At 35.9% G+C, this 72,089-nt stretch overlaps 3 protein-coding genes across 3 annotated transcripts; all 3 read right to left on the bottom strand.

Annotated features, from left to right (window-relative positions):
* Positions 1 to 8,523: 8,523 nt before the first annotated feature.
* On the bottom strand, positions 8,524 to 11,377 carry LOC142983060 (serine protease inhibitor 77Ba-like). The gene has a single exon (XM_076129877.1). The coding sequence runs from the start codon at positions 11,176 to 11,178 to the stop codon at positions 9,940 to 9,942; it is 1,239 nt and encodes a 412-aa protein (XP_075985992.1). The 5' UTR covers positions 11,179 to 11,377; the 3' UTR covers positions 8,524 to 9,939.
* An 8,457-nt stretch (positions 11,378 to 19,834) lies between these two features.
* On the bottom strand, positions 19,835 to 60,827 carry LOC142983208 (ATP-dependent RNA helicase DHX30-like). Its single transcript, XM_076130099.1, has 22 exons — positions 60,491 to 60,827; positions 59,828 to 59,977; positions 59,245 to 59,446; positions 58,537 to 58,757; positions 57,951 to 58,040; positions 57,516 to 57,566; positions 57,027 to 57,171; positions 51,415 to 51,610; positions 50,919 to 51,036; positions 50,422 to 50,578; positions 49,816 to 49,975; positions 48,929 to 49,083; positions 48,061 to 48,224; positions 47,266 to 47,346; positions 46,844 to 46,916; positions 46,320 to 46,456; positions 45,667 to 45,855; positions 44,125 to 44,286; positions 43,415 to 43,616; positions 42,648 to 42,846; positions 21,364 to 21,434; positions 19,835 to 20,057 (listed from the first exon to the last, which is right to left on the bottom strand). Exons 1-22 carry the CDS (start codon positions 60,594 to 60,596, stop codon positions 19,841 to 19,843), a joined length of 3,246 nt encoding a protein of 1,081 aa, XP_075986214.1. The 5' UTR covers positions 60,597 to 60,827; the 3' UTR covers positions 19,835 to 19,840.
* A 1,277-nt stretch (positions 60,828 to 62,104) lies between these two features.
* LOC142983116 (serine protease inhibitor 77Ba-like) lies at positions 62,105 to 64,164 on the bottom strand. The gene has a single exon (XM_076129952.1). It carries the CDS (start codon positions 64,116 to 64,118, stop codon positions 62,934 to 62,936), a length of 1,185 nt encoding a protein of 394 aa, XP_075986067.1. The 5' UTR covers positions 64,119 to 64,164; the 3' UTR covers positions 62,105 to 62,933.
* Between the last annotated feature and the right edge of the window lie 7,925 nt (positions 64,165 to 72,089).

Below are 72,089 nucleotides of genomic sequence, written 5' to 3'. Positions count from 1 at the left end.
ATAAGTCTGCTGTAACCTTTATTCAAGATCAGGAAGGAAAAAGACTTTATTATTAACCTTACGAACAAGTTATCACATGAATTATATACTTATACCTTTTTTCTCGGCTATCAACATCAACGTCAGGACACAGAAGGAAACATTATAGGGATTTGTGCGATATTTCCTTGATGTTGTAAAGGCTGTATACAATATCCTACTTTTTAGGGTTTCGTAACCAAAGGACATAATGGGAACTTTATTACAAAGACTTGATGTCTGTCTGTCACCTGGCTATATGTAGGTGTCTTGCAAAGTATGAAAATTGGACAGTTGAAATTTTGACGGATGATGTCGTTGTATTTCTATTGCAGCATCAACAACAATCAAACCGGAATAAGATAATTATTTAAGGGGGCTCCCATTTAAAAAATATGATGTTTCGCCATTTTTAAAACGAACGGTAAAGAAACCTCGGTGAGTGAGTCCACCTCGCTATTGGCCGGATTTTTGTAGACTTTAAATTCAGAAGTGACTTTTTAGACTGTTATTCTGCGTAACGTATTTTGGAAGAAATAACAATTATCCAATAACTATAAATTATATCATATGCTATCTTTCGCTGCCTACTGCGGACTGCAGTCAACAGCAAAATTAAACATAATTAATTAATACTAGTTTGACAAACTAATATTACCTAATCAATTGGAACCAACAGTGTGCATGTATCTTTACAAAAGATGAGCTCAGAATATAGCATTGTCCTTAACCTACAAGTAAAAACCCAAAATTTCATCACTATTATACGAAAAAAATGAAGGATTTCCTGTTCGCTTCTAATACTTAATAATTATGGGTAATTTTTATACATTAATGGGCAAGGGGATATTCTCAAAATAGGGGAAAACGTCTTAAATGACCACAACGTTTCCTTTACGTGTGAGATTAACCCAAGATCTAAGTTGAAGCCATCGGAAGACCTTAGTGTAACGTCTGCCAATTCTTTGACCGTGCCCAGAAGAGGCGAATTCACCGCGATTCTTTCGTGCGTATTTCGCGCGGTCGGTCTATCCACTAGAAGCGTGAGTTTTATCTTTTCAATAGCGTTAAAACTCATACAAAAAGAACGCTTTTGAATAGATAAACTACCGCTAAATTCACTTAGAAACCGGGGGTTAGACAACAACAACCTGGGAGAACTCAGCTAACGATCGTGACGTCTGGAGACATGCCCTAGCTGACAATGTCACTGCCCACGACGCCACCTGGCTCAGCCATCTAGCACAGACGACACCAATGTACCACAACCACCTCATCTTCCTCTGGTACTTTCATCTGTCCTAAATTTTATGTGGTCGCGGTTGCCACTCCCGCATTGGCCTTTTCAGCCACGAACCAAAGTGCACTAATTCTATCTGCCTATTGCAGATAGAATTAGTGCACTCTAATGTATTCAGGGGGTAAGATACTAAAAGCAAGCTTGTCTTAGACACTGAGAGTTTGGTACGTAGAAGAAAACGGTCACTTAAAGTCTCCAGCACACACAAGCACGTGCTCTACCGCACGTGTCTGCTTGTAAGCGAAAACGTAAAACGCGTCGCATTACACATGGAGCATGTTGAGCCGAAGTTAAGCAGGTGTGTCTTTAGACTAACATTTGGCTTTTTTAACTTTATTTGTATTGAGAAAACCTCATCATCTTTGATTTATCGATGAATCAGAAAAAATGTTGTTTGTAGTACAACCGCACAGCAAGCAAGTTTGAAAAGTTAAACTGTACAAATATTTTTGGTCCTGACTAATTAGTTACATTATTTTATCAATTGCCCTTACCAAGTTCAAAGCTATTAATCATTAATTTATCAGTTCAATAATATTCTCAATTTGGTTCGTCTATAACTTAAATAAATTATGTCTTTATTTCAATGCATCTAAAACGGTGACGGCACATTTTATAATTTTAAGCTTTAACTACAGATACTTAATAATAGCTTTATTTTCTTTTAATATAATATTACTGAAATAATAACTAACGCCTAATACTAAGACACCTCTCAAACTTAATCAACACTCAAATCTTACACTATCTTTGGCATTCATGTATAGTTATCAACAAAAATATTTTTGAGTAAGCACTTGAAAATTGAGTAGCGCTAATTGTAAGTTACCAAACCTAATTTCTAAACTGTATATAAGCTTGTATTTATGTAGTAATATGTTATAAGTAATTTTATTGTTACTACTTATATTTAAATACTTTAATTAGTATTGTATATAAAACTGCCAAATGTAATCGTTGTAGCCAAATTGTAAATTAGATAACAATAAATGTGATGTCCAAAATATTATATTTGTTGTTTTTATTTAACAATGCAACCTTTACCACGACTGAGTTTCTGCTGGAACTAATTTATAACGGAGCAGCGTGTTGCGACTGCATCTGTGGCGCAGTGGTTAAGGTCGCCACGCCGCCGCTACCATTGCGTCGGGAGGTCGCGACTTCGATTCCCACACGGGACAATTATTTGTGCGATCCACAAATAATTGTTTCGGGTCTGGTTGTACTTTATGTCCGTTGGTTGTATGTTTGTAAAAGTTCCCGCGACACATGAGCAATTCTTAATGCGTGAGTCGTCTTTTAAAAAAGAAAATGTATAGGATTTTAATCGGAGTTTTAAACGTTTGATATATTAAAAGCATGCGATTAGCCTTCAAAAACATCCATTGAACTAGACTAAATTTGAACTGATGTGATTGCACGTTTGGCGTCACCTTGTCACAATAACCGTAGCGCCGCGTGTGGCGCGTTCGAATCTCACCCGGGAGAAATATTTGTGTGATGAGCACGAGCATTTGTTCTGAGCCTGGTTGTTAATTTATCTATAAGTATGTATTTAGAAGTATATAAGTATGTTTCTCAGTTATCTGGTTACCATAGAACAAGCTCTGCTTAGTATGGAATCAGATGACCGTGTGTGAGTTGTCCCACAATATTTATTTAATTTTATAAATGAAAGTTACTACACTCGATTGACTAGTTCGCCAATGTCCTGGACATTTGTTCAATGTCTGTAGGTTGTCCTAGATGTGTTTGAAGGAGCCTCGAGATGCGATTAGGAATGGAGAGGTAGAGTTAAGTCAGTTAAGGGGGAAGTCCCTGATCAACTAAAAAAATCTCTCTTAGCCTCGCCTTTCTTCCAACTATGTTGGAGTCAGTTTTCAGTCTCGCCGAATGCAGCTGGATACCTGACCTCTCCACAACCCAGTTACCTGGGATATAACACGATACCCTTCGGTAAGACCGGTTGTCAGAATTTCAAGCTTCTGACTAGGTACTGTTAACGTCTATCAAAGATATCGGAAAATTACAGTCGGGACCCACAAGTAACGTGCCTTCTGAAACATGGAGGAACTCGAAATGTATGAATGGTCGCCCATCCACAGAACAATCTCGGCAAGCGAAACTTACCCTCAGAGATCGATCCGCGCTACTGTTGTAAACAAATAAAAGCACAAAGGAACGAGCTCCTCCCAACTAAAAAATCTACAGCTAGATTATTTTTATCCTCTTTACCTTATTTATATTAAGTTATTGTCACAAAAAGTATTGACGATTCGGGGAACCAGGTTGCACATTTAAAGTTTGCCAATATTGTGTCATTCTGAGAACGGGTGGCCTATGCTTCCTCCGATACATTCCAATAGAATCATACAAGGAAAAAACTATTTTATTTTTCCATTATATCTAGACATGATTAATTTGTTATAACTATATTATTCAAGTTCACATTCAAGGTTCAATAAATAAGAAACAAAAACATTAACACATTTTCTAATAAATTAAACAACACCATCTATGGCCTACTCTGGTCTATTTAGAATTAAAACACAAAATAGTTATACATTGTAACACCAGATGGCGCGCTAAAAGAAATTGATACTAAATGATTTGTTTAATAAATAAGTCACGGTACGACTAGCATGTAATTAATTTTATCAATTGCCCTTACCAAGTTCAAAGCTATTAATAATTAATTTATCAGTTCAATAATATTCTCAATTTGGTTCGTTGATAACTTAAATAAAATGTCTTTATTTAAATGCATCTAAAACAGAAACTACATAAGCAGCGTTCACTACTTATTTACTCTTCGAATTATCGATTTGCGGTGAGTAGTGTCCGTTGATCAAGAACAAACCACATTTTACAGGAAAATGACTCATAAAACAATGTAATAGAGTTAATAATTGAGTAATAAATGTGGCACAAACAATAATATCTCGGTTTTCCCGCTACGCCATCGTCGTATAATGACCTGTCCGTGCAGGGTTGGCGCGAACCGGTTCGGCAAAGGTCATTCAGTTTAGTTTTTAAGGTTAACGCGTCTTCGTTTGCATGCCAGTATAAAAACATTTCTTGTTATTACATTAAAACTTCCGAAATGTTGAATATTCTACTCATTTGGTCATTATTCCAAGTAATTAAATAATAATAACGCGTGCAAATGATCGTTAATTAATTACAAGAAACTTTAGTGATATACATAGTAGCCAATTAATGATACTTACTTAAAAGTATTTTTCGTTCGAAAATATTTGATGTCACATCGAATAGTCTTATAAAATTCGAACTAGCACTTTTCTTGAATGAATAATCCATCATTTTAATGGAATTTTCACACTGTCTAACACTCTAAAATATGGAAGCTGGGTAGATTTATTGATCATAATACTATGAGTGATTTAGGCTATGATAGTAGTTAAAGACAAAAAAATACATATATATATAAAATACATAGAGATACACATCCATACGCGGCAGTACCACAGCCAAGTTATTTTTAAAAAACCGTTATTTTATAAATCTCTCCTCATGTAACTCCTCTTTTAAACTACTAAGGACATACGACTAGGTACCACTTAGGTACAATTCGGGCTTCGGAAGCGTTAAATTATAATTACATTACACAGTTATAAATATAATCCCTTAAGGCATACCTACAATGCAGGATGTAGGTACTTAGATTTGCTAACCTTTGTAGGTACTGCAATTTAATACTGCAGTAATTACACCATTATAATTCCATATTTCACTAAGTATCGCAATTTTGTGCAATTATATTAATAAGTCAATTTAGTAATGATTCTAAAAATATATCGTTTTCATTTTACTACTTAAATGCTGATGAGGCATTAGCGATTTCCAAGTAATTTTAACTTCTGTACAATGATTCTAGTGTTCCGCGTCATCACCAACATCAACTGGCCAACAGTTATAACTCAAATAAAAAAAAAGGCATAAATAGAAGTGCAGGAACGAAAATTAGCTACACGGATATGACTTTTTTTTCTTTTTTTTTCTAGATTGAAAAAATCCTTTCGGGCACCCGAATTCCTGGGGGGAAAATCCAGGTTATGTGATGCTGCCACTAAAAAACCACCCCGGTAACCTTCTTTGATGTTTGGATGGAGGAGCTCTGGGACCTTATAAACACACAAGTGACACGGATATGACTATGATGATCAAGCTGCAATAAATTATAAAAATAATGTTATTTTATTGCACATTGTAATCTTGAGTATATTATTATTATTTCTAGGTGCGATGTCATTGATTTGTGTGTAAGTATGATTAAATAAAAATATTTACAGATTATCATTCTATTCGAAGCTAGATAAAGCTAAAATGTTTTAAGCACAAGTGCACTCTCAATTTATGTTTGTACCATCAAAATGGACAAATTCGTATACGCTGACCATGATATATTATTCCAATAATCCTGTCCCTGTGTAAGTATTTCATAACAATACACAACATTTATAATAATGTCACGAAGGTCGACTCAGCTATTTCCGTGCAATGAAATAAATGGTGTATAGTCCCAAGGGTATTCATAACAGTGCTATTACAGTACCTATACATGATCATAATGCCCATTGTTTGAATACAAAATATTTACTAAATATATCTGACTAGCATTGAAATTCCTCATTTTAACAATAGCATTTTGATTAGGTAGAATTATTATTATACATTTGATGCACCACATTGAAACTTGTTTTGAAAATAATCAGGAACAGAAATCATAATGTAAAAAATCTTGGCTGTTTTTTTATTTTATGCAGTTGACTGTGACTTGAGTGCATGTGATTCTGGTTTTTTAAATCCATAAATGTCATACCTCAGTGTTGGTTGCTATACATGTAATTTAATTATGTATTGAGTAATAACATTAATATTGTACAAATCATAAATTGCAGCGGAAAGATTAGAAAATACTGAATACATTGTAAGCTTAAATAATTGATTCGCTAAACAATAATTTTACATCACAATATTAAACGTATATCGCGTTTAATTAGCATGCCTGATGTCAGACGTGCATAAAAAATGGCTGACCATGTCAAACAAGTTCTGTGTTATTAATTTTACATACGATAGCAACGGATGTAATAATATTATTTATAATAACTTATAACTACCTGTCTTTTTATTACTTAGTTAAATAAGTTTTCGTTGTTCATAATATTAAGCAGCAGCAATATTGTCTGTTTCATTTTACAAGTCAGAACTATTTAGGTAACAATTTCTGCGGTATTCTGAATTCCGGAAGCGGGACAAAAAATATGTTGTCTTGTTATTTTGCAAAGTGTTCTGGAAATTTTACCATGTATTATAGGTACAATTTGTTACAGCTACCTACTATATTCAACACAAAACTGCAGCAATTTGTAATTTTTTAAATAGTAGCTTCAGACAACCCTAGCGTGGGGTTTTCCTGATATTCAACTCGAGAAAAAAACAAAGAAACCAGTCTCAAGCCCACGACTTGTGAGTAGTTGTGAGTCAACACAGCAACTTATTTAATTTTATAAAGGCAGGTGCCACTGCCGGAGGATAATAATGATATATTGACAACAACCAACAACTACTATAGGTAGGTAGGTAGGTAGGCAGGTAGGTATTATTACAAAACAACTTCTTATGATTGCAAAAGTATAAAATACCAGATTTATTAATTTACTCATGTGTAAGGAATAATAATTATTATTTCTTTTTTATTTGTTTTTTTTTCACATTGGTGGCCTGATGATGTTGACATCAACCAAATACTTATTTATTTTATTTTTTTAAAGCTTATCTTGACAAATAAAACCTACCTTGAAGTTATCTTGCATGCTACAATACATTAGGGTTTTTATTAAAACTTTTGGTGAATACTTAAGTACCTACTTAGGTACCCAGATTATGACGATTTATGATGTAACCTTTACACAACAACGTAAATACGTAATACGTATAGTCTTGTTAGTTGTGAGATTGTTTCTATAAACCTACGATAAATACTTACAAAACATAACCATAACCGTTAACCGACGGCCTCTGTGGCGCAGTGGTTAAGGTGGTCACTATGCCACTATCAGTGTATCACGTGGTTGTGGGTTCGATTCGTTCGACACAAATAAATGTTTCGTGTCTGGTTGTACTTTGTGTCTACCTAAGACAACTTTTATTTTAAAAAAAATAGAAAACCGATTCGTAGACTACCTTATGTAGATGTAATATTATTATTAGATTTATATTTATAATTTATGTAGAGACTAAAATATGTAGGTCACCTAATATATTGTAATTGCAGGGCGGCCTTGTGGTTTCAATTATAAAAATATGCCTGAATAATTAATTAATTGTTTGTTCAGTTTGATAAGAGTTCAATTTAAGGAAATAATATTATTATTATCCGGACTTATTTAATTAAATATTATGGGTACCTACAACAGTAGGTAGGTATTCTTATTGTTATAAAAAGTTATTATAAGCACGGTATTTTAGTACGCAGCTGTACGTGTAGGAACTTATAAAAGTATTGTGTGTTTTTACGAGTGCTGTAATTATTATTCTTTAATTCGGTGTTCATTCATTCAATCACCCGCAATCCTCGCCTGCCTGTAACAATATATTAAAATCTCCTATTACAAGAGTGAAAAAAACAAACTGATTAATCTATGTAGGTAAGTACTCCAGACTCCTATAATTGGACATTATTATATTTAATTATATTATTAACTTTTTAATCTGATGGTCTATATTAGGTATTTGTTATGCAACTGTCAAAGACGGAGATTGCACAACTTAGGTACGGGACTAGCGCTTTACACATGTGCTAAATCGTTTTCCTCTTATTTTACACACGTTTTACATCGTCCATTGTTTGCAATGAACCATAAGCCAATAAGTAAGCAACCTATAACCTACCTACATTTAGATACTTATAACTTCAAACTGAACAGTATTTTAAAAAAATAAAGCTGTTTTATTCGCATCAAATTGCAGAACATTTTTCGCCTTTTGAAAGTCAAGATGCAGGTAGGTAGCTTGATCACATTGGTAACCTAATACAGATATTTTGCCAAAAATACTTGTAAATTCGACCTTGTCAAAACTGGTTTGCGGTTTGAACTTATGATATTGAAGTCTGTTTAAATATTATATCAAGCTAGTGTGGGCAAAGAAAAATAAAGATTTATTTAAACAACTTTTTTAGAGTTTTGTAATTTATATATTTTTTGTAAACTTATATCAAATTGAAATATCACAAAATGTACCTATTCTAATATCACAGATAGAACAAAATTCAAATGAAAAATACAATGTTTACCAAAAATATTTTAATAAAAAAAAACTATCAAAATATAATTTCAGATCTATCACAATCACAATGTGTGAAGTCTATGATGTTGCATACTATCTCAATTTGTTTACAAAAAATGGCTACATTACATTATCAATTATCATACATACTCAAAACATTAATTAATGAATATTGCTGTCATATACACATCACATTGGCAGAATATTTTTAATCTAAGATCATCGACAATAAAAAAAAAAATCATGTTCATAAACAGATTTTTTCTAATCACATCTAGGTAGATTCAAATTTGCTTTTTTTGGAAAACCATGAATCTACCTACAAATGACAAATATAATAGTTAATTTTTAATGGTATAGAATACAATGAAAATGATATCTGATCAAATATACTAGTACATATTTACAAGTTGTGTTTTACCCAACAGAATTTTAAATGGATGATACTCTAAACAGGACACTTAGTGGAAAATCCATTGTCAAGACGTCAGAACAACTATTACAATGAATAAATAATGTTTTCCAATGAATTATTTGAATTATACCAATAAGGATAATTGTTGTACATATTTTTCCCTTAACACTACTTGTACAACTATAATAAAATTACATTGAATATAAGAGCTGTAATTAATTTTTTCTTTTACTTTTTGAACACTTGCAGTCAGATTATAAGTTATTTTATGAACTCTTAAAGTTAGTTAAATTGACAAAAGTATGTTAACAAGGAACTTTGTTTACTGAGACCAATAAATTAGTTTTTATTACACTTGACTTTCTGATTAAATAGTAATTATTAAGTAATAATCAAAATCTTGCCATTTCATACACAATATTGGTTGAATAAAAGTTAGCTATTGCAATAGAATCATCAGAACAAATGCCATCCTTGCGGTGGATAGGGACAACCTACCCGTGGCCGTATGACAAAAATGTGTCTAACCATACAAGTAGACATTGTACATCAAATTCTATTGCTACAAACATATTATATATTCATATTGATATATTAGGTGTTAGCAACCAGTCATGCATACAAATTGATAAGCTAATGATCTCCATTTAATGGAAATAAACTTGTTTCAAAACAAGTTTAATAAAACTTTGGTTTATTCCATTTATTATGATATTAGCTACACTGAACCAGAAACTCAAGTGTCATGAGCTTCCAAGTATAATTTGTGAATAATATATGTGTTCAAAAAGTAATATTATTACATTTTAAATATTTCTTCAATAAAAATTAATCAGCAACCAATGAGTTTGTAAGCATATAATGCTTGCAGTCAATGATGAATATTTTTATGTCAGTACAATGATGGTGTCTTGTAAAAACCACCAAATACAATAGAATTTGTTACTTTTTCTACTATAACATATGTGAAAGGTCTATTAGCTTGGAACTGGACAGCTCCAATGCGGTTGCTGAACTCAGCAGCAGTGACACCGGCAGCTTCTGTGCCCTCTTCAGTGACTTCAATCTTAGCTTTGTGAACAATCTTTGAGACATGCAGAGGTGTTCTTGCAATATAAGGTAAACTGGCCTGTGCAGGGTCAAATAGACGCTCAATTCCAAATCGAGTCTTCAAAACATCTGTCATGTCTAAGTTAGATTCAATCTTGAATCTTGGGATGAAACAGTCAACCTCATCTTCTGAGTATTCTTCTTTGGACACTCTTAATTCTTCAAAGAATGAATCCAGATCAACAGTTTGGAAGTTTTTAAACATATCCTCTACAGAAACACCAGGGTTTGGTAACATAATAAGCATAGAGAGCCTATTTTGTTTACCGTAGGGTATTTCAATGACCCTAGCTTGTAGTCCTCTCATGTTTGAAAATGGGTATGTGAATCTATTGTACATCATATTGACTTCACCAATTTTATTACCTTTACTATCGTAGAATGGCATTTTAGATGTTGAGGATGAATTGAATGGCACCGTCCACTGTCCTTTGAAGTACAGAGCACTCGTCATCACCATCGCTGTATTTTCAAAGTAGTCAGGTTCAACTATTCTTTCTATCAAGCCATGAGTCACATTTGAGATGGCTCTGTTAATAGCATTAGCAGCGTTGACATTGTCCTTGAAGTCTAATGGGAGCACCTCAGTCTCATACTCTGATTTAGCGGTATCTTGAAAATCTCGTAAGGGTAGACGGTTTGTATCTACAAACATGGTATTTATTTTAGCCAGTTGTACCGTATCAGTGTTAACTTTCAACAGAGAAGTGATATTTTTGAATCCGTTGCGCGTAGCGTTGCTTTGCTTCGTATTCCATCTGATTGCGTTTCGAATTTCGCTTCTTGTGGGCCCGTAAGCGCCTTCGGCGACTACAGCAAGAACATTCCACATTGTAATGGGAGACATAATAAAATTCTGCCCCTCTTCTAAAGTTTTCGACGTGTGATATAAAACTTCGATGGAAAAGTTACCGATCCTCTCGGACAGTCCATTGTGGAGATTATCATTTTGCACCGGAATAGGAATTTGCGCACACTTCACCACACTAATTGCTACACTTAACAACACTATAAAATGCATATTGATTGGTTAAATTATTTATCAGACACACTTATCACTTTTAAAACCTTCTAAACTAAAGCTGATCTACTGTGATCAGCAACACATTTTGACTTTGTGACTAAAAATAAAAAGTCTATGAAATTATTTATTAAATGTGTAGTACGAACGTGCGTCCGCTTGCAGCCTCTGTTCAAGGTAAACTGCGTTCATAAAAGTGTTGCGTCGTTTTAAATACAATCCGACCACCAGTTGAGGAAAAATATATAAATGACATTATTCTGTTAGAATTAATTCTCTGTTAGTAGGTATTTTTAAATTTAATATAATAAATTTTGTTTCATAACAATATACCTAGTCTGGTCAAGCTAGCTTATAAGTAGAGAATCAGAATAACCTTTACAATAACTTATTTGCATAGAGCTTAAATAAATAGGTAGGTAGGTTCCTACCTACCAACGTAAGTATGAATGTTGAAAACGAAATGTCAAAAGTCCCCACTGATCCGGCGGTCTAAATTCTTCGGTTAAAGAAGACATCGTAGGTTGATACCTAGGTTCATACTTGAAGTTTGACCAGACTATAAAATTATTAATCAGAACTATAGTTTTTCACAATTTATCTATGACGCTCAACTCAAAGTTCTCTCTGGTTTCGTAATTTCTAGTATGTGACAATGTATTTTAATAATTATTGTAAGTAATTATCCTAAATTTACCCAAATTCGGGATATAGTAATATAAATCATTTTAAGAGTAATATAAATCATTTTAAGTTTTACAAGTTTTTACTATTAAACAATAGATTTTTAAGCAGATTAACATTATTAGAGGCCGTCACTATTTTAGATTTTATTTCAGATAGAATTTATTTTGACAGTTGTTTTTCACAGATTTGTCGTCATTTCATCGGATTGGTTAGCCGACACTTATCCAGAATCCAGTCGTAAAACTAGATAATATTTTAAGTGACGACCTCCGTGACGCAGTGGTTAAGGTGGTCGCCACGCTACTACCATTCCATACTACTACATGCCAAAAGTCGTGGGTTCGATTCCCATACGAACCAATTATTTGGTGCGATCCACAAAATGTGGTTTCGTTTCTGGTTTTACTCTGTGTGTGTTACGTTATTTGTATGTTTTTAAAAGTACTCGCGAAACAAGAGCAATTCTTAGTGCGGGAGTTGTCTTTTATAAATAAATAAATTAAAGATTTAGGAATGATTTATCAATTTATTAAAATCATGACTGCAGTTGAGGAGACAGTGCGTCTGGGAAGAGACTGTACTGTGCACAATGCACAGGCAGTCAGACACATGAATGACGTCATAACCAAAAACTTCACACCGTCACGAACGATTTGAGTTGTACTTTTGATAATCTGTGGTGAATTATGATGAAGGCAGTGTGTGAGGTCATTGCACTAATAGTTTGTGTTGGTTTGCTTGCTTGCAGAACAGGTAACTGGGTAGTTGCCTGGGTTAACGAAAAATTATTAAACTCGTACTCGCAATTTGGTGCATCTAAAATGCTCAGGCTATATAGTTTTTTTCGTAAATAATGTTGAAATTGTAATTATTATAGACTGAAACATTTTATTAGACACTCATTTAATACCAACGAAAATCGGCAATAGTGACGTCACTACGTCGTATTTCTATACTAAGATGTGTTTTTGAGATTTCATAAAGAGAAGCTGATTTAACTGGTAGGCAACTATCGTATTGTACTACCCTAAAGTCCCCGCCGCAGACGATATTTTTTCAAAGGTAAAGTTCATCAATCAAACTATATATTATTACAAGCTGACCCGGCAAACGTTGTTTTGCCATAAAAATTAAATAAAAAAACATTTTCCAACGGACAAAATTGTGAATCTAAACCATTCTCAGATCCCCTTGAACACACACAAAAAAAATCATCAAAATCGGTCCAGTCGTTTAAGAGAAGTTCAGTGACATACACACTTACAGAAGAATTATATATATAAAGATGTACGTAAGTATCCCGATAGACGATAGGGAAATACCTACTTATACTGATTAGTTGCCAACCGGCAGTCAAATAGGTATCCTATCTATTAGGTCATCAGTACTTACATGACAATGATGACACAGACGACGGTCCCTGTGGCGCGGTCGGTAGTGTATGTGACTGCGCAATAATAGGTCTCGAGTTCGAATCCTGGGTCGGGCAAAAACGTTTTTTCTGAGTTTTTCTGTCTCAAATTTAGATCGTAGATTTCCGTGCCTCTGAGAGCACGTAAAGCCCTCGGTTCTGATCTCTCATTCTGCTTCGTTCTGATTGTGCATTGTGCACACACTTGGGCACTACAAAAAATAAGCCCTACATAGGTGGCTTGTTTCTATGGAAATGGTCACCGTAGCCGAATATTATGTTTTTATTTTCTCGGCTTGTAAAGCTTTACACATTTTTCAGATATTTCTGATCTGTAATAATCTACATAAATCCATACTAATATTATAAATGCGAAAGTAACTCTGTCTGTCTGTCTGTTACTCAATCACGCCTAAACTACTGAACCAATTTGCATGAAATTTGATTCCCCAGAAAGGACAGGCTACTTTTTACACCGGGAAAATTACGCGTTCCCATAGAAAAATTCAGGTGGCGAACGAAGTTGCGGGTAAAAGCTAGTTAATAATAAAAATAATTATCTTTCGGACGTAAAAGGGTGAATGAGGCAAGGGAAGTTTGTAAGGGTCGTACCAAGTGGCTGTTTTTCGTCTCTGCATGCCCCTGTGGGAAAAAGACATGATATTATGTATGTATGTAAGAATTTTAGGTATTGTTACATCATCCTATAGATCAGGATGATGTAATCATTTAATAATAACCATTATTTACTATAATAATAATTTATAAATCAAATAATTATATTACGAGGTAGAATATCTCATAAACATATATTAATTCGTCTCGGCGTTCGGGATTCATAATAATAATTCAGCTTAAAATTAAATATAATTATTATGTCATACGATTAATAATCACAGTTATTTCCTTACTGGTTGTATATAATAATATATTAAGTATATTGGTTATATGTTGCGTCATTTCGCAATATTTGAAAAAAATATTAAGTATAATGTACGGTTTGTGGTCAACCTAGTGTCAAATTTGTTCAAGCCGCTAGAGAGGCTCTCATATCGGTTATAGGACTGTGATGAAAGTCCCCGTCCCGCACTTCGGCCGCGTGGTGGACTCTTTCGGGAGGAGACCCTTGCTCAGCAGTGTGGCAGTAACGGGTTAAGAAATACGACTGTTATCTCAGTGGACTACCACCAGGACCCGGCTTTTTTACGTTCCCTCCAAAGCGTAGAGACGCTCAGTTCAAACCACTAAGCGACCGTCAGTCTATGGAATGACCGTTTACTTTCCGCTGAGAAAAAGCGCCTCAAAAAAAAAGATGACGCTTTTGTGACGCCGTGTTCCATAGACGTCGCGGCGCTCGGAGTGTCGGAGTGGAGATGATGCGCAGCGGCGAGCATAGGTCGTAGCGAGTGCATGTCTACTTCTTCGTAAGCCGGCTTCCAATTCATTGCATCGAAGAACGCTGCTGGAATGCTGAGATTCTAATACCCCACTCGACCCTGTAACTCTTAATTATATTATGTAACAATATATTATCTTTGTTGAGTTTCATTTGATGTTCAAGTCCAAATCTCTCTCTCTCTTTCTTCCCGGCTATTCGTCTCATAAGGTTGTGGGGTCAGCCTTCCTTAAACTTTTCCTCCACTTCGCCCTATCCTTGACATCGTCTTCCTCAACCTCAAGTCCAAATATTAAATTAAAATATCTTTATTGCCTTTATCTTTTAAGTAAGAAGTGTAACCCAATTTACCTCATAAGGTATGCAATGGATAACAATAACGTGTGTGTACTATATTAACTGAATCATTTTCATATTATTAAAGTTTTCCGCCCCAGGCTTCAGACGACCATAGTACATCACTATACATGCTTAATATAATCAACGACATTTTTTTCGTTGACTTTTAGTCTGCTTTTTATCCAATTCTATCCGTTATAAAAAGGTCTATCGGCAAAACTGTGTGTATAAGGATATAAGACATGCTTATCGTTTGCCTAGGCCGTGTCAATATAAACAGAAAAGTTCATAGACAAACACCTTCAATTCAATATTTTACGAAATATCGTTTCCACAAACACCACTGGTTCCAAAATGGATTTAGTACAAAATTAGTAAGAAAGTGGGCGGTAAGGCGAATAAGTGTATTTCCTTTAAAATGACCATTAAAACCATTTAAAATTTGTCATGATGACTGTTCAGAACTCTATTGTACAGGCAAGTGACGTCACAGCCCACGTACTATGTTTTATAACTTAACGTTGACAGTTGTAAGAGTACTGAGTGTCAATTTACGTCACTATGACAAATCATGCGATGCATTACGTGCGCTTATTTACAGGATATTAAATATATTATGCATATTTTTATTTTTGTATGCTGACTTGTTTTTATCAGGTAGATGAAACGGCTTGATAGCCGTGACGAAATGGTTAAGGTGGACCCGGGTTTTCAATCCGGCACACTGTTTTGGGAGGTTTTGGGTTCGTTTACTGCACAGAAAAAAAATCCGACCCGCAAAAAGTTGTACCTAATCATAATAACGATTGAATATTAATTATTTTGGTAACGATTGGATACTCTTTGCCGATATTGGGCCACAGAGGCCAGTTTAGGGAGGTCGGTCGGTCGGAGGCACGGAGGTCTACGTCCTCAACTTACTGACTTGGGGCCATCTCTGCAAAATTCTAAACCGTAAAAGTCAGCAAAGGCTTTTTGGCCCGACCCAGGATTCAAACCCGAAACCTCGCCCTCAGAAACTCTTTCGTTCGCTTACGGTCCATTAACTGGGCAACAGATGGGCCTGCTTAAAACAAAAATTGTTTCTACCTCAAACTGATCACTGAATAATAATATACAAAATCTATTTTGCACTAGTCGCTTATTTTAAACTATAGTTGTTCTCAATTAAGGAAAATTTTACTTGAAACACCATTACGTCATTTTTGATAAAAACAAATAAATAAATAATATAATTAGTAATTATTTTTGCGGTCGCGTTTTAACGATTATTTATATTTGTGTAACAAAATGACGTCATGACTGTAAATTGTACAAAGAGGATTGTTTTTATCAATATTTGTGACGTTTTGAGTTCCTGTTTTCACTTTCCTTCCCGTAAATGGTATGATATGGTAATAATAGTGGGTACAAGGTACATTGCCAACCTAAATTCTGGGTACAATGGCCGTTACTAAATGTTAAAATATCGTTGGTTTAACTAATGAATAAATGAACGTGGTGTAAGCCCTGATTCAATTAAGAGTGTTTTGTAACTCATATCGAAAAACCCAAAATATTACTGTATTCCGACAATTTAGTAGTGAGCCTTGGTATACATTACTTATATGGATAAATAAATAATTCTGGGTATTTTTTAGGTGCTAGCTTGGATAGATGTATAAAACAGGCTAACGTCAGCCGCATTAATCCTACTAATATTATAAATGCAAAAGATTTTGAGAATGAACGTATGTATGTTTGGGTATTTGTTACTCTTTGTCGCAAATACTACTGAACCGATTACAATGAAATTTGGTATATAGGTAGCTGAAGACCCAGAATAACACAGGCGGGCTGCCTCTAGTATAATATAAAATAAGTTTACTGATGTGCCTTCACCAGCTCTCAACAATTGTTCTATATTTTCTGCTTAGCAACAGATCTCAAAAAACGCGACCATTGTAATATTCTCTTAGTTTTCCTTGACGTCGACGTAGGGCAAGTGACTAGTTGTATTGTACAACTATTGATTAGGACAAATACCTGTTGAAATGCGTCACCCGCAATAAGTTTCATAGTAATAGTAAATTGTTCATTTATTAATAATCGTTTGATGAGTTTATTAATGACTAATTAATTTATAGCCCCATGGGATAACTACTGACCTGCAATAATTAGAAATAAGTATGTCCTAATAAGGGCCTTACAATTGTTTTCGTAAATTTGGATACTCTAAAAGTTAAGTTGTGTATAAATACACGTAATAACCGTCTAATTATTGTGAAAAATTAAATAAGTACAAAAAAAATGCTAAAAATAAACATAGTAAGGAAAAGACTATGAATGCATGTCTATAAGATTTATAAACCAATCCCTAAAAATGCAAAGTAGAACCTGACAATATATTATATGCATTTTCGGGATTCGAACCCGAGACTGCAGTCGCGCACAACTGAGCTACTAATCTCAGAAATAGACTTTACCCTCTCATGTTCCAAGTATACCAAATAAGGTAATAATCACAGTCCAAAGGTTTCATTCCGACGTCAATTGTTATAGACTGTGACGTCAATGGCGTTTAAAACAAAACTATTAGTCATGCAATGTTTAGGAATAACTATGCAATATAATACTAAGATTGCATAACGGGTCCTTTTCATGGTGAAAATGAAAGATTGCCGAGGACCGAGTTACACCGGTCTTCCCCCGGTTTCTGAGTACATTTAGCGGTAGTTTATCTATTCAATAGCCTTTTTTAATATGAGTTTAAACGCTATTGAACAGATAAACTACCGCTAAATGTACTTCAGAAACCGGGGGTATGTCGCGTATCGGTACCGGTTGAAACGTCGGGTAATAAATAAGGTTTCTCTAACCTTTTCACTGCGCAACAGACTCGATGTGTGATTTAATATCATGTGTACAAGTCGCGTCAGTTTAAAAACAGTGCAATAGTAAAAAAAATAACAGCTTAGTAAAACTACTTTCAAACTAAGTTGATATTTTAAATTTAATTCTCATTGACCACTGTAAAAAAAAATACTACATATTAGTGCAGTGATAGCCGAGTGGTATAAGTTGACACCTCCCACGCAAGTGGTCGCAGGTTCGAAGGCAACACACTAATGACTTTTCGAAGTTATGTGTGTATTAGAAATAATTATCACATGCTCCAACGGTGATGAAAAACATCGTGAGGAAACATTGCATGCCTAAAATTTGTTTAAAACATTTATTGAGGGCATGCAAAGTCCCCAACCCGCACTTGGCCAGCGTGGTGGACTTAAGGTCTAACCCTTCCCTCATTACAGGAGGAGACCCTTGCCCAGCAGTGGGACATTAATGGGTTAAGTTTATTTATTATTAGTTAAAATTAGTGCCTTATTAAGAAATATGAGGTCAAAAAATCTATCGAATTGAAAACCTTCCTAGTTCCGTCGTATTTTATAACTTTGGGTATTTTCTCAAACGCGGGTGCGGCTATTTCTGTACTAACAATGTCCCTAAGGAAATATTGGAACAGGTAAACTAGTATTTTAATTAATGTAAATTAAGGCATTTACCTAGTTACACATATATTCAGGTACAACTACTAATGTGCTGGTTTTCCCCAATGAGGGTTTTACATGTATAACGTTAGAGAAAAACCACTACTTTTTCCAGTATCCAATTATAGTCCGACAACTTATTAGAGAGTCGGCATGCACGATTTATCTACTGTGTACTGCTGTGTATTATAAAAATAAATTAGCTGTATCAAATGAGTGAAAAAGGGTGTAAATCACTTGATATTAGCACTTATTGTGCTTGACATTAAGTTGATTTGGGTACCTATTTGATACAGCCGTGAGACACATCCTCAACCATTTTATATTGTGACTAGCTTACCCGCGCAACTTCGCTTACTTCACATTAGAGAGAAAGTGATTTTTTCCCCCGTTTTTGTAACATTTTTTACTGGTACTCTGCTCCTATTGGTCGTAGCGTGAAGATATATAGCCTATTTTATAGCCTTCCTCCATAAATGGGTTATCCATGAAATAATTTTTCAAATCGTATCAGTAGTTCCTGAGATTAGCGCGTTCAAACAAACAAACAGGCAAACAAACTCTTCAGCTTTATAATATTAGATGTACCTACTATGTATCTTTCTTGTGTGTCTCTGTGCTGATTCTACTAAATAAACTTTATTCTTTCTTTCCTTCTTTCAAATCAGATTTTGTCGAAAGGAGTTTAAAAAATAAGAGCGCACTATATCCCACTTTTGCAGTACTTCTAGTATAAGTTAACCCCTTATCTGCTTACACCAATCGATAGAGTATTTTTTTCTGAACATTTTGGTTTACTTAATTTATTTTCGACAATATCGGACTTATATGAAATAATTAATTAATTATTAATAAATACCGCTAATAATATTAATATATAATTAGTTAATACGACTGACAAACTCCCTACGGGACAGGCATACTGCCTAGTGTCGGGAGTTTCGAAAAGTCCACATTACCTTTGTATGTACCTGTTCTTTGCTGTAATTCATAGATGCTAAGATTAATTTTTGTATCCCTCACTGTAAGTAAACGTTGTGATTCTATATGTAATGTGGTGTGAAAAACTTTTGCAAATAAATATTTTATTTATTTATTTATATCCTTTTCACTAGAGGCACAGATATAACATCACGATTTGACAGAGCAGTTCAACTACTAAGCGGGTACCCATCTATAGAATGACCGAGCCCACCGTTGTTTAACCCACAGATCATTTACCGACCTGTAAGCGAACCATGAGCTAAAAAGAAGTTCTTTAAGGATAAATAAAACAATTCATACATTTTCCTTTCTTTATTACGTAAGCTCCTCAACATTGCTAAGCCTAGCTTTGCCTTCGACGTCCTCTCTGTGACCTTCGACTAATATTCTGCCTAACGTTTTGACTAGTCTAACTTTGAACCTAGATACTTTTTCATTGTCTTTATAGTCTAGACTGGTGATGTCCCGTTCGATGTGATACTTTATAGTGTTCCAGAACATTTCTCGCACTTTCAGCAGGTGGGTTGCTTGGCTGAAACAATAAAAAAAGGTGTTAATATTTTTTCTACTTATTAAATATTTTCTGTTCCTATTTACATTTCCCTCACTCGTTTTGAGGACATCCTCGCCCAGCAGTAGGACAGTAATAGGTCAAAAAAATCTGTAAAGACTACAATGTACTCCAAGCCGATTTTTGGTCACGGCAGGCAGTTTGACATCTATCAACGGAATAATCATGTTCTCCTGGTTGATATTGGGCTACGGCGGTTAATTATATTGAAACTGGCCAACACTGCAGAAACTTTGCTTATAGTGTCCAAGTGTGTGCACAATACATAGGTAGATACACTCTCATAGCCCGATGGGACGGCTAAACCCGCACGACCATTAAGCAGATGCAGGATCAACGGCTTTACATGCTCTCCGAGGCACGGAGGTCTACGACCTTAACTTCCTAACTCCGCGAAATCACATGTCTGACACACACTGAGCATGTCGTAATTCTGTTACGACATGCTCAGGAGCTACTTTTTGGCTCGACCCGGGATTCGAACCCGAGACATATGTGCGGCATTCACTACCGACCATGCATCAGAAGCAGTCAAAATTATTGATAGGGTAGTTTTTATCCCTGGAAATACTTTAACGCGAACAAAGTCGCTGGTATTAGCTAGTTACATCAGCTTAGTCTTTTTTTCCAAACTATGTTGGAATTATGTATTAGCTAGTTAGTAATAAGGATATTAGAAAGTAATTATGACACATAAATACACTACATTTAATAGGTATTGACGGAGTTATTTATGTTGAATAGAAAACCATTTGGCGTCAAATGCGTTTCTTTGAATAATGAGGAAAGTAGTATAAATGTATTACAGTGAAATTTACAAAATTTCATACCTGCATTAAATATGTAGGTACAGGTAAAAGGAATTTCGAAAAGTACGTGGTACATACAAGGAATGGGAAAGTGTCATACAAATATTTGTTCCATTTGGAAATAATTGGATTGAACACGTCATGGGCGACGCCCCTCATATATTTTTGTACAATTATTTCCCAACATCACGCCTGTTATACTAGAAGATACAATCTGAGGTATGCGAAATACATCCACATTAATCACATGTTATAGTGGATAAGCTTTTTGCCATATACCGGGCACGTTACCCCAGCTTTGAGTCACTATCAAAATTATCCAAATTGTTTTTAAACCATATCACACTATTTAAATCTGAATATACTACTTTGCCGGACACAAGAGTCGAACTCGGGACCTCATTAGCACCAGTGTACAACCGGCCAGACCATTCGGCCCGGTTGTATTTCTTCCTTACCTGGTGGGAACATGAATTTTCAATCGATGCTTTGGCAACTTCATAATTGTAGTTCCGTCGTTTTTGGGATCCTGCAACAAAAAAAAACAATTATAGTTTACTATTACATTAATAACAAACAGTTTAATTCCTAAACTCAAAAAATGTGTCGCTAAGCACAAATACACGAATAAGAGGAAAATAGTAATAATAAATATAGTCGCGACTGAGAAATATTGAGATTTCCTAAAATAAAATGTATCCTTTGAGCAAACAAGGATAAAACTTATCTGTAAGTATACAAAATTATGGTAAAATCCGTCCTGTAGTTATGACCTGCTTGATTAACAAACATACATACAAACATCGAAACTATCGCATTATTATAGCAGTACGATTTGAAACCTTCAAAGTCACAGCGGAAGAGTACCGTTTACCAAAATCGGAAACTTTATTCGATGGAATTGCCTATTAGGTTTGCTTTCGGCATTAATCGGTTTAGCCGGGCGACAAAATCGAATATGACATGTGTGGGTGAACCCGATTGCTACAAGACGAGTCAGTTTTGTTTTTCGATAAATATTGCCGAACCGAGCGTGCCGAACCGAATATGTGTGTGTCTTAAACAAAATCGGATCCTTTATTCGGTGGAATTACCGAATTACCTTAAATAAATGGTCAAACACAGCTCATTGCTACGTAGGTGTACGTCACACCGTACACACAAACTGGAGATAATTATATGTATTGTTTGTTTGCCAACATTTTCCGGGAATTCTAATTTAAATGTTGATAAAATTATGACGCTTCGAGAGTTTCCGGAAACCCATTTTAGGAAGACGTGACTTTTGACACGTTAGTTATTTCAAAACGTTTCAATCGTTTGTTTATTGTATAATAGAATAAGGGAATTTACGGACACGCATTTTACCTTGAAATACCTGGTTTTACTGGCCGTGGTTTCCTTTTTAACTTGCGCCGAAACGTCGGGTGTTCTAAGGTAAAATGCGTGTTTGCGTTCTTTCCCGTATACAATTAATTAGTCGTTTATTTATTTTATACCTAAAAACTCCTACCAAATTGATATTTACTTTGTAAAACCTATTATTAAATAGCACTGTTTGTCTTCCTAATAAAAAATATCAAAGCCCGTATTTACTTGGAAGCATTTTTTTAAACCTATTTAATTTGTAGTCTAATTCAGGTCTAAAATTTACGAGAAAAATATTTTCCACTAAAACATTCTTAGATAGAACATTAATTTATTTTCGTGGAAAGAGGTATGTAACCTTGATGACCTAAATGACTAATTGTCACATCGGCGATTTCTTGAAGGAAGGTCAGCTGCGTAGTTCTCGTAATCGGCGGTCCTGTGTGACATGATTTATAGATGTGAATGAGGCAAGGGAAGCTTGTAAGGATCGTACCAAGTGACGTTCTTTGGTCTCTGCCTACCTCTATAGGAAAAAAGACGAATTATGAATGAAAATAGGTATGTAACATTTTTGGGGCACCAAAAAGTGTACGCGTTTTCGGACTCGGGAAGAGGGTTTTTTAACTTTACTTTAGGTTCAAAAGTCACTAAAAACTTCACATGACTAATCGAAACTCCCATATCTTTGGTGTAACCAACGTCTGACAAGGATATTTAAAATATCGGTGTTTGCTTCGTACCTCACTAAACCCGCGATCTCTTTATCGTAAGTGCGATGACGTAATTATTTGTCTATCGTTAGTACCTCTAGTAATTGGTATAGGAAAATGTATTCAAATTATACAGGGGCAGGCCCGGCCAGTATTTGTTTACTGTAATATTCGGACAATGTGTACATTATAATATAGTATATTTTGCAATACGTACTTACTTCCAGGTATATTTAAATTAAATACACATATTGTGAATCCCCGATACCGGATACTGTTATCTAAAGAGATTTTTTGAAGTAAAACATAATTTACATTAAACAATAAGTGCTGTATACTTCTCTTTATTTTATTGATTACATCAAGCATATTATATTCGAAGGTTTAGGCAATATACGTTTTGCTTACAATGATAGTCCCATGTAATAAGTGGTGAGTCTTCTGCGATACATCAAGATTTTTATGTAAAATTGTGAAACAAAAGTGTTTGCGTGAAAGAAATTCTTTCCCATTTTCCCATCTCAAATAAAAGTAGTATTACCTTTCCTTATTACATAATTTTCTTTTACTATTTCAAAACTTTCTTTGGGTAAAACCGTGGTACACGTGACACATGAAAGCCGAAAGCGGTTATTTCCTTTCGCGTTTCTAAGAAGACACAAATAGAACTAATAATTGCGACACTAATGACTTGTGACGCACTGGGAAAGTAAAGTCTCTTAATAACTACAACACCGTTGAAGAACAGAACACCTGAGACTTCTACTTACTACATATAGTAGCATTTTTTTTAACCCGTTGCTGTCCCATTACTGGGCAAGGGTCTCCTCCCAAGCGAGGGGGAGGGGTTAGGCCTTAGGTTAGACCTGATTTAATTAAAATATTATATGAACCGTATGGCTAAGTGTTCTTTAAAACAGTTCTTGAAGGAATACGAAGTCCCCAAATCGCACTTGGACTGCGTGATAGGCTCAAGGCTTTACCTCTTACCCATTCCCTGGGTTTGAACCCTCACATTTGTTTCTTTTTGAGGAGACGCTCGCATATCAGTGTTTAGGCTTCATTTAAGTACCGTGAAGAGATATCAGCTTGAGTCTTTTCTAGATTAGCAATCTTTGCTTCGGTAAAATATTTTACTACATTGATTTGACTTTTTTACTGCCTTCGAGGCGCAGTGGTTTAGTTCGCAACGCCTCTACCACTACGTCGGGAGGTTTGATTCCTAAACAGGACAATTATTTGTGCGATTCACAAATAGTTGTTTCGGGTCTAATTGTACTTTGTGTCCGTTGTTTGTATGCTTGTAAAAGTCCCCGAAACACAAGAGTGATAATTCTCAGTGCGGGAGTTTGTTTAGTGTTATTTTTTGTGATACATCGATCCCTTTTACATAACGACGTATAAAAAGTACAGGTGCAAAACTGGAAAGCAACCTGTTGTGCAGTCCAATGCACTTTCGCAGCCTCTACCAACCAAGAGCGAAATTCCGTGGCGAAAGTCACGTACACAAATAACAAGTAATAGTAAGTTTTCCAGGCTTATAAGTAAACAAAGAGGTAGTCCATCTAAAGCAGGGGTTCCCGACCTTTTCTTAGCCCGGGACCACTTTTATATTATTCTCGTAAGCAGGGACCACTATGTAAGTATTTTAAGAATAAAGCGTAATAATCATCCTGAAAATTTAAGTTTAAAAAATCATTCGCGGACCATATTTTGACTTCCACGGACCACTGGTTGGGAACCACTGATCTAGAGCACCCGTTCGAATAGCACCTAGCCTTACTCACCTATATTTGACAGCATCTCTTCGTGGACTTAGCTAGGTGCTATTCGAACGGGTGCTCTAGATGGACTGCCTCGAAACAAATGCTATTAAACTAATCATGGGTATTTACCGCGGAATATTTTGGTCTACATCTTAAGCTATGACGAATATTTGCAGGTGTGGGTATGGAATATCACGAAATAAATCGAATGTTTCTTTTTTATGCCTCATGGTTAGCGTTCACCGAATGAAATGGTATTTAAGTCACCCGAAACCTAACATGAGTAAGCGACTGTTATCTTGTTTAATATAAAATGGTTGGATATGAATATAGGTACATATATATGGATGTGAATCAAGCAAAGGAATTTTGTAAAGATCAAGTGCTGTTTTCTGGTCTCTGCCTGCTTCTACAGAAAGAAGGCGTGATTTCATTTTGTATGTACCGGGATCGTGACTTATAAAATGCCCTCTTAAGTACAGAGACACTCATCTGCTACTTCCAAGTAAAGAATCATATGTGGTATGACTGCGACAAAAGTTGCTTAACGCAATGATCGATTGTCGGGTGGGTAACAGGTGAGGAGATTCTCTACGATCTGACATAGACTGAATTAACTTGGTACCTATTTATAATAATTAAAAGTATGGTAATAAGAGATTCAGCCAGTGACTTTGTCTACGTTAAAAAAACATGGGTTTAACTATCTGTTTATCAAATTTCATTAACGTCAGTGAAGTTAGTCTTTCGTGAAAGAGTAACGAACATACAATTATCCTCACAAACTTTCGCTTTTACAATATTAGTAAGAATTACGATAATGTATAGGTAATTTTAAACTAAAGTACTAATTAAATGGCAAATTGATTGGTTGTTGACATAATTCCAAATAAACGTGGACATATTCTCGGAATGTTTCCGACCTGTGACGAAAATTCCTTCGTACGTTATTCCCAATTAAGATTATTATTTTAAAATACATTATTTTACGTATTACTATTGTTTTCATATACGTAATTACATAGTACTAGCTGAACCGGCAAACGTTGTTTTGCCATATAAATGTTTAAAAAAAATGTGTCACTTCAGAGTATGAAAAATAGATCTTGGCCGATTCTCATAGATACCGGATAAGCACAAAAAATTTCATCAAAATCGGTCAAGCCGTTTCGGAGGAGTATGGCAACGAAAACTATGACGCGAGAATTTTATATACGTGGGCCACTACTTATATTTTGAGCCTAACTATGAAAAACGGTAAATATGTAGGTGGAAACTACTTTATCGTGTTCTCGGGTATTCTTATGCATGATCTAGATAGATTTTTATCCGATCGAAATATTTTTTTAATATTTTTTTTTCTTTCCCGAAGACCCCTCAAAAACAGGGTGTTTAAAAGCATAACCTGTTTCTTGTGCCGATGAAAAATCAAGGTTAATGCTATTTATTCTTGATGTTTTGTAACTAAATAAAGTCACTTGATGTTAAGCTGTAGTGTATGGCGAGAAACTAATTTATTCGATTATTTTCGTGCTCATAACAGCCGGTTGTTTAACAATATGTGTTAGGGCGGGCATTGTCATTATAGCACTCGACCTGTAGGATTTTGTGGTTTTTCCATATTTTAAACCAGTCTTTCGGTAAACTTTTGATTGTAAATCAATACGAATTAACCATTCTACATTTTCCTAAAAACATTTTGGGCCGTGACAAAGTTTTTATAAAAAATCAAGGGCCTATTTGTTTCGAAGTGCTTCGAGCGCGAAAAACTTTTTCTGGATTTGGTTCATCTTAAAGCATCCATAAAGTCGACTGACGATTACTTTTCGGCTCATGCGCATAGACCCTAGATCTGTGGTCTGTCACGATTTGATACATGTATTTTGAAGCAAAACGATAGAATTTTCAAGCATTTGTTCGCACTAATCAGCGCGAGTACCTTTGCGAATTCTTGTAGAAAAAAAATTGGCTCATTTAGAAAAAAACTTCTAAACGGAAATGTTCTCTCCAAATATTTTATATCTAAGAGTGGAAATAATGTATAGGATCGTATCGATCTATTGATGTGTCAGGAAACGAAAATGCATAATTAATTTTCGCACAGCATCGATTTTTCCGGACACAGCTGGTGACCTTGGACGACCTTCAGGAATTTCATTGGTGAGGAAAAAATAATCATGATAGAACTCTACATATTAGCATTTTAAATTTTCAAAAGATCGGACTTTATCATCAAAATAATAAATAAGTCGATATAGACACGACTGTTTCTATAAGTCACGTCGAAAGTCGTAAAAAATATTTGCACGAAAATGTTAACATCCTCATACCATTTTTCCGCACACTTACAATTTTCGATCGACGATATTGAAAATATTTTCAGCGCAGATTTCAAAACTTTCTTAGGAATGTAGTAGTCAAAAAGATCAAACTTGACGATGAAAAAACCAAATGGGGTCTAAAACAATCAGATTCGTCAAGGCTCAAAATATAAGTAGTGACCTAAGTATTAGATTACCTCTTATCGGAATGTTTGAGGCGCTTGTATTTAGTAGCGCTCAACCGTTAACGATATGTGAGTTAAGCAGCCTTAGCGCGGTAATTCTAAAGATTGGAGGCATGGTTATATTTGCGGTGAGTAGTGTATGCGACTGCTGCGCGAGAGGCCTCAGGTTCGAATCCTGCGTCGGGCCAAAAAGGTTTTTCTGAAATTCTCAGAAATTGATTTTAAATATGCCTTGGGTAGCAGGTAAAGCCGTCGGTCCTGCATATCATTAAATGAAATGCAATATCTTTAAATGAAATTGGCGGCAGTTGATGAATTTCGGCTTGGAGGACATTTATTGACACAAAGAATAACAAAAGGCAGGCTACAGTTTAAAAGAAGTATGTACCTATGTATCTATACTAATATTATAAAGCTGAAGAGTTTGTTTGTTTGTTTGAACGCGCTAATCTCAGGCACTAGTGGTTCGATTTGAAAAATTCAGTATTAGATAGCCTAGTTATTGAGGAAGGCTATAGGCTATGTATCGCTACGACCAATAGGAGCAGAGTACCAGTAAAAAATGTTACAAAAACGGGGAAAATGTTGACCCATTCTCTCTTATGTGACGCAAGCGAAGTTGCGCGGCGCGGGTCAGCCAGTGTGTTATAACACTTTGCATTCTTAGCTTCTAGCTAAGTCTCTGCTTTGGTAGCCCTAAGGCGCTCCACCCACTCCACCGTACCCCGTCGCGTAGCGCGGGATGGCAGATTTTTACTATGGCATTTTCCCGCGCATTGCTGCGTCGGCAGTGTGTTGTGCTAGGCGTGATAACTATACAAACTGAGGTACTTGCGCTGTGCGCATATAATGGTAAAATCTGCCATCGCGCGCTACTTGACGGGGTGCGGTGCAGTGGGTGGAGCGCCTAAGTATAGAACAGTGATTCAGTTTAGTAATGTCATATGACGCACATTGCTATCTAAAACACATGATGATTCTTCGACGGCCTTGTTGCTAAGAGTAATTGACAATTATTATATTGAAACTCTGAGCACGTAGTGATGAATAACCAAGAATGAGTTTTCTTGTATATTTGAGAAAATATATAACGTGTATTAGGTACTAGTACTCGTAACCGGCGGTCCTGTATGACAAGATGTATGGATGTGAATGAGGCAAGTACCAAGTGGTGTTCTTTGGTATCTGCCCACCCTCGTAAGTAAAACCGCATGATATGAAGTATGCATATATATTATGTATGTAGTATGTTTTGTTTCATATGTTATTTTAATAATATAACTTTTATTTTTTATCATTGTTACGCATATAATTAATTTAAAACGTCACGCTTGTTATATCCAAAGGCAGAGGGCAGGTGATGATGATATTACACCATTATATCCATTATATCTGATGAAAGATGCTTCGGGCGTAGCTTAGCTTACAACAACTAACTAAAGAGCAAGCAAGGCTGCATACAAGGTTTGTGGCTGACGGAGGTATAAAAAATCTGAAATTGGAAAATTAGAGTGCTGACGGTGGTCTGTGTGATACAGCAATTTTATTTCGGAATTACACAGAATTATGAATTATAACCTAGGTCAATCGTGCAAGCCAAGGCTCTGTTGTAAGTGGTCGGACCATGAAGGGTCGGACTATAAGTAATGACTTCGCATCAACGGTGAAATAATATGTAAGATTGGATCCTGAATGTTAATCCTATGGAATAGGAGCTTAGCCTATTTCCTTATGCCGACCACGAGGTAACAAAAGCTAAGGGAGGAAGGCATTTAACGAGTTTTTTAAACAGTTAAAAATCCCTACAGCTCGAGGATAAATTTACTTTAACAAGTTTCGTATAAATATGCGTTTTAAAAGTCACAATCGTATCCTCAACGTGACTTTTGACATCTACACTAATATTATAAAGCTGAAGAGTTTGTTTGTTTGAACGCGCTTATCTCAAGAACTACTGGCCCGATTTGAAAATTTCTTTCAGCGTTAGATAACCCATTTATCGAGGAAGGCTATAGGCTATATATGATCACGCTACGACCAATAAGAGAAGAGTATCAGTAAAAAATGTTACAAATACGAGGGAAATTTTGACACATTCTCTTTTAAGTGGCGTAAGCGAAGTTGCGCGGGTCAGCTAGTGAACAATAAAACGACCAGGAAGGAAACTAAAAAGGTCAATTTGTGGTATTAAAGCAGTTTATTGTACCTATGGTATTATGGATGTTGGGTAGGTATTCAGTCATTTGTAAATTGTTCGCATATGTCTTACTAGCGGCCCGCCCCGGCCTCGCCTGGTTTAAACAGTTATTTTACAACAAAACCTTTATAACTTTTTCACATAAACCTATATCTCCAATCACCCTATCTATTAAAACAACTCATCAAAATCCGACAACTAGTTTTAAAGATCTAAGCATACATACATACAGACAGCGTCGACATATTTTTGACGCCGACCGTACTTACTATACTGTAATATAAATAACAGTTTGTTTGCTTGTTTAAACGCGCTGATCTCTGGAACTACCGATTCGAATAAAAAATATTCAAAAATAATTGTGTTGAATAGTCCATTATATAATATAACATCGCGCTGCGACTAAAAGAAATGGAGCAGCGATGTTGTAAAAACGGGAAAAACGTCACGCGGACGAAGTCGCGGGCGGTTGCTCGTATAATAAATAATATTAGTTAATATTTCTATATGGATACAGTAAATTAAATACATAACAATTGTAGGTATACATAAGAATATAACGATGACACAATATAAATAAAAATTGTTCAATAGGTACATAAATATATAGACTTGTTTACGCACATACAGTTTAATATACTGTGATAAAAATACATAGTTGCGGTTTTCCTTTTATTGCTGAATAAATTACTGGCCCCGGGTTTACTTGTACACTTAATGTAATTATTTGGCCAACTCTATACTAGAAATCTGTACATCATAGGCATACAATAGTAACTCCACTTTCTGAAAATGTGCTTCTTGCACCATTAAAACCACAAGAACCAGTTCTACTTAATAGTATACGACATTAAATTCTATTAAATGGATGAAAATAAATATCCAATTGTATTTGACATGAAATCTACAAACGTCTAACTGATAAAGGACCTCAAAAGGCCATAAGATTATATACCTCTACGCTTTTTTGTTTTATAAGTTAATGTTGTATACCTATGAGATACAGAAATATGGTGCTTTTCTTGTCATGTGATAATAATAGTAATCTACCTTTTTTCGGTATATTACATACATACAAAGATAATATTACGCCTTTTTCATAGAGGTAGGCACTAGGCAGTGACCAAAGAATGCCACTTGGTACGATCCTAACAAACTCCTCTTGCCTGATGTCTCACTCACATCTGATCCATACATCGGTATAATAATTAGATCTGTGGGTTAAGCAACCATTGGCGCGGTCATTCCAAAGATGGGTGACCGTATAGTGGTATTTGAACTGGGCGTCTCCGTGCTTCGGAAGGCATGTAAAATGTCGGTCCCGGTTGTTGTCTACTAAGATTACAGTCGTTAAGCCACGTCAAAGGCCTCTCGGGTGGCTTGATTAACTTTGACACTAGGTTGACCACTAACCATACGACAAACAAACAAACATTATATTCTATCTTCTTTTTGTCTTGTCCTTATACCTCATTAAGTGAAGTTGGCAGAACATGTTTTCTTTCCTAAAAATTTGCCGTCAAACGATTTGGCTGATGTTTTTACTGACGTCTACCTTACTTAGGATATATTCTATCAACCTGCTAATTTATTTTTGATCAGTTGAGCCGCTTAGACTTGGAAGGACAAACTTACTAATTTATAGTATTTCTGTGAATATTACAAGTAAATAATGTTTTGTACATTATTTACTTGTTAAAGTATAATTTACTTATTAAATATTAAATCATTCCAGTATGGCTCGCATCCAAAGATCCGAAATAGCATAAAGTGGAATTATCTGAACGGGTAAAGAATTACGTTTTACTGCGTCTACGTAAACATTCGTAGCCCGGAGTTAGGTCTTGTGCCCGGTAAATGGCAATAGTCTCGCCCTCTATTACATGGGACTAACATTGTTAATGGCGAAACGTGGGAGTATAACACACCTCTGATTAAACCTTCGGGTATAACAAGCGTCACAAGCGTGGTATTAGGTATGTATGTTTTTTGCGAATAGTTACCCCAGTTGGTCAGAGCACTGAATTCAGAAATGTATGTCTGTATGCATGTATGTTTGTACGTATGTATGTGTGTCTATTTGTGTGTATGAATTTGTGTATATGAGTGTCTGTATGTATTCCAAATTATTTTAACTTCTTCAACGTATTATTGTATGAATGAATCGCTATATAAGAAGCAGACAGAAAACCCAGAATTGCTCTATGTACGTCATAGGAGATAAGCTTATATTAAGAGAATGGAACAAACGTAACTCGGAATTTTGACGAGATTTCGGTTTATACAGAAATTAATTAAATATATTGATTTTGGAATTTACACTATTCATATAAGATAATTTTTTTTTTGAGAAATGTCTTAATCCAGGTTATAAGCTATCAGTAGAGCAACTATCATTAAAATCCGTCCAGAAGTTTTTTGATAAAAGAGTAACAATCATACATTCATACTTGCATATTTTGCTTTTATTAAGATTTAGCAAACGTTTGAAATATTGCTAAACCTTAAATGAACGAGCAAACCTAACATTTGATTTAAGATGACTCAATTTTTGTTTACAATTTTGTGGTCAGCTTGCAATGGTTTTTGTGAAATAATTTATATTACTTATTTGTTTTATAACATCACGCTTATAAAAAGCAGAGGTGTGGGTGTAGCATGGAAACACATCAATATTTCAGTGCAATTTTGACAGTCCCATGTTAAAGGCAGTTGAATAGTGAGACTACTACTGACCATAATGAAATACGTACACACATAAAATGAATGCCTATTAAACCCGCATTTCGCCATTAACAATGTTAGTCTTAAGTCGTAATGGGGGGCGAGTCTATTGCCATATACCAAACACGTTACCAAACTCCGGACTACTGAGAACAATCTAATTCACATTAGAAAAAGACCAATAGCACCTTACTCGGCCTGGCAATAGAACCTGTGACCTTGTCAGCAAATTTTATCTTTATTTATAAGTAATTTAATAAAATGAGATAAGCTCAGAGCTTTTGAACTTAACCAATTATAAAAAGGCCAATAGCACTTTGTCCAATCTGGTAATTGAATCTGGGACCTTGTAGTCAACATTCGGATACACTACTGACTGCACAAGAGGCGGTAATATTAAATAGAAATTATAAAAATTGCTTTTGAATTTTTTAATTACCTTGTCCGGGGATCAAACCCGCGGCTTCGTGATCAGCAGTCGTATACATAACCACTCAGACCACAGGTAGGTACAGTATTACTCATATTAACTTGTGACTTAAGTAAGGAAAGGCATGTGAACTTTGTATCGTGTTTCACCAAATAGGTTTTGTATACCGTTTCGGTATTTCGTAGAAGGTTTTACATAAAAAGTTATACCTTCAATTTATTACATGTCGCTGTTTGATTAAAAAAAAGATGTCTTAAAACAATTTTAACTATAATTTTCTGTTAATAATAGTGAAATTTTCGCAATTTTAGCTTACTATCTATACTTATAATAAATCAGTAGAGAGTTCAAGGTCAGGTTTTTTCCTGTCTGTATGTTACGCTATCACGTAAAAACTACCGGATAGAATGCACTGAAATTTGGTATATGCATAGAATAAGTAGTGGAGCAAGTACTGGGATACTTTTTACCGCATAAAATTTCATAGATTTTTAGAAAATTGCAAAAAATACGTAGAATTCGTTTGAACCTGCGTTTCTCTAAAGAGACCATAGATGGCGTTGCAAGCCATTTCACAACATTCGCATATATAGTTAACGCGGTGCCTGCCGTATCGATACCTGCTGTTCGCACCAACCAATAGATGGCGATATAGTCCGCAACACAGCATGTTTTTCCTAATTAATTTATTTTGATTGCTTTATTGTTAAAAAAATACCTTTGAAACAGGCTATACATTTATAAGATTTTCAAACATAAATGTTGTATGATATATTACTCAAAAATGTTGGTTTACGTGGTTCCGGTGCGATCGGGATATCCTAGATGGCAAATCGAGTAATTTCGTTCGTTGTCGTTGTTCGCCGCAACTAACAGATGGCGTTGTAGTTTGTAACACGTAACCAAATTAATTGGTTGCATCAAGGTGATAAATTGGATAGCTATGAAACAGACTATGTGGTAAGTTTTAAAAAATAATTACGGGTTACGCGGTTTCGGACGTATCATCGCAAGTATAAATTATTACGCGTGTGAAGAGCTCCGGCGCAGATAGGTCTGTCTGTACGTATAATAATATTCTGAATCCAGACGGGTAAGCAATGGTCAGTCTATAATAAGGTATTATATTTTACACTGTAAATTGGTACGGATACAGACAAGGGACGAAAAGAAGGTTACCACAGGAGATCAGGCCTGCCTGAGCCTGTGTCACATTATGTGCTCTTCGGGTCCCTTTCGTAAATAACCATTAGTTGACAAAAGAGTTGTTAGCATTTTTATGTGTAGGTGTATGGAGTGCTTCGCAATTCGCGTGCTCAAACGAATAAGCAACAGTACGAAATTCACGCGAGCGGAGCCGCACGGGTCAGCTAGTTGCTAATACAAGCGAAAAATACTGTTAGCTTACCTCGATGTGAGTATCATTACATACAGGACTATAGGTATCAACTTCTTTACATCTTATTTAGTTTATTAGACACCTAAAATATTATCCCTTTCTACTTAAAAACCTTTAAGTTAAAAGTATAAAGGGATAACATTAAAATCCTATCCGACTAATATTATAAATGCGAAACGTTGTCGACGAATCATATTTGTTACTTCTCTCATGCAAAAAACTATAGCACTGATTTTGATGACATAGCATACTTTTTACACCCGGAAGCCTTTTAACGCAGACGAAGTAGCGATCAGAAGCTAGTCACTTAAAAGTCAATTAATCTATACTTTAATATTATAAAGCTGAAGAGTTTGTTTGTTTGTTTGTTTGAACGCGCTAATCTCAGGAACTACTGGTGCGATTTGAAAATTCTTTCAGTGTTAGATAGTCCATTTACCTAGGAAGGCTATAGGCTATATATCATCACGCTACTTCTAAAAGGAGCAGAGTAGCAATAAAAAAAAGTTACAAAACCGGGGAACATTTTGACCCATTCTCTCTTATGTCACGCAAGCGAAGTTGCGGGGGTCAGCTAGTCTTGACTCGCTCTGAACAGGTTTTTTCCAATCTATATTTTTTTACTTCCTCACTTATCTGCTAAGTACTTACTTTACGCAACGATAGCGCAATATCTCGATTGATTGATATTAAGAAACTTTAATAGGAACATATACAATAATATTGTGTAATACGAAATTGACAATCGTAGTTGGCCAGGGTGGTGGACTCAAGGACTAACCTCTTCCTCGTTTGGGAGGAGGCCCTTTCCCAGCAGTGGGACCATAAAACAAAGAAAAAAGTATACGAAATTATAAATTTTCATTGTTTTGTGAAACTATCGTCATATTATTATGTATGAAATGGTGGAAACCATTTTGTGTGAATATGTAAAGCCCCGGGTTACGGCAATTTTCCGGAAATTCTTCGAACATTATTCATGGGAAGATTCACAACTTAAGTAACAATATATTGAAATTATTAGAAATTTAAGCCAGAATACTGTATGTATTTTTGCAGTTAGAGACGCAAACGATTTTAACCCAAGCCATAATAATCTCTGCATCACCCCAAGGTAGACTGGCAAGAAATGCCCCTAGCATTAAGTCCGCCTTTATACGGTTCTGTATAAAAAGTTTAAAATAAATAAATAAATCCATGTACCGATATTCTTCTAAACGATGTCACAACATCGATGTTCTTGGAAAAGAACGGTATAGATTTGCTTAAGTTTATGAAAGTCCTCTAGGTGGCTAAAAATTTAGGGTAATTTACTGAATCAACTTGATTATTCACACGCGTGAGTGTTTTTAGAAAACATTAATGTGTCGATGCATCAATATTTTTCAATTCCGATGTTTGCAACAGCAGTGTCTGCGCAATAAAAAAGGGGTTAGGCTGAACACTGAAAGGGTGCCTACGCAGTTAATTGCGGGTAGCCAGAATTTTTTATGTCTAATCTAAATAATTGTAAGTCATATTATGGCTAGGGAAAAGTGCCGTTTCAATTTTATCTACCTAGATATATCTACTTACATGATGAAAGTAACTTTCTGTTACGCCTTTATGATTAAGCCAATTTCTATAACATATAAGTAATATTAATGTAGTCGTAGATCCAAGATCAAATTACAGGCTACTTATTTTTCTTAAAATGGACACTAAGTATCTTCTTATTTCTTATCGTATGGTTATTGGTCAACCTAGTGTCAAAGCTGTTCAAGCCGCCCAAAGGCCTTTGACGTGGCTTAACGACTGTTATCTTAATTGACAACAACCGGGACCGACTTTTTACGTACCCTCTGAAGCACGGAGACGCCCAATACAAATATAGGGTCACCCATCTATAGAATAACCGCGCCAAGATTTGCTTAACCCACTGATCGATTTCCAACTGGTTAGCGCTAATGACTATGGGCGCCTCTAACTAAGTATCAAAAAGAGTAGACGAAACTTATTGCGCGAGTGTTGAAACCTATTTCATATAAGTATATAAATATTGCGTCTCATTTCCTGTATGGGGATTCCTCTCATTGCCGTTTAAGCATGCAATAAAAACATACTATAACATAACAATTTATCCGCAAATAATATTAGAACATATTACACAATATTAACGGTATATTGTCACATGTATATCGCAACTGTTTCCTTAAGGCCAAGGGCAAAGCTACTAAATGTTCGTATTCTCATATTTTATGGCTAGTGCCGCGATTTTTTACAACTATTGACTACCGAAACTGGATAGATATCGAAAAATTAACACACTGTACAAAGTAATATGCAATTGTACGAAATATTGTCAACTAGCTGACCCGCGCAACTTCGCTTGCGTCACATAAGAGAGAATGGGTCATATTTTTCCCGTTTTTGTAACATTTTTTCTGGTACTCTGCACATCGTTCACCGATTGATGGGCGCAACTAGCCACGAGCGCCTAGAAAGGGTGAAATCATGGCTTAGCAACATAAAGTAATTTACTATTTTTTTGTGTGGGTATAACTATAGGTAAAGAAATATATTATACTAATTGCTAAATAATTTCCTTGAACATTAAATTTAAATGGCGGGAAAGTTTTTAAAGTTTGGACTTTGAAAAGGAAATACTGTTAATTTTACAAGGTCTTTACGAATTTCGTTTGATATTAAATGCACAGAAAATTTACCTGGAATTCTGTTGACGTGCGAGCGCGAAAGCTCGGGCGTCAGAGAGGTTTTCCTTCCATTTTTCCCAAATAAAATGGGCATAGAATCATCAACTTCAAGGTTAGCTAGAGGTACTATTCTTGCTAATTTATAGGTTATAGGTAATTAATACAGTATTATTGACATTCAAAAAGAGCTAGCCGTTTCTTCTCACGAGCAACAGCTTTTCCGAAACGGTGGTAGATAAAAAATGTCGATTTCAAATACTTATATAAGTAAGAAGAATAAGAACCGTAGCCCGATTCTCTTCAGTCATCTACAGTATTTTCAGAGAGCGACTGCCTATCGGACCTCCAGAACCCAGTTAACAGAGTTTTGACACAATTCCACTCGGATAGACTGGTTTTCTGTCTTTCAAGCGTCTTTGATTTGAAATGGGTAAATTCCACAAGGTTTTTACTTTTCTATACAAAAACTCAAGTAATTAGTCATTCATATACACTTGAAACATTAATATGGCGTGAGTGACATCATTATTACCTATAATATTTTTGTAGAAATTATAACCACAAGTGAATTCTGATGTGGTTAACAAATACAATAAGTACTAAATTTATTCTAATGCATAAGCAGTAAAAGAAACCTGGGTCAACGACAACTTTCACTAATTTCTAAAATAACGATCACAAACTGCAGGTTAAACAATATTTGTGACGTCGAATTGAGAACCTCCTGCTTTTTTTAAGCCGGATAGTTAGGAACATAGTTTTTATAAAATTGTAATTTTCAACTATTCTCAATTTCAAACCTGCCACCAAATCACCCTCATATTGTCAGGTCTGAAGACTTAGGCTTGCTAATTAATTGGCATTAATCGGCCTAGTTGGGCGGCAATACCGAATATGTGTAGATGATCCCGATCGGCACAAGCCGAACAAGAGTGCCGTCGGTTTGTCTAATCGGTTTTGATGTTCGGTAAGTATTGTCAAACCGAACGTTCCAACCTAAGTTGACACCAGATGATAAATTTTATCATACATTTTGTTCCTGGACGGTTGGCCCGACGTAGCAAGCGACCAAGGGGACTGGAACTCTAGGAGAGCTAGCAGTGGGACACAGAAACAGGCTAGATTTCTTAGGCGACCGTGTGGTATTTGATAACTGCTTCACCGTAAACAAATACTTGAATGTAACGCAAATTGTAAGCGTGGTAGCAGTAGGTAGTTAAATCATCTTATGATTTTAGTTTCCTTAGTGTCTTTTAGGTATGAATCTTTAAAATCAACAATGCATAAAATGACATGAAGTGGGTAGGCAGGTACGTATAAATGTAGGTCAATGCAATTTGCGGTCAACGGTCCTTAGTAACAAAACAATCATTCACCATATTTGCCATTGTCATTCGAAAGCTTCACAATATTACCCAACAAAAATGACCTCAGAAACAAAGAAAAACCGATTGTAAAAAGGAAAATATGAGGAAAAAAATAATATTTTGTCATCAATACAATTAGATAATTTTAGGTATTTACGTGCGAAAAACCTTATGATTTAATTTGACCGCAACTTGTACATCGCAGCTGTTAATTATTTACAACGATATGAATAATCGGGAATGAGTAATTGTTGTTAAAACCGCATTGGATGTCATCAAATGTTTTGACTTTGAGAAAAATCGTTTAACATACAAATTACTCTAATCTATACTAATATTATAAAGCTGAAGAGTTTGTTTGTTTGTTTGTTTGTTTGTTTGTTTGAACGCGCTAATCTCGAGAACTACTGGTCCGATTTGAAAAATTCTTTCAGTGTTAGATAGCCCGTTTATCGAGGAAGGCTATATATCATCACGCTACGACCAATAGGAGCAGAGTACCAGTGAAAAATGTTACAAAAACGGAGAAAATTATGATTCTTTTATGTGACGCAAGCGAAGTTGCGCGGGTCAGCTAGTATTTCTAATATTATGAAGCCTATTGCCTTTAGAAGTAGCATTCTTCGATCTGTAAAGAGGAGTATACCCCTATTTACATATAGTACATGACAAATCACTGTGTCTCCCTGAATATAGCAACAAGCGGTTGCGCAGAAGGCGTAGAATAAATACTAGAGACGTAGGAAGGAAGTGCGTGCAGGCTACGGCGACGTAACAACGACGACGTCATTGCGTACTGACACCCGCATTTATTAACTACGTCTAGAACTTTATTACACCTAGTAATCTCCACAGACACTCATAAATTGGTCGTTAACTAAGATTAATTGGTAATTAAGGTTTTGTTAGGGGCAGCTGAAAATCAGTGCTGTGCCTAGTCCCAGTGCCCACAGCGTATACTGAGCTGTAGCCCTTTGTTGCACATAAATGTACTGACTAGTTATTAAGTTATGTATTTATGATGTTTCTTTATGTGTAACAAAAATAAATGGTTTAAATGGTTAATGATCTTTATCATAAGTCACCTATGGGACGCTAAAAACACATTTGAAATTAGCATCGTAGAAAGAAAATTAAAAATATGATTTATAATCACAAAATTCACAGTTCATTTCTACCCACTTTGACGTGTATCGTAGCTACAGACGACAGACGTGTCTTTGGGCATCACTTAGGAATTATGTTTTTACATACGGTCATGAATCTAACATACTCTCTCTTATATGCTATGAATCCCATATACTAGTGGGAGCAGCCTGCTATATAAATCTAAACTACTGCTAACCTAAATTATGACGTGCTTTTTTCCTGCTGCACGCTTCGAGCTTTACAAACGCATTACGGCGTACGACGACTCATTCGATCGAAATTTCCAAAATAAATAATACCTATGACAAACGTCATATTACTATAGCACGTGCGAGATGTCCGCTGATGGCTCGTGCGCGTTGAACGCACGCACTAAGCGTGGCAAACGTTCGGTCGGTATTTTCCCAATTGTCCCCTCTACGCTGTCACCCCGGGAGGAGCACGTGGCTTAGTTAACAACAGCCGCGCGGATCGATCTCTGAGGTTAAGTTACGCTTCCCGAGGTTGTTCTGTGGATGGGTGACCATCTTATACATATCGGGTTAAATTGTGAATCTCGGCTGTCAATTTCAAAGATCTTTGACAGTCGTTAACAGTAGTCAGAAGCTTGAAAGTCTGACAACCAGTCTTATCTAACCAAAGGGTATCGTGTTATAACCCAGGTAACTGAGTTGTGGAGGTCAGATAGGCAGTCGCTCCGTGTAAAACACTGGTATTCAGCTGCATCCGGTGAGACTGGAAGCCGACTCCAACATAGTTTCGAAGAAAGGCTAAGCCATGATGCGCTGTGATATGATACCCCGGGATGACAAATGGGAATTCTCGTCCCACTTTTGTTCCCAGTTGTCACCCCGGGGGACAGTGTTAGAGGAGACAAATGGGAATATACCGTTCGGTCTGCCAGTGTTTAGTCGTTCAGCATGCACGCCAGTCATGCACACTTGTCCAGGAATTTTACTTTGCTGTCCCGGAATGAAAAATTACTAGTTTTTTACATAGTTACGATACTACTTCTGCAAAAGTCATACTATTTTTTTTATTTTCATCAACCTATAGTTATAAGTACTTAATTCCCACTTAGTGTAGCCTCGGACCGGGGATCAAAACTCTGATTCCGTTCGTGGCCTCAGAAATGTCCAGGAAATGATCAGGCTGGATCTAGCAAACACACTGGCTGGCAATCTTAGCGCCGCAGCTGTGTTTTCTTTAATACGCGGTAAAAAACTCTAGATGGACCGGGCCGCTCTAAGTTTTAGCGTTCCGAAAAACTTTTTGATGTGCGTACTGAAATTTGTACGTTTTGTGAAACGGGAAAGCGCGCCAATGTTCGTCCTCTTGAAGCGCGAAGTACGCGGCTGTACACGCACGTGTATACCGTGCACGCTTAGTGCACGGTATACACGTGCGTGTACGTTTAATACGTTAAATATGGTTGTAGTGGACTGACCCCCGGTTTCTGAGGTACATAAAGCGGCAGCTTATCTATTCAATAGCGTTAAACCTCATACAAAAAAACGCTATTGAATACATAAACTACCGCTAAATGTACTCAGAAACCGGGGGTGACTGCTATTAGTTAAGTATTGATACAATCGGATATGTTTTATTACTATTTAGGAGTTCCACGTAATATGAAGCGAGCCTATTGCCATTTTTTTTTATTGTAAGTTAGACTGAATAATCATAGCACTAATATTATGCGTAAGTCGCGTTGCCGCGACTTCGTCCGCGTGGAAACACTTCCATAACGTGCTCGTTATTCTCGTATAATATATCCAGATCCTCCAGGATCTCCAGGATAAAAAGTAGCTTTTGTGTTATTCTGGGTCTTCAGCTACCTACATATCTACTAAATTTTGTCGTAATCGGTTCAGTAGCATTTGCGTGAAAGAGTGACAAAAATCGATTCATACATATTCACAAACTTTCGCATGTATAATATTAGTAGGATTAGCGTCAAAATCAGCAAATTTCTTATCAAGTATTGACTCATTTCCCAACCAGATTTCCCGACAAAAACGATTTCTTTCCCATTACTCATCATGTAGGAAAGGATAACAGAATTTAAAGGATAAACTTTTTAATTATCGGAATAAAAACCCAGTAAAGTGAAACATAGTACACTATCCTTATTTACAAAACATTGGTTTGTAAAATTATAATGCCTTTTAGTACGCTGCCGCTGGTTAGTCCTATGACCTTGTAATTACCCAGGTTAATTTCATTCATCGATTTCTTATAAATACCACACACATACTTCGATCATGAATATATTAGGTCGGGGAAAAAGGCTTTTCGCATTATAGTATGTATGAACTTGTAATAAAATCTCTTCGGCTTCAAGAATCACAAATGAGTACACGGTTCATTAGGTTTCTTTCAGTGAGCTCGTGAGGTACCTACCCAGTACTCAAATATCGAGCTTTTTTGTGTAGAGAAAAGATTTTATTTCAAGTTCATACATATTATAATGCGAAAAGACTTTTTCCCCGACCTAATACTTGCATAACTACTAATTTTCGCGATAATTCCCGTAGTTTTTTGAAAACGGACTATCCCGCACTAATATTAATTTGCTCTTGTGTTGCGTGGACTTTTACAAACATACAAACAACGGACACAAAGTACAACCAACGTAATAACTATTTGTGGATCGCTCAAAAAATTGTTCCGTATGGGAATCGAACCCACGATCTTTCGATGCACTGGTAGTTGCGAAGTACCTTAACCACTGCGCCACGGAGGTCGTTTACCTTTTAACTATGGTTAGTCCTGAGACCTTGTAAATACCCAGGTTAATTTCATTCATCGATTTCTTATAAAAACCACACATATTTTAATCGTGAATATACTAACTTTCACGTTGCATGTTGCAAGCGACCACGGCTAATGAAACCGAAACGTTAGGCATTTTTAAATAAAATACGTGTTTGCGTTAATTTCCATTTTTTTTCGAAAATGACAATTCCCGCATTAAGATTTGCTCTTGCGTCGCGGGGACTTTTTCAAACATACTAACAACGAACTCAAAGTATTGTTTGGCATGGGAATCGAACCCACGTGGTAAGTGGTCAACCTAGTGTCAAAGTTGTTGAAGTCGGCAGAAAGCTTGTACTCAAGGTAAAGGATTTTTTATAGAATTTTGCATTTACTCACAGTTTCCGTTTCAATATTTCCCGGATAATGAAGTCTTGTATACAACAAGAGCTCTTCACTCTTTACAATGATGATCATACTAATACACGATACCGCGCAACACGATACGATACAACGATACGGTAACGCAACGTTACCAAGGCCAGTCAAAAGATGGGTGACCATTTTTTTATTCTCTATAGCTAATCGTTATGTGACTATGTACGATTTTTTTATATAATTTCTAAATATACTCAAAATTATTTTTCAATAGAATTTTGCATAATATACTCACAGTTTCCGTTTCAATATTTCCCGGAGAGAATATAAGCGCTGTATGAGGTGGTATTAAAGAAGTCTTGTATACGACTAGAGCTCTTCTTTCTGTGGAATGATGACCGCCGAAGTATGCCAGTAGGTGGTTCTTATTGTTGCTGCGTTTCGTTATACCGTGGTTCACACTCTCGCTGCCTATGTGAGCTCGGTCGCCGGTACTGGGGAAAAATAATAAAAAAAAATATATATTCAAACTTATTATTTTATATTTTAAGGGAACCCTAACCCTTCCCTCATTCTGGGAAGAGACTCTTGCCCAGCAGTGGAACATCAAAATGATTATTTATTAACTTATATTTATAGTGATCGTGGCAAGTGGTGTGCCCTGGTCTCTACTTTACCTCACAGTAATAAGACGTGATTAATGTACGGATAAAATAAAATTTTACTTGATTAGCGTACAACAAGCCTCTCAACTTTTGTGGTGTTAGACTTAAATGTCATTACCAATAAATTAAGTAATTACCGTCCTGCGATTGAAAGTGACATGGTTACTAAAATTAAATTGAAATCAACAGTCGTTAAGCATGCAATTTTTACCTCACGTTGATCGCTATGTAGGAAACGTGTACGTATACATACGCGTTCGTTTTACGGGCTCGTTTTCTGGCTTTATTTATACAGTTCAAGTAGTTAGTGGAAACCTAGTCTGTAGGATTCAAGGCTGTTGGAGATATACAAAATTTCTCTATAGTTGCTTCGACTATAGTTGCTCAGTCATCTTACCTAGTGAACACGCTAGTTACGGCGGCCATCTTGCCCTTAGTGTTGACGTGCCTGTGGGTGGTCAGTAAGGAGTCTGCGCCGGACATGAGCACGGCGCACATGAGCTCATCGATGTCTGAGAATCTGTTAAGTTCTTGAGCTTCGGTAGTCGGGTGGATCATGCCGGATTTCAAGAGCTGTTCTAAGTGCAAGTTGCACAGGGCTGAAACAGATAGTTATTTTTTGCTTTTGATAAAACTGCTACATTGTTGTCGAAGAATAACGATTAAGGAAAAGACAGCTACAACTTTACAGGGTGAAACAAAAATCTTCACTTTGCAACCTAAGTATGATCATTAATCGGAAAATGAAAGATGTTTTTTGGAACAACTTCAATTCAGTTGCGCGTCAACTGCATCGATATCGGGGCTTACGAACGGTAAAGATTTGCTGCATTGTAATAATTTATATGGTAGGTACTGCGTCCACTAGATCGGCATTACAGCGCCAAATAAATTTATACAAAGTGACAGATCTTTACGGTCCGTAAGCTTCGATAGCGACGCAGTGGACGCGCGGCGTGATTTCAAATAAAAAAACTAATTACCATTAGTATATGAAGTAAAATTAATGAACATTTGACAAGATTTTTCGTAACCCCACCTAAACATCTACAGTTTTTAAAGCCAAGTGTCTCACTTACTACTACAATAATAGTATATTATACTTACAGCTAATAAAAGCAAGTCTTTCTCCCTTCAGGCCGTGTCTCTCGCAGAACTGATCGCTAGCCGGGCGGCCATCTTGCCTCGCCTCGTCGAACTGCTCTTGTATACAGTACAACGCCGCGTGGTCCGATGTACGATTGTATGAGCGTTTTATTTCACGGATTTCTGGAAAATTATGACGAAATCAATTCAAGTAATAGTCTTTTGGTAATACACGGGAGAAGCAATTTTGTTACGTAGTTGGTATCATGTTGGAAATTACATGTCTAGTGTGAATCGATACTTCATGATGCCCGTTTTTTTATAAATTTGTAAATACAATACAAGTTTCATTGTGCAGAGCAGTATAGAGAAGTGCAGGGGTGCGATTTTCTAAAGACGGCACTATCGAGTATCAAAGAGTTTGACATTTAAAACTCACTTAAAAACTAGTTTCTACGCATCTCACGTGTTCCTGGGTAAGTTTAAGACCGATTGAAATGTAGTATAAATATTTGCGAGCTCGCATGGATACGTGCACGTATGCAGCGTAGTCTATGTATGTATGTGTCCGTGAATTCCAGCGTGCATGCATGCGTGTGTGTATGTATAGTATCAATAGTGTGTAAGTAATCACACCGTCTCTTCGTTCTCGTTCTCGTACTCGAATACGTGCACGTGTTCAGTGTAGTCTGTGGAATTTAGCGTACATGCTCGCATGCATGCATGCGTGCACGTGTGTGTACGTATAGTGTCAATATGTATGTAAACTCACCGTCCCTCCGTTCAGGCGCGTTACAGAACACTTCGGTAGCAGACATACACCGATACGTGGGTGGTACGATATACTTGATAGTAGACTACACTACATCTATGATATTTCTTACCCATAGTCGTATAGTGCTATTTTATTTTTCAAACTTTGAATTGTAGTAAGTTTAAGACCGATTCAAATGCGATATATATTTGCGAGCTCGCATAGATACGTGCACTTGTGGAGTGTAGTCTGTGTATGCATGCGGGCACGCGTGCGTGTATGTACGTATAGCGAGCATTTCTTATTCTTACTCTATTCTATACTATTCACGTGTGTGTACGTATAGTGTCAATATGTATTAAAAATGATGTATGTAGACTCACCGTCTCTCCGTTCAGGCGCGTTACAGAACACTTCAGTGTTAGAAGACAAGTGCGCGGCGACATTGCTGACAGCGACCACGTCACCGACCACCGCCGAGTGTAGCAGACATACGCCGATACGAGGGTGTAGCGATATACTTGATAGTAGACTACATTACATCTATAATATTTCTTACCCATAGACGGCTGGTCGTATAGTGCTATTTTATTTTTCAAAATTTGAATAGTAGTAAGTTTTATGCCAATTTTAAATGAAGTGTGAATATTTTTGCAAGCTCGCATGGATACGTGCTTACGTGCACGTGTGCAGTGTAGTCTGTGAATGCGTGCGTCCGTGGATTCTAGCGTACATGCTTGCGTGCATGCATGCGTGCATGCGTGCACGTGTGTGTACGTATAGTATCAATAGTGTGTACGTAAACTCACCGTCTCTCCGTTCAGGCGCGTTACAGAACACTTCGGTGTTAGAAGACAAGTGTGCGGCGACATTGCTGACAGCGACCACGTCACCGACCACCGCCGAGTGTAGCAGACATACGCCGATACGGGGGTGTAGCGATATACTTGATAGTAGACCGCCGAGACGAGTTAGTTGTTCTTGAGGTGTTAGGGCTCCTGAGAAATGGAAATCCATGCTTAATAGTATCATACTCTTTAGCCATGCTAATACGTGAGCAGTGATAGCTTATATACAGATATATTCGCGTCCCAAGCAATTGATTGACGGTTCGAACCTAAGGTTATCGATGTTTTTTTAATGATTTTTCGATGTTTTGAGTGTATTATTATATAATTATTACATCTGACGGTACGGATATGACAGTGATGACTCCTTGCATGCATAAAAGTTCCTTAAATCAGTAACTGAAGAAATAAAACTTTGACAACTTTGGGTGGTGGTTAAAGGACTCATTCCTATGTTACTCCAGGAGGAGTCACTTACTTACTCGTGTAACACGTACGTAGAGTCAACTCTTTCTCTTACTGACTGTTCGTTCCACGTGGTGGTAGAGTCAGCCACCTTTAAACTCCCTTCACTCAGTTTTTTTTGTTTGTATTGAGTAAAACTTATATCTTACCGATTTCTATAAGATCTTTGACGGCAAACTCGATAGCTTTGTTACTGGGTGGTTCAGGCAGTTGCGATAGAAACTCCGCTATTTTCTCATTCGGCGCGTACGACTTGCAGTCTAATACTGTTTGTTCTAGAGGTATTCTGGAATAAAAGGGTGAGAGTATGAGAGATCTTGAATTTGTTTAATCTAAAGCAGTTTTCGTATTTTGATGAATCGACAACGAATTATAGTCCAACAGCTTAATAGAGAGACTTGGCGTGCACGATTGATCTCGATTACAAATAATTCTGTGTTCGTCTTAAATAAACTAGCTGTTTTAAACAGGCCACTGCCGGTTGCATAAGTTTGCGGGTAATCGTTGTTTCAAATACAGACTTTGGTACATCTCTGCTATCCGCGAAAATCCAAATAAGGTTCTGTACTAAGTTGTTGGACTATAAAACACTGGAATTTTGACATAAGGAACACTTTTAATATAGGCTAAGAAAAAAGGAGGTCGTGAATTACTATTTACATTGCTACGTTACCTCAATATTTCAGGTGTAGTGTGTTGTGCGAATTCAGCTTCTTTTTCCTTAGTATACATTCTGTAACAGTGACCTGTAAATTGATATGTTATTATAAATTCGAGTAAAGAAATTTCTTTTAAAAAGACAACTCCCGCATTCAGATTTTTCCCGTGTCGCGGGGACTTTAACAAACATACAAACAACGGACACAATGCACGACCAGACTCGAAACAATTATTTGTGGATCGTCTAAATAATTACTGCGTGTGGGAATTAAACCCACGACCTCTTGACGCAATGGTATTGGCGACCTAAACCTCTACGCCACGGAGGCAGTCAACTAAAGTGAAGTAAAATGCAAATACCTACATAAAGTAAAACGAAAAGTAAACGTAAGCACTGAAGGTTTAGCAGTTGTGTGAAAATAATATGTTGGTTACCTGGTTGTACTCTCCCCGCTCGGCCCGTTCTTTGTTTAGCATTAGCGAGAGACACCCACGCTGTTTCCAAACTTGCGGTCCCTGTCAACGAATAAAATACAACTAAATACTTTGTTAAAATGATACCCGAGTGTATTGAACATTCGCTTCCCTATTGTCTAAAGCCAGGAACACATTAGGGGACGAATGTTCTGCAACGCGTGTCGCCAGCGACAATTAATTCTACCCGATTGTGTCAAGGATATTTTTAAAGTTTGGAAATAAAGATTTTATAATCCCATGTTGTTAAGCTACTTTTGTGACTGATTGTAAATTAGTGTGTTCCCTAATGTATTTTAAGCTTACAATTATTAGGCAAGACACTCGACTTTTTGAACAGCCATGTATTGGAAATAATGATTAACGTCTCTTCTTTAACGGTAAAGGAAAATATCATGGTGATGGGTTAAATTTATTATAATACTAGCCGACCCGCGCAACTTCGCTTGCGTCACGTAAGAGAGAATGGGTCAAAATTTTCCCCGTTTTTATAACATTTCTTACTGGTACTCTGCTCCTTTTGGTTGTAGCGTGATAATATATAGCCTATAGCCTTTCTCGATAAATGGGCTATTAATTATAAGAATTTTTCAAATCGGACCAGTAGTTCCTGAGATTAGCGCGTTCAAACAAACAAAAAAACAATCAAACAAACAAACTCTTCAGCTTTATAATACATATTAGTATAGATTATGACATATAATAAATAAGCTTATACTTCTAACCAAAATAATATTTTTAAACAGTATTTTATACCTGTACTTTCTTTTATCCTATTCTCCTTCTGACTGCCAGTGTCTATAACGTGCACCACATCTGGTATAGTGATGGACGTCTCCGCTACGTTTGTAGCGAGCACTATCTTGCGTATACCCGGCGACGGCACTGAGAACATCTTTGTTTGATCCGCTGTTGATAATCTGGGAAAAAAATAGTAATATACTCCCCAAAGTAAAAAAAAAATATGAACGAACGTTTATTGTAGGTATAGATTTATTTGTTTAAAAAAAAATACGGAAATACATAAATTGTGGAAATTTCAGCTTCCTAGCTATTACGGTTAATGAGATACAGCTTGGTGACAGCTGGACAGACAGACGGACGGGCAGACAGCGGAGGCTTAGTAATAGGGTTCCGTTTTTACCCGTTGGGTATGGAAAGAATGGAAAAGGTAAATTACAAAACTATATGTCGTATAGTGTCAATAGTAGAGAGCTCTTGAAAAGCGACTCTAAAGTTAGGACCCATTATTAGGAAGAAAATAATTAGTTTAGATGTTTTTTATTGCCTTTGGGACCGGTGTCTGTCATAGTTCGACGCCTGAAGGACTTAGTTGAACTAGTAGCAATTGGTACTATTGGTAGTTTTAATAACGAACTAATGGCAATTGGTAAAATTTTGATGACGAAGAAAATACAATAAGAATATTCATGACGTGCTAGGCTGAGCTGACATACAACTAAATTTCAATCAACATACGTCATACTCATAAGTGTTTGTGATTGTTACTACAAATACACGTGCTCTCCGAAGAATGCCTAATATATTGCCGTGCCTCGGGGAGCACGTGTCATCGTTGGTGTAAAAAATCACTGCAACTAAAATTTAAAACATTATAACTTACCTAGAATGTACAGGCAATATCATATGTATAGAAGAATCCTTATACTGTTCATCTAGTATTTGTTTAGTTTGTTTGATCTCAGTCCAACCAGGGAGGAATACTAGTATAGCACCCTCTTTCTCGTGCTCGTCAACCGCTGTTATTACTTGCGCTACCTGGAAAAAATAAAAATGCAAATATTTCGTTACGAAAACCTTTTCACGCTTTGACAGTCCGGAAAAAAAAGTGGAGAATCTTACGAGAAGACCTAGCTAGAAAATCATCAACCAATCAATCAACCAAAAAATGTATGGTTACTTTAATTTGGCGTCATTTCTACGAATACTATGCAGGATTATTTTAAAAACACCAATATCCTTGCTGGTCTTTAAAGCTAACGCTATAAGCAACAACTTTGGTCCTACAAGTTCTGACATAATTCTAACATGAAAAAATAAATATCTGTCTTTACATGTTTCATTGTACGGTCATAACAACCAAAAGTCTATATTTTAGCACTCCACTCCCACCGCACCCCCGACTCTGCGTAAGGTATCGTAAGATCTATTTATTAGTATCAGCTCGATAGTCCGAACTTATAAACAACTATTATTATTTATTTATCGTATGGTTAGTGGTCAACCTAGTGTCAACGTTGTACAAGCCGCCCGAAGGCCTTTGACATGGCTTAACGACTGATATCTTAATTGACAACAACCGGGACCGACTTTTTACGTGCCCTCCGATGCACGGAGGCACCCAGCTCAAATACCACTATACGGTCACCCATCTATGGAATGACCGCGCCAAGGTTTGCTTAACCCACAGATCGTTTACCGACCGGTGAGCGCAACTGGCTATAGGCGCCTTAAACAACTACATTATATACTTATAGAAGAATCCCATACCTCTTGACAATTAACATACGGCTTTCCATCTTCTTTCCTACAATTTTCCAGAGTATTAGGCAGCGTTAGGTTGAATTTCTTCTGAATATCTTCTAAATGTGACACTTCGACGGGAAAGGTACGACCCGGCACCTCTATCACAGGACATGAGTCGAAATACCTAAAAGATAATATAAGTTGGTAAACTATCGGTTTCATAATATATCGTTAACTTGCCAGCTTGTTAAAGGCGATGCATAATATTATTCTTGGTTTTGATGCAAGTACTAAGCGTGATTTTTTTTTGTTGGGATTTCCTTTAATAACGATACCAATGGTAGATATTATGAAATGCGTAAAATATTATATTATGCAGGGTGTAAATCAATGCGAAAATAATTGGTATTTATTTTCAAGCGCTCAATGCATAGTGAACCATTGAATGATATTATGAGCACTTTAGAGAAGAGCTTCAAAATGACGTCAAGAATCGATATTTTTAATAATCTTTGGAAAAGAATAGTAGTTAGAAGAACCCGAGCTCCCAATACAGAAATATAAAACGTACATTTTCATGGTTACAAAAGTGCTCTTTTATAATAAGTACGAGTAAGTATCTTAACTTACTTAGTAAACACTTGTGTGTCTATCGTAGCGCTCATAATAAGTATTTTGAGTAGTGGATTAATGTCGAGTGCTCTCTTGAGCAGTAACAGCGTGATGTCCGTGTTCACGTCACGCTCGTGAGCCTCGTCTATTATCACGTGCGTACATCCTTCCAGACCTAGGGAATAACAAAATAAAAAATATATTTTACCCATTAATATATCACTACTGGCCAAGGGTTTAATCCCGGAATGAGGGAGATGGGGCTTGATGCCACCACGCTGGCCAATTGCGGGTCGGGGACTTTGCTTACCTTCATTCAGGAACTGTTCTAAAGCATTTTTAGGCATGCAAGGTTACTTTTTTCGGAGACACAAATGTATTAAAAATTTACTGTAATAAAAATAGAAAATATATTCCATAAAACATTTCACTACACGTGCATTTAGAGCCTTTATAAAAATCATGCTCAAAAGAGAAAAACAGTTTTGCTTAACATTCGTAATCTAGTATGTTACCTGGATTTGTCTGCAATCTTCTTAATAAAACACCAGATGTGCAGTACAATATTGATCCTCCGGGTGGCTTAGGTGGTTTGGAGTGTAACCGCACTTGGTAACCCACTGTTAGTCCTACCTAGAGGTATAAATTGCATTTTTAAAAATGACGAACTATTATATGATTAATTTTCTTCATGAAAATCAAGCAGTGGCGAAAGATCACGTATGAATGAAGATGAAGCAAAAATATTTTGGGATAATGGCAAGTGGCGTCTTATGGTCTATGTGACCTCCACGTGAATTTTTGTACGTGTACATAAACTATTTCAGAGTCGGAGTATTTTTTCCTTTCTATATGAACCCCGAGTAATCAAACAAAATTAACTTGACTGGTTTATGCTCTATTATAACATCAAAAATTCTCCAGTTAAGTAACGCCCTAAGTCGTTTTTAGGCTCATACAGCGTTGATCTTTTATGCTATGTATTAAGAACTATTTTACAAATGTAAATACCTCTTCACCCAATTCCTTAGCGACTCTCTCAGCTAGTCCTATCGCAGCCACTCGCCTAGGTTCCGACACTATAGCAGTACTCCTAGCACCACAATGTTTCAGTATAGCTGCAGGCGCTCGAGTCGACTTGCCGCAACCAGCCGCGCCCACTATGACCGCTACCCGAGAAGTGTCGAGGGTTGATGTTATTATATCCCTGTAATTATAATGTCAGTCATACAGTCAATTTGGGTAACTTTGAATCATTTGGGTAACATTGAACGTGGGAATTTGAACTAGTTTCGATTATTTTTTAATTATGTTGTTAAAACCATTTGGCGATTTAAAAGAGTGGTCAGGAGTTTCTTGCCAGCTCTTCTCATTGGCCCTACCTTCCGAACTGGCGGTAAATTCACTCTTTGTATCATTGACTATCATAAGTGTCAGCATTTGACCTAAATGAATAATTGATTTGATTTTGATTTTGATGTAACCAACACAATTGATAAAAGTTTGCAAAACTAAAATAAACCTTTATCAAATCCTAACAAAAAGTAACGCCAGGAGGCAGCCCTAGAAAGACATACACAGATCATATTTTTTGACTGCCTCTGTGGCCCAGTGGTTTAGGTCGCCACGCTGATACGACTGCGTCGGGAGGACGTGGTTTCGATTCCCACAGGGAACAATTATTTTTGCGATCCATAAATTATTGTTTCGCGTCTGGCTGTACTTTGTGTCCGTTGTTTGTATGTTTATAAAAGTCCCCGCGACACAAGAGAAATTTGTAGTGCGAGAGTTGTCTTCTTAAAAAATAAATAAAATAAAAATATCGGTTATGTTTTGCAAAAAGGTGAGGTGCGTAGTACTCGTAACTGGCGGACAAGATGTATGGATGTAATGGAGCAAAGGAAGTTTGTAAGGATCGCACCAATTGATGTACTCTGGTAGGGACCAGAGAACGCCTTGCCGAAACTTGTGCCTTTATAATCAGAAATCCAATTGAAGATATAGATATAGAGGAGATTGTAAAAATACATAATACAACAAATTACAGTATTAGTTCATTGAACCTGCCTAGCAAAATGTCTCATATCAGAATCTGATATCTCTCATTACTTAAAGGTTTTATTTACCCAAGTGACATTATAACAGCTATTACGATAAAGAAAACAGATGTTTTATTCAGTAGTATCATTATTACGTTTAGTTTATGTATTAAGCAGGTGATATTGTTAAGGAAAACAAAACGGCGATGACCTAAAGCCATGCTGAAACGAGAAAGGTTCAGAGCAGCTGGTGTACATTAAATTTTCGGCCAGTTGTATTTGCAAGATCCGTCTAATTTGTCTAGTAAATCTAGTAATCACACCTATGTCATAGTTTTGTACAAAGGCAAATGAACAATCTGAAACTAAATATAAGGCGAGCCTGTATCCATTGCTAAACGAAAGCAGTATGAATGGACTTTCTATGAACAGATATGCTCAACTAAAATAAGTGAAATACTATATGAAATCAATCCGTACAATTTCTATCACGCGCACACACCGCGAAAACAAAAGAGAAACGACGTATATCCAAAAGAAATCTATGTCACCTACATTTAACGTTCTCTTGCGCGAAAGTTTGGCACAGCGGTTGAAACCGAGAGTTGAAAGTCACGTCACAATGACGTATGAAACGTCATCGTGACGTCTTACCAGCTGGCTATCGAAAGTGAAACGAGAACGAGAGTGCACTTGCGATTTCGTTCGCGTGACGTATAAGTGCACGTCACGCGATCGTTGAAATCGAGAGTTATAAAAGCGAAAGTGTTCTTTAGAAATCTAATTGTGGTAGGTCAGTTATTCAATACGTCACTGCTGGTAAGATTATTATTGTACGTCACTGTTTGAATATTGTGACGTATGTTTTCTTTTTTTTATGTCAAATTAGCAAGGACTAATACATTTAATAATGCGTTGAAGAAACATCTGCTATGTAAATATTGTAAGTTATAAGTATGGAACTATTATCATGATTTTTACGCATAAGTCACAGAAGAATTTCAGTTATTTGAAATATCTAATAATCATTTAACAACAATATTCTTAAAATCAAATCCAATCTCAACCTTATAACCATTTTTGACATAACACCTAAATATTACCGCACGACTAAATAATATTACTAATACTTTGGTAACCAAAATCAACTAACTAACCTGCTAAACTTCAGAAAACCTTAACTGACCTCGCTTGCACTTACTGCAGCTCTTCAAAACCTAGTTTCCTATTAAAATGCATTTGAAAGTGGCACATACAGCGGATAATTCGGTACAGTTTCGGTACAAAGGAGGTCGCGATGTCACCCAATCTCTTTTTGAGGTTAGACCACCGCTCACTTCGGCTTTCGACAGCCTTGGAGAGCCGAAATTTTGGGAGCGAAAGCGAGAATCAGTTTCGATTTCGCTTAGACGGATGGTCCTAGAAATCTTTGTGAGTTTTGAAGGTTTTTTGAAGCTGGTGTATGTTTTAAAAGCGTATAATAATAAAAAAAAGGGTTAAAATTGTATCATAGATTGTTAATGCATGCTTGTTTAATTATGAACAGTTCTCAATGTAACAGAAGTATTTCTTTTTTTTTGAGAAATAAATGTCTTTAAACCGAAAATGAGTGAGCTGATATGTGTTGTATATTAATGTAAAACTTTGAAATTAATTTTATATTGATGGTTTTTAGGCACGAGATAAAATTGCCAGTATAAAGAGTTTTAAAAATGGGATTTAAAACTTAGGTAATGCTACTAATCAAGGCCTGAAGCCTTCTCTCCCAATACGGGAGATTTATGTCCAGCTGGTAGAAAAAATTGGTTAAAAAAATACCCAGCATTTGCTTTGACAATATATTTTAATCAGCATTAGAATTTAACAAAGGTTTATTAATAAAATGCAGCGGTTACGGCTTAGTCTAAAAGGATAATTTGGCGCCGAAACATATTATTATATAAAATATACGTCATACGAAAATACGTAATTTTTATTTTTAGCTTATAAGGATAAAACTGGATATCCCCGGCACGCGACAATACCTTTTATTCAATCGTGTTCAAAAAACCAGATCAAAAATATTTACGTTAAAACCACGTGCGTCATTGTCTAGACAAAAATAAAATACCAAAATATTAGCAGTTTTTATAGATTAATCATCAAAGCATGCATTATTAATATACCTATGAAAGTAAATCGACGACCATACAGTAATTTTGACTTACTAGGTACCTACCTACCTTTTTTTGGAAATATAAAAACGCCTGTGTAAACTTTAACTGTCTTACCCCCGGTTTCTGAGGTAGGTACATTTAGCGGTAGTTTATCTATTCAATAGCGTTAAAACTCATATAAAAAAACGCTATTGAACGCACCGAGACCGACTTTTTACGTGGCTTACGTGCACTCCGAAGCTCGGAGACGCCTAGCTCAAATACCACTATGCGGTCACCCATCTATGGATAGACCACGCCAACAGTTGCTTAACCCACAAATCGTTTACCGACCGGTGAGCGCAACTGGCTATGGGTACCTCGACTGTATTATTTACAAATGTGTAAGGTCTGACCAGTTAGGTACAGTGTTGTCTTCTTCACTCATATAGTTTCAAAATTGATTGAAAGTGACAGAACATTGTACAACTAATCAGTTTCAACATCACGTTTATTACTAAGACAGTATATGTACAAATTTGATTCATCAAGAATTCGGGAACCCTAATTAGTATTTCATTTTATTGACTCATATTTAATATACATACAATACATTGACTCATATGATTGCCTCCGTGGCGCAGTGGTTTAGGTCGCCACGCCACTAGCGTCGGGAAGTCGTGGCTTCGATTGCCACACGGAACAATTATTTGTGCGATCTACAAATAATTATCTCGGGACTGGTAGTAGGTACTTCGTGTCCGTTGTTTGTAAGTTTATAAAAGTCCGACACAAGAGCAATTCTTACCCCCGGTTTCTGAGCACATTTAGCGGTGGTTTATGTATTCAATAGCGTTTTTGTATGAGTTAAAACGCTATTGAATAGATAAACTACCGCTAAATGTACCTCAGAAACAGGGAGCTAGTACAGGAGTTGTCTTAAAAAAAATCTACACATTTTAATTCATCAAGAATTTGGGAAACCCAATTACCTACCTACTAGTTTATTAACTCATATTTAATAGAACCAGTAAGATGACGTCATTAAATTCGCTCCCGTTTCCTCAGTTCGTAAAAAGGTCACCCGGGTACGGTCAAGGTCTTTTATTGGGTTTAGAGGTCACGTTATGAGGCCGCGTTCGCGATTTTACAATCCAAGGTCATTTGGCTGTGGGTTACGGGATAACTAGAGCGCTATGTAGGACAATTTTGTTACAAGGTTTTCGTATTGGGACGCTTTTGCGCTCAGGTCGAGGTCATTTCGTATGTGTGTTGATAGTAGAGTGTATGTGTGTCTCGGCCTAGATTCAAAAATCGAGGACGAGTGTTAGATGAAGATTTGGATGTATGAACGATTAGGTTTAGTCTTGGTTTAAATTGAATATTGGTATTTTAGTAAATTACTTTTTGAAATACCTATATCCTAGGCAAGGGAAATTTGTTTAATTATTTTTTACTGGTTGCGTCTGAACACTTTTACCTGCATTTAGGGTGAATATACTGAAAACTACATACCTACATACATAAAAACACGCCTTCCCCCTATACAAATCCTCCTTAATTTTATATTATTATGAAAAAAGGAAAAAAATAATTGAGATACAACGTCTACAATACAAGATACAGGTCATTTTAAAAAACACTTATTTAGATTAGCACGAAATCTACAGTTGATTGGACAATACGATTTTAATTACAAGAAGACGGACGTTCTCTAAAACCTTAGCTTCTAGATTGCTCGTACCTTGAAAGACCCCAAGATAAAATATATTTATTTCACATAAAATAGGGTACATGAAGGCGTTATTTGCTAAATTTCGGTACCTATTTGAGCCTCAGTACATGTTCTAATTATTTCAACCGTACTACTCTGCATTTCTCTGCAATATGTTGCAAAGTAAATAATTACTGTAGTCATTTAATCAGGCGCTTAAAAAAACTACATCTTGTACAATAATTAAATCTGGGACTCTAGAAATACGTATGTGAGCCACATAAAACTACGAATATTCAGAAACCCTACACGGCAGTGTAAATGGTTTTCAAATCTCAGAAACTTTCGGCGGGGACTATGTTTCATTATGTGCAAATGAGCTTGTTTCTTTGCATTGCATATTTGCTAATAATCAAATCTATATCTATACATATAAAACTCAAAGGTGACTGACTGACAAATGCCCGGTTTCTGTGGCTCATTTAGCGGTAGTTTATTTATTCAAACTGTTTTTTATGAGTTGCTAAATGTACTTAAAATACCGGGGGTTTGTGATCTATCAACACACAGCCCATACCATCGAACGGATTGGGCTGATTTTTTTAAAATAAATCTTGTTAGATTTTCGACTCCTTGAAATTAACCTAGATTTACACATAGGATACTTGTTACTACGGCAAACCTTTTCACGCGGGCGAAGTTGCGTAATAAGTCTACGGATAAAACCAAACTTACCTATAATCATCTATGGGTAACGGTGTTAATTCTTCGTCATAAGCTAGGAACTTTTGCCTTAGCACTCGATCTCTTCTGTCAAGCGTCGCTTTTGATGGCGTCTTTACGTTTTTACCGTAAACTGGGTGTACGTGTTGTTTTAATTCTGTACAGATTATAAAAGATACGTATACTTATAAGATTTTTATTGTTATATATATAGTCCAACTATCTAATATTATAGTCCAACAACTTAGCAGTGAGTTTTGTATGCAAGTTTCGTGGCTAGCGGAGGTATATAAAATTCAGAATTAACAACATCATTGAACTCTAGGCTTATACGACTGTTGTTGGCCTGTTCGATACAGATTCTATATTTTGTAAATTCAATACTTGATTATAATCGAGACAAATTGAGCATGTGAAACTCTACTAAATAGTCGGACTATATTGCTCAAAAATTCTAAGAGTTTTTGCTACGATACATATTATTGGATTTTTTTAACATACCTGAAATATCACCAAGAGTATCTAGATCTTCTTCTTTATCAGAATAGTCATCTGAAACAAACAAAACATATTAATTTAACATCACGAATTTACAAATTCGAACAAGGTTTCTATTTTGAGTTCAGAGGGACGATTAAAAAGCGACATTTAGGTGCTAATTAACCACATTTAGATATCTTTCAAACTGTTTTCGTACATTTACTGTCACTTATTTATAAACTGTGAAACTTGTCGATAATGTTTAAAGGGAAAATTGCTCAGTGCCCCTAGTACAATTTCAGGAGAACTATTATTTTGAGTAGGTAACATAGACCATTCAATATGATCATGAATTGATAAAGTCAAAGGTTTGTAATCAAACTACTTATATTTTCGATAGTTAAAGATTTTTTTTTTACTTTTTGGTATAGTTTTTGGATTATAACTATAACATACCTTCATCTATAGTAGAATCTTTGGTTAAAACGGCTGGAGTTGTGATTATTTTGTGTTTAGATTCCTTAAAAGTAGCGTCGTAGATATCCTCTGAAACAATACAATTTATTGTAAATTAAATTATTGTTTAATAAAAATTGTTGTTTTTAAGAAGGGTAGAGTTATTTTATTGATTGGCAGTAGCTTACATTATAACCACAGTGACCGCCTACTAAAATACAGTCTATTTCTAGTTTTACCCAAAAGTGTGTAAAATAAAAGTACATTGCCTTTTACCAAGCACATAAGCAAACTGGGCTCCCATTGAGTAAAATTCTAGTATAAATTAACACAATGCGCGAACCAGGAATCAAATTCACAACTTTGTGACCAGTCGTCTCATAAACTGCCGCTCAGACCACAGAGGCAGTGAAAATTTTACTGGAAATTGAACCTGACACCTCAAATCCCGAGTCACATACATAATAATATACTTCCTTGCGCTTTACTGTGTGGTTAGAACGCTATATGTTGCTAAGTCATCACAGTGGGGCATTATACATTAAGTGAATTGAAATAACTAATAATAAAACAAAAACCTACATACTTATCCCACTCTGATAGTCGTTCCAGATCTTCTCTATAAGTTCTTCAGACTTATCACTAATACTCAATTGAATCGGCTCATTCAAGGTACTCTTTATTTCATTAAGAACATTCTTGTCGTATATGGGGTTGCCTTTGTTGTCTATCCGTTTGTTTATGTACAACCATTGGAGAGCTAGGAGCGCCGCTTTGTCGGCTGCTTGGCGTTTTGATATTGCTGTGCTGGAAAAGATAAATAGTTTTGTGATTAGTGTGCTGTTGAATAACTTAAGTAATGCATGTGAGGTGAGAAAGCTTATAATAGTACACCCTTAAATATAGACCTATACAAAACTTCTCATAAGCATTATTAGCCCCTGTGGCGCAGTGGTTTAGGTCACCACGACGCTACTATTGTGCCGGGAGCTCGTGGGTTCGATTCCCACACGGAACAAATATTTGTGCGATGCACAAATAATTGTTTCGGGACTGGACGTACTTTGTGTCCGTTGTTTGTATGTTTGTAGAAGCCCCCGCGACACAAGAGCAATTCTTAGGGGAGTTGTACATATAAGATTACATATTAGTTAGTAAATGATGATTCTATATCAAAAAAACCTAACATCGAGTTTGAGACAATATTAGCAAGCTTCTCTTAAGTGGAAACATTAACATCCATAGTAGACAGAATATGAATCTATCAGCCATAACTCTTAAGCAATAAAATTACCTCTCAAACTTCATTTTCTCAGGCCACACTAACGCATAAGTGCAAGTCCAGTCAATTGGTTGAACCGTTTTCTTCTTTCTTCCTTTAGGAGCTACAGTATTCTGTTTGTATTGTACATCATACATCTTGCTTGGCGTTCTACTGGAGATCTCGTACAACGCCACACGGGGGTTCGGGAATAGTTCGGTAACATTCTTTATAGCTGGAATGAGAGTTAAAGGAAGTTATAAGTTACAGAATATCAGTAAGTACACAATACATGTTGATAATCTTAGTTTATAAATTAAATTAATATTTCTCGTTACTCATCAAGAGCCAAGGAAGAAGTAGAGTAGTAGTATAGTATAGATTTAATATAAATTATAGAAAATCATCAGTTATTTTTATGCCACATGATTTCTAATTTCTATCTGAATATTTTTAACAGAAGCTCAATGTTTAGTAACAAGATTGGTATTTTTAAGCCCATACTTCATGTGAACATGGCTAATATACTTTTGAATTTGATGGACAAAGCCCTCTCAAGATACTTTAAAATTGAACATTTTGTTAAAACTTTGTAACATACTTCATTATTCCTTACCTTTTCCTTGTTGAACACTAAATCCACTAATATCACCATCTAATAATCCTCTAGAACACCATTTTCTGTGTGGAGGTGACAACAGTGCTATACATGTGCTTGTTCTATGTTGATGATTGAATAAATATTTATTTTGTATTTGTACTAGACCTGGAAAAATAGATACTATTTAAAGCATGTAAAACTGATATAATTTTTCTTGTAGAGAATTGCTAAGTGATTAAAAATTTTCCTATCAATGACTTTAAAGTAATGTGTTATCAGAAATAATGATCAGTTATTTTTACAGTCACTAGTGGCCAGTCGGAACTGAATCTGCCTGCCAGTTACGAGGTCTTGGGTTAGAGAAGTACTATAGATCTTTTCTAATTTAGGGTTTGGTAATGCGTTAGGGAAAAGGCAATAGCTTTACCCACTATTATATTATTTACCTTTGCCTAAGGGTTTATACTCAGAAATGATATTATGGATGTATGTATGTGTTTCAAAGACAGTAATAAAACATTGTGTGTCCGCATCTGGGCAGTTACATGGATAAACCTTAACTTTCCTTTGTATGAGGTATACAAAGGAGAGACGAATAATAAACGGAGAGACAGTCTTGCATTCATAATTCTCTTGCTAAAGGTAACTAAAGACAACTAACTTTGTTTTATAACTTACCACTATAACTTTGATATTGAGGGACTAAATTATTGACACACGCATTGTTCTGCAATATTCTTCTCCATAATGCCGTTCTTGTTACAATATTCTTGCAAACAAACATTTTACAAGCAAATTTATGTCACATTGAGGTTATGTTGTGATCCTATTGCAATCAAATTTTGACCTTTTTAAATGATTTTTTCACTTCTTTTCACTTTTGACCAACGTTCCGACTTAATGTAATGTAACTAAACCAATTATAATTCTTGGCAGAGAGATTTAGATAGTTTAAAATTAGTTGTTTTGAAATATTCCGGTAATATCCCAACCAGAAACACGGATTGCCGTAAAATCAGACTTCATTTGACTTTGACAGTATTGACATTTGTTTGACCTGCCAAGAATGTCATTGTCATGTGTCATTATTAACGTTCCAATACTGATTATGCGACTTTTTACACAAAAGTTAATGCACAACGCTTATAGAGTCGTTTATTAGATTTAAACAAAACGTTTGTTTTTAAATTTGTAAACGCTTTTCTTTAATTGTGTTATGAAAAATATATATTCATTGCTTTTAATTGCCGGCTAGTAAACAATGAAAAATAGCACTATTTTATCAATAACATTAGTGCTATGTCCGGAACATCAGTTTTACTTATATTATAGAATGTAGAATACTGTTTTAATACCTGTAATAAAACATATGTCCCAGTGAAATAGTAAATAATATGTGAAAATAAGTTTCATGCGTTCATGTTTACGAAGTAATATTTGCTTAATTGTTATTTCATTCATTGCGGTTACAAAAAGCAAATTATCTAATGAATGTACAATTGCGTAGATCTTATCTTACTAACTTTAGCTCCTTGTAATTATACCAACCATGACGTATATTACAGGTTTTTAAACGTTGAAGAATTTTTATTGATATATTTCCCACTTATTATTATTATTCCATTCATTTTCCTAATTAATTTTGTTCTGGTCTCCTAAATACAAACTCTTAGAATTACATTTTCGCCTGCCTGACGACTTTATTTATAGTTTGCTATTTTAATTAGCTTCAAAAATGTTAATTCGAGTTTTGTGAATGTCATAAAATTTTGCTCATAAAAATTTAAAAAAACATTGGCAGTTCAAAGTACAATCTGTCTGTAATAAAAAAATAGCAGTTGTAAAAACCGCTCAATATTTAAAATCTATGTTTTTTTTTATCTGGAGATACAATCTTAGACTAGACTTTAGACTCATTAACTTTACATAATTTAGTGTGGTGTAGTTTGTATTTCAAGCACAGAATACTCGTTGTTTATAGGAGCAAGATATGGGAATCGAACCCGCATGTGTCCATTTATTGTAGTTACGTGGGTATGTATTCAGAGCAAATGCAATTGTTTATTTTATTTTATGTATACCTACCTACTTCCTACTTCCTAGTAGTTCTTAGAAACAAATAACCACATTTATGATTATTACAGTCAGGTAAAGTTCCTTAACGTTTAAGTCCCTGTTGATGAAGGATTTTAGAATCGTGTATGTGTTGTTGATGTGCACCTATAAAAATAAAAAAAATATCATCTTTTTGCGGTTTACACAAAGTACTTATTATTGATAAAATAAAACCGGTTGTTTATTGGAATAAAGCACATAATTTATTCTTAATCTGACTTATAATAATAATTATGACATCACACATTTTATACGCAAATAACCAGACACACTACGTGACTTAAAAACATAAATTCAGTTTCATAATTACATACAAAAATAACCTTTTTTATATCTCTGGCTGTTTTAATCTTTGTTCAGCATCAACATCTATTAAAGAAAAAAAACAATATTTAAAATTTGAACGTCATGGTTTTAATTTATTATTGTCTATAAAAGATCGCAAGTTCGTTTTCATTAAACGATTTAGTTTTTGTAAGATAAAATAACAGGAAAGATGAAACAAATAAAAAACAATAATCTTTGCACTGAAGGATACAATTATTATGCCATTGTATGACTAGCGATCCACGATTGATTCAAAAATAAAATCTGCGTCATTCATTGAGCCTTACATAAGTCTAAACTTATCTCAGTTCAACTGTAGGTATTTTTTATTTTAATGAAGATACAACAGGGTAAATTGCATAACTCGTAGTAGATTATTTCCTTAAACCTACAATGTGTTGTTTTTAAAGTTTTTTGTCCTTGTTTCGAAACCATCACGGTTTTCAAAACGTTTTGGAATATTGAGTTTTTCATATTATGCTAAATTGTTGCCTCAAAACGATCTTCCATCGATCGTATTGATGATATTAACAAACACAATAATTACATAATTGTAGAAGTCATTAAAAATCTGTAACAACTTTCGAAAAACCAGATTTCATACAAAAAATGTCACTTTCCAGTTCCTAACTGGCTCATTATAATGAAATCAATTCACTATTTAGAAACTTATGGAAGTCTAATAAACAGTAGGTTTCGAGTAAATGCCACTAAATATCACAGTTGTAGTCGTTTTCTCCATAATGAAATATAAGAACGGCCTGTTTGCGTGGAAATAGGGGGCCGATATCCTGTCGGAGAAAGTTGCTGTCGTCGCAGCCGAGGCGATCGTACCAGATTCCGTCACTTCTATATCTGCCTTATGTATTATAGCAGATACGAATATATTGTCCTTAGATACTCGCTGGAAACTAGCTATATCAGGCTGGAATATGTCATATACACCCATGTTGTTCAAAGGTTTGTTTAGCGCGACATTCGTGCTTATATGGAACCTGGGCAGTTTGACATCTACGTCTTCTAAACCGTAAGCGTCAACATCATCTTGCAGTCTCTTAAACACATCCTTTAGAGAGACTTCACTGAAGTTTTTGTACATATCGCGGATTTTCGTCGACGGATATGGAAGGATTACCAGCATAGAGTATTTTCCATCGGTGCCGTAAGGTAACTCCACAACGAAGGATTTCAAAGATTGTAGATTTGAAAACGCGAACTGTCCTTTTTGGAACATCATGTTGACACTACCAATAACTACTTTATCTTCATTGTAGAATGGTTCTAACACTGTATCTGTTTTGTTGAAAGGCGAAGACCATAATCCTTTGAAAGAAATGACGTTTGCTAATATCATCCGTGATTCTCTGAAGTCATCAGATCGTAGAACATTTGACACACGTCCACCAGACCTTTCGATGTACGAATTTGCATCCTTAGCTGAATTTGGGTCGTCGAAATCTAGCACTTTTACTGCAGCACCAAAGTCGTTTTGCAGACTGTTTCTAAACGCGGGAAACACTGTGAAATCGTTGTCCAAAAACACGAAATTTCTGCTTATTAAACTGACTCCATTTGCTTGTGCGAGGACAGATGTTGTCAACTGTTTATATCCTTGTACGAGCGTGTTTTGATTCTTTGGTAAGAAGAATGCTCGGCTGAGTTGGTTGTAGCTGTTTCCTGTGGCTCCTAGCGCGATCCCTGTCATGAGAGTCCATATTCCAAACGGTGAGATGACGACATGGCCATCTGTCTCCAACTGTGTGTGATATAGTAGTTCTATGCTAAAGTTCCTTGGCCTCTCGCTAAAGTCAACTTGACAATAACACGTTGTGACGAACAACAACACAAGCGCGACAGATTTCATTGTGGCCGCGACCGCGTCTCGTAATGTACTGAACAATTATAATGCGAAACGGGAATATGACTAATTTATATCCATACTTGATTCATTGGAAATTGTACTCTAAAGCTTATGTCCTAAGAATCATTTTGCTAATTTGTTAAATTCTTGTTTTATAGGTGTGTGAAGACGGCCGGAACCGGTATTCGTGATGATTTTGTATACAGTTTTTGTATGTAATACTAACGTGTATATAACTTGTTATCCTTATATATGTATGTATGGAACTAATGACAAAATCTGTTTATTATTCGCGGATCACTTAATATCAAAAGTTTATCATTTCTCGCGGACTGGTGACCTCACAACCTTGGGTGAATCTTAGCGATGTATTTATCCGATGCGCGGATTTACTTGCAAGCAATAAATGGTTAACAAAAGTAGGTACTAGTCACGATAAAACAGCAAAACAAGTGAGTAGAAACGCGAAATGGGAGGGACTTTTGAACGGAAATTATAGATGTCACTGACATGACGGAGGTGTGGTCATTTCTAAGAAATGTCATTGTCCTTTTTTGGTAAAGTATACAGGGAAGTTCTCGACAGTAAGCTGTGGTACCAGATTCTCTCTAAAATAGTGCCGATGGATATAATCGAGGGTGTTCCTCTCTTATCGTATGGTTATTGGTCAATGTTGTGTCAAAGTAGTTCAAGTCGGCCGATAGGCCTTTGACATGACTTAATAAATGTTATCTTAATTTAGATCAAACGGGATGATCTTTACCGACTCTGAAGCACGGAGACGCTTAATTCAAATGCCACTATCCGTCTATGAAATAACCGCGCCTAAGATTACTTAGCCCACAATTCGTTTATCGACCGGTTAGCGCAACTGGCTATGAACGCCTTCGAGTGTTTCCCAACATAAGCTGACTATCTTTCCCTGGAAAGTAGGGTCAATATCAATAGGGGTTTGTATGGAAGATTTCCCTTCTTTAAAAAACATTTGTCACGAAATACAGTAATATCCGAGTGGTTGAAGTTGCGCCTCCCACGCAAGTGGTCAAGGGTTTGTACCAGTACATTAATGGCTTAAAACTATTTTATTTTATAGTCATGAATTTACCACACAATATTATGCCGTATCGTTTAAAACAAAAATAGAGTTAATTACAGTCAATTAACATTAATACTGTTGTCTATATTGTATTGTTCTACGATTATGTCTTAATGTCAGTTGCCGAACAACTTAAAAACATGCTAGTTGTAAATGTGTTAGACTTCTTATCGGTCTTAATTAAAACTAATAATATATTAATAAACTGTAATAAAAAAAATACTGTTTTTGTTTGACAACTTTTTTGTTTTTTTTTTACAACTCCTGCGCTGAGAATTGTTCTTGTATCGCGGGGACTTTTACAAACAGCCAACACAAAGTACAACTAGTCCTGAAATAACTATTTGTGGATTGCACAAATATTTGTTTCGTGTGGGAATCGAACGTGCAACCTCTCGATGCCCTGGTAGTGGCGTGGTGACTACCTTAACAACTACGCCACTGGAGTCATAAAAATGAACGTCATTTGAGTCAAAGTGGCGCTTAAGTCTTTCTGTTTTTATACTACACTTTAAAGTAAACGAGACAGCATGATATTTGGGCATTAATTATTTGAATGACGTAAGAAACGTTTGAGATTTTAGCTGTACCAGTTTTTGTCCTCGATTTGGTTTTTTGCCAAAAGACTGTATAGCCCAGAAACGTCAGAAAATGTAATTTGGGTTTCCAAATGTCTGGGAAGTATTTTTCCCAGTCGCTCCTAATTACAACCAAACCCGATGATCTACGGAAGGGGTGATCTGGGAGGGTTTGCCTGCATCCATGTTGTTGTAATTTAAAAAAATGCACGGTCTATTCTAACAGAGACGCTCTGAAACATGCCTAATATCTACACAGGTTGATCTTTAAGGAAGACCGAAACTCAATGGCTGCAATAACATTAAGGTATTTCAAATATTTTTTTATATGCACTTACAACTAGTAGGCTTTTTCTGATTCTGTCTTTCACCAGGGGCTGGTCACAGCAATATACAAATCTTCTGTCCGAACCTGAAAATACATACATACATACGTCTTTTTCCCAAAGAGGTAGACTGACACCAAGGAACGCCACTTGGTACGATCCTTACAAATTTTCTTTGCCTCACTCACATCCATACATCTTGTCATACAGGACTGCTTGTAAATGACGAAAAATTCGATAAAAAAAGGCGATGAGCATGATCTTAATCCTGTGAATCATAATGTCGGAAGTGAATCAGTTCCATTCAAGAATATCCCAATAAAAACAATATTAATTTCCCCCTAAAATAGGTACTCCAGATAGGTTCATAAAGTTGAATGGAGAATGAATCAGCTTAATACCATAATTTTTGAGTCACTTAAGTATTTTATTTTATTTTGTGTGAAACATAATATGAAAGGTGCACGAACAATATCTGGGCACAATAATTTCCCTGAATCAGCAGACCAAACTTTGAAAGGAAAGTAAAGTAATTGTAGTTTATCTGTATCCTACAAAACCACTGAAGAGGTTAATAAAAAATCTTTCCATGGTGAAAAGTTATTTTACCCCAAAGACTATTACTACAGAGACTTTATAATGGACTATTTTATCCCAATACAAGGCAACAACAAATCTGTTCTCTTGAACAAACTCACAACAAAACGCCAGTATGATAATTAAGGGATTCTTTCGTCCTCTCCGGTTTACTACTGGGATTTCCAACTGTAGGGCATCGAACCTGTTATCTTACATTCAGAAGCTATTTACGGTACGTCTGTGAACGCTTTGCGCATGCGAAATGTGTTTGAGATACATAAAAAGATTGTTTTACAGAAGGTACAGGAATAAGACATGCACTTTGCAACGGTGGTATATTATAACCAATCTTCTGAGGCGCCCATAGCCAGTTGCGCTCACCGGTCTGACATAGATCTGTGGGTTAAGCAACCGTTGGCGCGGTCATTCTATAGATAGGTGACCGCATAGTGGTATTTGAGCTGGGCGTCTCCGTGCTTCGGAGGGCACGTAAAAAGTCAGTCCCGGTTGTTGTCTACTAAGATAACAGTCGTTAAGCCATGTCAAAGGCCTTACGGGCGGCTTGAACAACTTTGACACTAGGTTGACCACTAACCATAAGATATGAATGAATGAATGACCAATCTTCTAACTAATCTTACTGCATGTAAGTACATGTAAGTAGAGAAAGACCAAAAAAGAGATGGATGGATTGTGTGAAAGAGGATATGAACAAGAAAGGGGTGAATACAGAGTTGACGGCTGAAAGGGATGAGTGGAAGAGGAAAACATGTTGTGCCGACCCCACCTAGCGTGGGACAATGGTATATAATAGAACATAATATATTGTAGGGTTTGGTGGAAACACAGGTGATTAAAGTTTCTCAATTTTTCGAAAATTGACAGACTAAATTGCAATTCGACTAGATTGTAAGGGACTAACTGAATTAACTCGTGTGAATACCACTCTAAGGATCCATTCTGGGTTGAAAATTGTAAGTGAATTTTGTAGATGTGGGTTTTGTATGTGATGACAACATTGATGTCATCGGAATCTGTAAAACATTTATTTGATCGCTAATACTCATATTGACTAGAATTCCCAGTAATATTTACTTAATAAGGTATGTTGGCAAAACCCTCCGGATTTCCTGAAAATATCATAACTGCATTGGAATAATATCTATTCTTGGTATAGTCCTCTGTTCCAGTTCAAGTATAGACATGAATTAACTTGACATCAAAAGATCGGATTTAACCCGCGATTCATAAAAATATTTTTCGGGGAAAGAATCTCATGTTGTAAATTATTTAGATACCGAATTTCATTGTGTGGCGCTGTGGCCTGCAGTTTTCGATCTTGGAATTCTATCTTAAGAAAAATAAAAGCTCAAGCAAATTAATATTATTTGTAGAAAATATTCCTTTTACATAAGATCTTTGACAGTCGTTACCAGTAGTCAGAAGATTGACAATCTGACAACCAATCTTACCGATGAGGACCGTGTTATGACTTCGGTAGCTGGGTTCTGTAGGTCCGATAGTCACTCCATGTAAAATACTGGTATTCAGCTGCATCCGGTGAGGCTGGAAGCTGACTCCAACATAGTTAGAAGAAAGAATAGGCAAGAAAAAAGAAATGCCGCAAAAAGTGGTTACCAAATTAAAATAGTATCACGTCATATTCTACCACTGACAAGCAAACTCTTTAATAACAAATATTAATTGTATTAAAACACACAAATGGAATCTTCCAGATACTTTTTGCTTAGCTTTTTGCCATCCTAATCTCGTTACCAAAATGTCACAATGGACATTGTATGTTAATGTTTGTACGTTCCGCGACTGTGTAGATGTGATGATAAAGAAGTTCTACGTACTTGAATGTTCATAATAGCAGCTGTTTGTATTCAAACTGCACACTTTGATCGGGGATAAAGTGAAATGGTTGTTATGTCTAGGAAGAGTTGAAATTTACTGTTACTTCAAAACATCAGTCCATGATGCAGCGAAGATGAAGGAAGTTACGTTTTTGCAAGGATCGGTGTTGCTGCATTGTCTGGTTTCACTTCAAAAAAGTGTTAACTTACATATCTACCATCTTACTATGTTAGATGTGAAGTCTGTCTGTTACATTTTTACCGCTAACAGCTCAAAGTTCTTCGATAAAATTTTAAATAGAGATAGATCTTTTATAAAGAGGTGGAGATAATTCAAAACAAGAGTTAAAAATCGATCAATTTAAATAACAAAAATAATTTCCAAGATGCTATTAGCTGAAAGGATGGAAGTCAATACGCGAACGCAACTGGTCAGGTCAGACAGTATATATTATCGTCCATTTTGGACAAAGTAAATCTAGAGCAAACGCAGGTATACATGGTGTGAATTTCTATAAAAGAAACTAACGGGTCTAGCTTTGAAATGAATAGACTGAAATGTCACACAGATTTCGTATTGTTTCTTTTGTATTTTGATGTGGGGTAATCCTTTCTATGGAGACATAACGGTTTCTAAATAGTCCAATGACCTGGCAAAAGTACTTACTGCAGATACCAAGATGAGGACTGCTGTCCTATACCTAGTAGAAGCATAGTATAATAAAATACTAGCAGGACGAAGTTTCATCTTATATTTCAGAATTTAAGAGGAAGATTCGGATGTTCTTTTCAACTATCTCCATGCTTTATTATAATCGGTTCAGTGGTTTAGCCTAATGAACAAAAATAATCTATAAACATCAATTTTTGAACATAACATAATAGTTGATGTGGCTTTTTTCATACATTACAAGGTGGAAAATATTTTATTTTTCAGTCTATCATCTCTGATCAATACGATTTGGAATATTGCGACTACTTTGAGTGCTACGCTGTATTCATAAGGAAAATTATATTTACTACTAGCTGACCCGCGCAACTTCGCTTGCGTCACCTAAGAGAATGGGTCAAAATTTTCCCCGTTTTTGTAACATTTTTCGTTGCTACTCCGCTCCTTATGACCGTAGCGTGATGTTATGTAGCCTATAGCCTTCCTCGATAAATGGGCTATCTAACACTGAAAGATTTTTTCAAATCAGACCAGTAGTTCCTGAGATTAGCGCGTTCAAACAAACAAACAAACAAACAAACAAACAAACAAACAAACAAACAAACAAACAAACAAACAAACAAACAAACAAACTCTTCAGCTTTATTATATTAGTATAGATTAGCCAACAGGAACGAGAGCCACATTTAAAATCTGTGCATAACTGCGGCGGGGCATACTTAGTTTTTTAAAAAGGTGCAGGTAGGATAGAAGTCACGATTAACTGGTAAAAACAGTACACTAACTTTCAGTAGAATGACCTACCTTTGCACATTATCCAGTGGATATTATAAAAACGCGCGCGCTATAGATTTTCCTTAACAAAATTGGTATTATCGTTGGAAAAATCGTGACTGGGTTTATTTTAATCTTTGAAGAGCATTTGTGGTAATAAATTCTAGGTATGAATAAATCCCTTTTTGGTATGTGGGGATTTCCAGATATTTAAATACCTACGTATTCTTAGGATTATTATTATATTGCTAACACACTATAATGTAAGTACAAAAGTACATAGAGAGGGACCATTCGAGGGACAAAAAAAAACGAGGGAAGTATAAATGTGAATAATTAAAAATAACGGCGCTAGAAATTAGGTATGTAGTCGAATTGAGTTTCCTCTTTAAGAATTACTAGTTTTCTGCAAGTCATCGCATTTAATGATTAATTAACCCTCAACGAAGAAATGCATAATATTGTTACCTGAATTTATAATAAACAAGTTACCTGATACTATCTGTCTTTTGATATAAAGTCAAAAACTTTCATACAGATTTACGTGCGGTTTTCATGGATAGATTACTGATTCACGAGGAAGACATTATTGGTACTATCCTTATTTTTTTTCTAAAATTGGTTTAAAGAAGGAGATCATTGTAACGTTGCGACTGATCTGGGATTCCAGGCAGAACATAAAATCTTGGTTCTCTAACATTTAACGTTAGAGTAAATTATACCAATAGCCAATAACAATAACAAGCGCAAAATAATCCTCTTCATCCGTGCCCTTGACCTTCCTCCAGTGCTAATTCGAAGGTCACTTGGTATTATAACAATGATATAACAAGGTCTAACAATGCGTTATTTTTCATTCATGTTAATACGTTCAACTCTTTGTTTCGGAATCCCTATTGTCTTGTATAAAATTGTTCGATTGTGCAATTTATTTATAACTGCCGTTTATTCTACCTTGAAAGGTTTCCCTTGATTTTCTGACTGAGGACTACTATCACTTACTTATCTCGGATGAATCATTCCAATAGATCCACTATTGGGATGATTTCGCCGCACCTAAAAGGTTAAAAGGAAACTCCGCTAAAATTTTCACATATTATTATATCTATTGCCGCTATAATAAACGTGTTATTTTGCTCAATATTATTTCCGTTTCATAGAGGCAAAATCCCTTTGGATACCCTCTATGGGAAATTTTAGGGGGAAAGAACGTGTTGTGTGGTGATTCCACTAAAAAACCGCCCTGGTAAGCATCCCATTACATGCCAACTGGAGGAACCTTGGAACATAAATACACTGCAGTGGCTTTTTGAGGCCAAATTTTATAAATTTGACAAAATCTCTGTGAAATTCTGCCCCGGGATTCAAACTTTACTGAAAAAGTGACACTGCAATACCTTATCTGAAAAATCCATTACCTTGACATGACATTAATCTCTAAAACATAAATCCCTGCAGGTAACTTAGTACCCGTATACTTTTACTCCGATAAGACACTTCAATTCGTGAGCTACTTATGTCAAAACTAATATATGGAAATAAAGTGGCGTATCGATTAGCATTATACGCAGTTACGCAAATCTGTATGGCTATTAAATGTGACTAATTAATATGATTATTGAAGGCAGTAGAACATTTATTGCTCTATTTTTGTTTTCGGGTTTTTTCCTTGAAGGGCTGAGTCGAACGATATTTTTCACTTCCTACCTCCCAAATTCCCCAAAAAATGACAAATTTATAATTACTATAGTTGGAAATAATCAGTGACAATAAATACCTGCTACTTTTTGTGTATATTATGTATAACAGTGAGTAGCAGCCGCTGCTCAATTATAGTGGCAGCGGAAATACATCAATTGTTAAGGTAACAACAGTCTAACTATCACGGTTCATGTGTTTATAGCCTGGTGACAGAGAGACAGACAGCGAAGTCTCTGTAATAGGGTCGCGTTTGGGTACACATATTGGGTACGGCCTACGGGACCATAAAAATAGAGTAGAGGAGCTCTGCAAATGATGGAACGGACGAAAGTCGTTTTATTACGTTTCCATCATGCGAAGCTCGGTTGCATGGAAAGTCTCTCGCATTTAT

Source organism: Anticarsia gemmatalis, chromosome 23 (assembly GCF_050436995.1).
Source record: "Anticarsia gemmatalis isolate Benzon Research Colony breed Stoneville strain chromosome 23, ilAntGemm2 primary, whole genome shotgun sequence".
NCBI lineage: Eukaryota > Metazoa > Arthropoda > Insecta > Lepidoptera > Erebidae > Anticarsia > Anticarsia gemmatalis.
The sequence above is the reverse complement of the archived record's forward strand: the minus strand, read 5'-3'. Positions and strand labels throughout refer to the sequence as shown.

Bases quoted from the DNA above. Each gene is read 5' to 3' on its own strand.
- LOC142983060 (XM_076129877.1), bottom strand. From the start codon at position 11,178: ATGCATTTTATAGTGTTGTTAAGTGTAGCAATTAGTGTGGTGAAGTGT.
- LOC142983116 (XM_076129952.1), bottom strand. From the start codon at position 64,118: ATGAAATCTGTCGCGCTTGTGTTGTTGTTCGTCACAACGTGTTATTGT.
- LOC142983208 (XM_076130099.1), bottom strand. From the start codon at position 60,596: ATGTTTGTTTGCAAGAATATTGTAACAAGAACGGCATTATGGAGAAGA. The intron at 49,976-50,421 runs GTAAGTTAAGAT...ATTATCTTTTAG, and splicing joins GACACACAAGTGTTTACTAA to GTATTTCGACTCATGTCCTG. The intron at 46,917-47,265 runs GTAACCAACATA...ATCAATTTACAG, and splicing joins AGCGGGGAGAGTACAACCAG to GTCACTGTTACAGAATGTAT.